This window comes from Saimiri boliviensis, chromosome 17 (genome assembly GCF_048565385.1).
Source record: "Saimiri boliviensis isolate mSaiBol1 chromosome 17, mSaiBol1.pri, whole genome shotgun sequence".
In the NCBI taxonomy this organism is placed as follows: Eukaryota; Metazoa; Chordata; class Mammalia; order Primates; family Cebidae; genus Saimiri; species Saimiri boliviensis.
Window position 1 is genome coordinate 16,479,335 of NC_133465.1, and position 60,948 is coordinate 16,540,282.

The 60,948-nt window shown below is 41.4% G+C and overlaps 1 protein-coding gene across 2 annotated transcripts; it reads right to left on the reverse strand.

The window, feature by feature from the left end:
- Positions 1–23,598: 23,598 nt before the first annotated feature.
- ZNF287 (zinc finger protein 287) lies at positions 23,599–43,238 on the reverse strand. Of its 2 annotated transcripts, XM_003929272.4 has the most exons (5): positions 41,654–43,238; positions 39,922–40,019; positions 36,952–37,078; positions 36,369–36,455; positions 23,599–26,903 (listed from the first exon to the last, which is right to left on the reverse strand). In XM_003929272.4, the coding sequence occupies exons 1-5, from the start codon at positions 42,054–42,056 to the stop codon at positions 25,336–25,338; spliced, it is 2,283 nt and encodes a 760-aa protein (XP_003929321.1). In that variant the 5' UTR covers positions 42,057–43,238; the 3' UTR covers positions 23,599–25,335. The 2 variants fall into 2 exon arrangements, with proteins under 2 accessions (XP_003929321.1, XP_074244340.1); XM_074388239.1 differs by lacking the exon at positions 39,922–40,019 and having other exon boundaries at positions 41,654–41,741.
- Positions 43,239–60,948: the final 17,710 nt, after the last annotated feature.

Consider the following 60,948-nt stretch of genomic DNA (forward strand, 5'->3'; position numbering starts at 1 on the left):
ACGAGGTCAGGATGTCAAGACCATTCTGGCCAACATGGTGAAACCGCCTATCTACTAAAAATACAAAAATTAGCCGGGCACGGTGGCGGGCGCCTATAGTCCCAGCTACTAGGGAGGCTGAGGCAGGAGAATCGCTTGAACCAGGGAGGCGGAGGTTGCAGTGAGCTGACATTGCGCTACTGCACTCCAGCCTGGGTGTCAGAGCCAGATTCTGTCTAAAAAAAAAAAAAAAAAGTCGGGTGCAGTGGCTCACGCCTGTAATACCAATACTTTGGGAGGCCGAGGCGGGTGACTGCATCTTTTTCGAGATGTAGTCTTTCGGATCACGAGGTCAGGCGTTTGAGACCAGCGTGGCCAACATGGTGAAACCTCGTCTTTACTAAAAATACAAAAATTAGCTGGGCTTGGTGCACATGCCTGTAATCCCAGCTACTCGGGAGGCTGAGGCAGGAGAATCGTTTGAACCTGGGAGGCGTAGGTTGCAATGGGCTGAAATCGCGCCATTGCACACCAGTCTGGGCGGCAGGGCGAGACTCCATCTCATAAATAAATAAGTTAATAAATAATAAATAAAAAAATGAAAAGGGGACTCATTTCCGAGAAGCTGCCCTTTCAGCAGACTTTAGTAAGGGACCGAAGTTAGGGAGAGGAAAGGGATGTACATCTGATAGTGCAAGTTACTCGAGTTACTCGTCTTGTTAGTGCCAACTTGAACCCAAGTTTCCTTTCGCAAGATTTCGGCGAAAGAGCAGGGAACACCAGCCACTCCAGAAAGAGAAGACCGCTCCTTTTGAACCCGCCCATCTCACAGGCTCTGCATTCCGCAGCCTCCACCCTGATTTTAGACAGTTATAGGCGCACAATCAAGAAAATGTAGACAGAAGGCATCCTCGCTCTAACCACCATTGGCCACCTGCTTCCTGAAGGGAGATGAACAATTCTCTGAACCTGGACTTGCGGCATTGTGCCTCTATGTTCCATTTCCCTGCTTCAAAGCTCTCCTAATTGACTTTATTTTCTGACACTCCCCAGCTTTACCCTCCCAAGACTGTTGGTCCTTTTATCACTTTGCTTGGTTGTTTGGCTTAGTGAATAGACCTTCTAGTATGGCGCAGAAGCAGTTGGTGACCTTCTATAAAGGGTCTGATAGTAAACATTTTAGGCTTTGCGATTCCCTTAATGGTTGTCAGTTCTGCCGTTGCAGCACAAAAGCAGCCTTCGACATTATTTAAACAAATGGTTGTGGCTGTGCTCCAACAAAACTTCACTGAGCCTGCAATTTGAATTTCACTAATTTTCACGCATCATGAAATATTATTTTTTCAACCATTTAAAAATGTAAACAACTGTGTGTGTGTGTGTGTGTGTGTGTGTGTGTGTGTCTTTTAGCTTGGGCCACAAGCTAGCGGTAGTTTGCCAATTCTTGGTAGAGAAACAGAGCAATGTTCACCTGTTCTGAGAATTCAGGGAGAAAAGTGCTGGCCAAAATAACACAGTTCATAGCCTGCTTCTCTAGATCTGGGAGTGAGTAGTAGTAGTACAAGGCTCTCATTTGACTGCGCGTTTGGAAATCGCAGGGTATATAGTACTCACTAATTGGCGGGAATTTTGTCAAGGTGGGTCTGATAATCTGTGGCTTTTTTCCCTTCCCAACTCTTTGAAGTCTTTCTTTCTTGCCTTTCTCTTCCCCTCTCTTTTTAGAGATGTGGTCTTGCTCTGTTGCTCAGGCTGAGTGAAGTGACTATTCACAGGCTGGATCTAGTGCACTGCAGTCTTGAACTCCTGGCTTACAGTCCTGCTGGTTTCTGAGAGGCAGGGCAAGAAAGGCCACCATGCTCTACAGCTAGGTCTCAGGTAGGTTTGGACTATCTCTCTTTTCTGGTTTCTAGGGAGAGGTGCATCCTGAGTTGAGATGAGTATTCATCCTGGTTGCAAAATGAATACTTTTCATTCTTCTACTACGTAATCATTTTAAAGTAAGTTTAATCTATGATGGGTATGATGGGTACTAGAATAGAGGTGGTACCTGGGTCAGTCCCTTTCCATTCTGGAGTTAACATATACAGATTAAATGAATGTGAAAATATAAAAATGCTTTGTAATTATAAAACACTCTACAAATGTTACAGAAAAAAAGTATGGTTGTCATCTTTCTTTGTTCTGGAAAATGCAAAGCTATATTTTTTGAACACTTGGCACTTCTCTGAACTACTGCATCCTGCCAGCACTTTGCACAGTACATAAATTAACTGATTCAGTTAATATTTATTGAGCACCTACTGTGCATCCTTAGTGCCTTTCTGGTTCTTTTTTTTTTTGAGATGGAGTTTCATTCTGTCACCCAGACTAGAGTGCAGTGGCATGATCTTGGCTCAGTGCAACCTCTGCCTCCCAGGTTCAAGAATTCTCCTGCCTCAGCCTCCCAAGTAGTTGGAACTACAGGCACATGCCACCATGCCCAGCTAATTTTTGTATTTTTAGTAGAGGCAAGGTTTCACCATGTTCACCAGGTTGGTCTCGAACTCCTGACCTGAGGTAGTCCACCCGCTTTGGAGTCCCAAAGTGCTGGGATTACAGGCATGAGCCACTGCACCCTCCCCTTTCTAGTTCTTAAGTGAATCTTCTCCATTACTATTTTCCTTTGGTTTGAGAAAGAGCAGGACCAGAAAGTGCCTTCTCAGCATCCTTGATCACCTCCGTTTTAGTGGGATTGGAGTCCCCTTAGTAAGTGGGACTTCCTAGAACCCTAGTGTAAGGTATTATTGAGTTGGCCCTTGGTATGCAAATGTTCTGCATTTCAACCAACCACAGGTTGGAAATACTGAGTGGAAAACCCCCAAAATAATGCAATAAAAAATTTAAAACTACCGTGTAACAACTATTTACATGATATTTACATTGTATTAGGTATTATAAGTAATCTAGAGATGATTTAAAGTATTTGGGAGGATGTTCATCAGTTATATGCAAATACTATGCCATTTTTATAACAGGTACTTGGGCATCCAAGGATTTTGGTATCCATGGGAGTCCTGGAACCAATGGTCTATGGATACTGAGGGGTGACTGTACTTTAATGTAAAATATAGTGCTCAGAATGAATACTCCAGATATAGTTTTAAATCAGTTTACAGTGGAGATCATTACTTTTCAACTTCTGGATGCAGATCTTATTTTGGTTTGGCCCAAAATTGTTCTTCAGGAAGAAACCTCTACTCTGTAGGCATGAAACAGCCAACTTTATTATAAGACCAATAGGACTAAGATGATTATTGGTGAATAACAGAGTGGCTTCTACCTCCTCTGTCAAAGTTATAATGAATTTAGAAAGAAGAGGTTTTGGGATGAAAACAATTTAGTTTTAGTTTAAACCACATAAGGTACTTGTGAGGTAGTCCAGGTGATCACTGACTATATGGCTCTGAAACTTGGGATAGATCTGGGTGGGAGACCAAAAACTGGAAGTGGGAGGTGCATCCTGAATTGAGATGTTCTCATTTAAACATTTGAATTTAAGAAACTGTGTGGAAGGGGCACCTCCTCTTTCGGCTTTGGAGCCCCACCTCCCTCTGTCTTTGGACAGAGGAGCTTCTTTCTTCCTTCTCCCTTCCTTCTTGCCCCTTCTTGCCCATTAAACTCTCTGCTCCTTAAAACCACTCTACTTGTGTCTGTGTCATTTTATCTTAACTGGCATGAGGACCAAGAACCGGTGTTCCTCCACTCATCGGAGCCGTATCATTCCGATGCATTGGTTGGGAAAGGAAATTCAATCATCAGACTGGTGAGTATGGAGTGGATTTCAACTTTAAATCTTCCTTTAATCTCAAGGCTCTCTTCCAGCTACCTTGTCACCAAACTTTCTTTGTCTTTCTATCCGTGGTCTCTTTCTCTCTGTGTGTCTAATGTGCAGGATTCTGTCTGTTAGAAAAGACTGTGAATCACAGCAGGCAGTAACTCAATAAATGTCTCTCTGTCCACGTTTTCTCTGGCGAGCACATGGTATTTCTAAACCACTTAGTAGAAATCAGGCTCTAGGCCTCTTCTGGGAATGGAAAGTTTCTGCTTTTAACAGGAGTAAGATGTTTTCCGTAGCCAAATTTTAGTCTCAATGTTGTCCCACTGGCAGGAAAATGATCATTCGGTTCCTACATTCCTTTAAGCCATCTATTCTGGCTCCTACTAAAACAGCACTTAATTAGCAAGGGGATTTTAAGTCTGGAAGTTAACCGGAACCATTCTTCTCTGGGTAAATGCTTTAGCATGGGCTATAACAGTAGGATAGAGTTCAATCTAGCATGCCCCCTCCCTTAAAGGGGACTTGCCCAATTACGTGTTTTTTCTTAAAATCCATTTTTTGGAAGGCACACAGGCCACACAAGTCTAGGAGGTCAAGGGAAGTAAAAGGCAGAGAATTGCTTGGGAACAGCATGACTGAGGCCCAAAACTCAGTTCCTCTGGTGCCATGGCTTGGAGGATCATGCCTGCAGTCACAGGCTGCACATTTAAACGGGTGCTAGGAATCTGGGAACGAAGGAAGAAAATAGTTGGGGGGACACCTCCTACTGCTTGCTTCTCCATCCTGGATCACATACTGAACGGAAGGAGACTAAAAGGATGCTTTTTTTTCCTCACTTCTCTTTCTAGATGGGTAATAGATCGTCTTCAACACGCACTCCCCTTGAGCGTATTTTGAAGCACTGGGACTTCCTTGATCTTGAAACTGAAGAAAAAGTGACTTATTTTCTTTTGCAGTCATATCGGGCAGGCCCGGGGAAAGTGGTTCCCCAAAGTTAAAAAAGTAACTTTCAGGGCAGTCATCTGAGTGTCCCCTTATTTGGGGCCCCTTCAAGTTCCCTTCTTACTGCAGGAACTTTGGCAAGTAAAGGGAGACTTAGGCTGATTTTCTGATGACCCTAATATGTATATAGAAGCGTTCCAAAATTTAACCCAGGTATTTAACCTCTGATGAAGGGAGATTATGTTGCTGCTAAGTCAGATCCTCACTTTGGATAAAACGGGCAGCTCCGCAAGCAGAAGAAATTTTGGAGATCAGTAATATGCCTCCTGTTGTAGGCCAAACGGGAAAAGAAAAAAGTAGGAAGGGCAAAGAAATAGGGGAAACAGCATTCCCAATAGGAAAAGAGGGAATACCTCTTGACAACTCCAATTGGAACTCCTTTCTATGGTCTTTTTGCTTCTTTCGCAGTTTAAAATGGCTTCTATCTCTCTTATAATGTTCTTCCAACACGGAAAATATTAATTTTCAAACCTTAATGCTTGACATAGAGTTGAGCTAGGGGGAAGGGAACCCAGAAGCCTGATATGCCGGCAAAAGGGTAAAAATTTCTTACCAGTCAGGCTTTTGGCTTCTCTCTACCTGCACAAACTGGCAAAAAGGGTAATAAAGATAATTGTTTATATTTTCTGTAAGTGTATAATTAATGAAGAAGGATTTGGGAGGTTGCTCTTAAGCTGTAAACAATCTGGTGTGCTTTGTATGTCTCTCTGTATGGTTCTGTTAAAGAAAAGGTATCTTAGGTCAGGATGCAGGCCCAGAACCCCATAAGCCAGCTGTTCAAATCAGCCCAGCAAAGCAGCCAGTGGCAATCTTGGCTACAGGCCTCCATCTTGTTTCGCATCTTTGGGAACATAATCTGTAACCACATGGCAATACTTTGTTTTAGTCTCCACCATTTGACAACAGTGGCTATCTTCTTGTGCTGAATCATAACCTAGTTTGTCAGTCTGGGTGGTGCCATTTGATCCATCAATGGCAGGGTTTACAAAATATCTTAAACACAGATCATGAGAGCAGTTTAGGTAGGGTCAAAATCTTGTAGCCTCCAGCTGCATGGCTCTTGGGCCATGGTTTCTAATCCTGTAGCTAGTTTCTTGGTCTGATTCCCAGGCAAGAGGGAAGTATATCTTGGGAAGCAGCTGTTATTTGTTTTAGACTATAAGCTGTAAACCAGGCTTCTCCCAAAGATGGGCTAAGGACAGCTTGAGGATTAGAAACGAAATGGAGTTGTTTGTATCGGATCTCTTTCACTGTCTCAGTCACAGTTTTGCAATGACAGTTTCAAAAGCTGCCTATCACTCCTTTAAAAATACCTTGTACACTTGTGATTAAGTCATAACCTAATTAAGGCTCATTAGGTTCACCTGTGTAGTTACTTGAAACATTCAAAAGCCAAACATCTGAACTGCTTGGTGTGACTAAAGTCAAGTAACAAGGGATTTGAGAGAATTTTCTTAAAGAGGGCTCAGCTTAATTAAAGGTGGATATTCAGGCCAGCTGTGGTGGCTCACGCCTGTAATCCCAGCACTTTGGGATGCTGAGGCAAGAGTTGGGATGCCTGAGGTTGGGAGTTCAAGACCAGCCTGACCAAGGTGAAGAAGTCCCATTTCTACTAAAAATACAAAATTAGCCAGGCATGGTGGCACATGCCTGTAATCCCAGTTACTCAGGAGGCTGAAGCAGGAGAACCACTTGAACCCTGGAGGCAGAGGTTCCAGTAAGCTGAGATCACACCACTCCAGCCTGGGCAACAGGAGCAAAACTCTGTCTCAAAATAAATAAGTAAGTAAAAAAGGAAACATTCAACTTATAGCTGTATTAAAAGGTCTTTATGTTTTTTTCTCTTGTTGAATCTTGTTTTTCTGGAAAAGGCCTCTTCTCAGTTGAATGAATTATTTTTCTCCATTTTTTTTTTGGGTCTTACTACACTTAATGTATGCATAAAAGGCCCTAAGATAACTTCTGGTAGCATGGGACTCCTTGGGAAAAACCGAGGAAGGTGCCACAGATCCCGTTTTGAGAAAAAACCTGTTTTCCTCCTGAAACTCCAGGAATTAAAAGCAAATAGTTTCCTCTCAAAAATCAAAGGCTCTTTTCTATTTTGCATTGTGTTATCTGATGGTTTTGAGTTTTGGGGGTATCAGAAATTATTTCAGATTATGAGAAAGCTTTGGTGTGTAATAATTAGGTAGAAAGTACACTGTGAGGGATGGCTAATAGTAGTTATAAATCAGAGAACCATGCTCTTGGCCACCTGGAAGATAAGGAAACATTCCCACCCCCCACCCAGAGAGGAGCCTCCCATCAGGGATGGACTAATTACAAAATAAGCCAATTGGTTTTGGGTTGCCTTGCAATGAAATGCATGGTAGAAGCCCTACACCACCTGCTTCTATAGTATCTATATGGTTTTTTCATAAATTAAGCATTAAAATAAAAGCATTGCAAGGAGGTCTTAAGACACTAATCTGCTCTTTAATAAAAGAGTTATAAAAGGCTTGTAAAGATTTCAACTCATAGTCAAATTGGTTAGGATTAGATGGAATAATCTATAAAGTTTCATGTACATGAATTAGGGTTAACATTAATAAACTAATGCAAGAGGAATTTTTGCTTTGAACAAGATTTTTATGTCATAGTAAAGGCTAATGAAATGTTTTTGCCTTTTGAGTCATTATTTTGGCAAAATAATTTGTGGCAATCTGGAAATTGTTTTTTCTGATGCTTGGCTTTTTGAATGGTTCAGAAGGCCCCTGAAACATTCAGAAAAGAGGTAAATAGGATTAGTCATATGAGATTGCCAAAATGATGTCCAATCTTCTTTGTTATATTTTGGTAAATAATACTAATATATATTCCAGAATTGTACAGGAGTTCTAAAATTCTAATGTCTAAGTATATGCTATCAATTGTAAGTAAGGGTAAAGTTATTGTAAACCACAAAGATAAATAAACTTATTTGTCAGTCATGTTTTAAACTGTAACTATCTTGAAAATTTTGTCATTTGCAGACAATTGTTGTCTTGCTTTGTTCCTTGTTTTTCTTTGTTCCTTCTCAAAAAACGGTTTATAATCAAGCTATATTAAGGACTTTAACAGGTATTCTCAAATGCAGGGTTTTAATTTTTTTATAGCTTTAAAGATTGTAACATTGGAATAGAGAAATAATGTACAGGACTCATAATGTTTACAAATATCAAGCAAAACAAGACTTAACTAAATGGACTGCACTCAGAAAGTTAAAGCAAACTTTGTTGAATACAGTAAGAAATTCTTCTTCAAAGGTTTAGATTGCTTAAGTTTCCTTATCCTTTGTTCCCTGTTTTCAAGGGACTTCCTTATTCTGTTTCCCATGCCCTGGTAAACAACCTTCCCTCCAGTCCTTATCAATAGAGCCCACATTCCACATCTGCTACCCACTCTGTGAATTACTCCTCCCATCGCAGCAGCTACTCCCACTGAAACTGATCTTCCTGCTTCCCACTAGAATAACCACATTCCTTCATTTTTCAAGTTAGCCAACCGAGTTTAGCTTAGATTGTGTGGTCCAACTCCTGCCAATGGAGGGAGGACACAGTAACGGACAAGCTGTGTTAGAGATAAGAAAAAACCCTGCTTTCCTTTGTCTGTGTGCACTCTTGTGGCAATCAGACTTCCAAGAAGCACCCTTTCTGCAGAAGGTAAAGTTGCCTTGCTGAGAAAATATTTGTCTGAGCACTAGTTCTTCTTTTCTGCACTGAGGAATAAGCATTTGTTTCTAACGAATTTGGGGACTCATCTGGGATTCCCATTCTTCTCTGGGGAACAGGGTTCTGGTCCTCTCCTGTGAGGCAGTGTGCCCCACTGCCTCGTTGCAGCAGCCTCAGGGGTAAGGAATCAGAATCCACACAGTGTGATCAATAAACCTGAACTCTCAGCAACAGGAGAGAAAAAGGCCTATGAATACCATGATGACCAGGCAACTCTATGCACAGATCAAGGAAGGAAAAGCCATGGGAGCCAGCAAAGTATTTCCTTGGTGGTCAGGACCCAGGTAAGAAAAGCCACAGGGAGCAGTGAAGTATTCCTTGGTTGGGACATACCAAGGCAAGAAAAACTGAGGGGGTGGTGAAGCATTCCGTGGTCAGGGTATTCTGGAGGTGAAAAGTGCATGAATGGCAACAAGCATTACTGCTGTGCGGAGTGAGTCCAATCTGCAGTTACGTGGTTACCTCATATTACTTAGGGTGTCCTTCTCTAAAGGATCCTGATGTTGGGGTTTATATAATCCTATCAATGCTAAGAGGGACTTGAAATATTCCCTCAAGGGAAGCAGTCAGAGCAGACAAAGTGAAAGGAGAAGAGTGCGAGGAGCCTCCAGCAGGTGAAGCTAGAAGATAGGCAAGAAATCCCTAATACAAGTGATTGAGCCACAGAAAGCCGAGAGAGAGAGAGAGAGAGAGAGAGAGAGAGAGAGAGAGAGAGAGATCCCTAATATGAGGGATTAAGCCACAGCGAGCCTCCAGTAGGCAAGAAACCCCTAATATGAGGGATTAAGCCTAGCTAAGACCCAATATGGGAAATGCCCCAAGCAAGACAGAGAATAAGAAGGAAAAAAAATAGTAACAACAAGGATATACCCTCTGATGGTCCCCTGGGTTTCATGTTAAAATATTGGAAAGATAATGAGAGGACAAAGCATAAGAAGCAGCAGCAAAGGATAAAATACTGCTGTTTCATTTGGACCCAGGGTCCCATCCTCAAACTCTCAATCTTCTGGCCAAAGTTTGTGTTGACTGAGGATATAATGTGTCAACTTCTAATCCAATATGTGAATGATAAAAGTCTGCTTTCTCAAGAAGAACTAGACTGTGTTCTTTGACGGAGACAGTGACCTGTCCTCCTCTTTCCCTTAAAGACAGCTAGGGAAGACCCCAATCTAGCATTTCAGATTGAAAAGTCAGACAAGCTGAATCCCACAGCTAAAGCCAGCACATGGGATCCCCTAGACTGTCTTCCTCTGCTTACTGCTCCTAATCCTAACCCTTCCTTTCCTCAGGCAGCTGCTGCTGCCCCAGATCCTGTCCCACATTCTTCTCCTACTCATGATATTCCCCCTGCTGACAACCCTGACTCTCAGGGGCAGTCGTCCCAAGAGCCTGTTCATTTTCAACCTAAATATCCTTCCTTAAAAGGGCTCCAATGTGAAATAAAGCAGTGTAAAAGAACATTCAAAATTTCTCTTTTCTTTCCACACCTACGGAGTCAGCCTCGACTCTCTTTCCTTTAAAGGAGATACCACAAGGAAGGGGAGTCATTGGTTTTGTAAATACTTCCTTGACTAGTTCAGAAGTCTGAGGTCTGAAGAAAGAACTTAAGCCACTGCTAGATGACCTCTATGGAGTGGCAGATTAAGTTGACCAATTCTCAGGACCTTAGTTATACAGTTGGGTCGAGCTAATGTCTATCCTAGGCATCCTCTTTTTAGGGGAGGAAAGAAACATGATCTGTAGAGCTATTACGGCAATTTGGGAATGTGAACATCCTCTTGGTCAAAACGTTCCTACTGCGGACCAAAAATTTCCTGCTCAAGCCCTCTAGTGGGACAATAACAATGCAGTTCACCCAGCAAACATGCAGGACTTAACGGAAATGATAATAAAAGGAATCAGGGAATCTGTACCCCGAACTCAAAACCTCTCTAAAGCATTTGATATACAACAGGAGAAAGATGAGTGACCTATGAGATTCCCAGACAGACTAAAAGCAGATGAGACAATATGCAGATATGAATTTAGACGATCCCCTTGAGCAAGAGATGTTAAAGGTCCATTTTGTCATTAAAAGCTGACCAGACATTTCAAAAAAGTTATAAAAATTGGAAGATTGGGAAAACCGGCCTCTAAGTGAACTCAGAGAAGCTCAAAATGTGTATGTGAGGAGGGATGAGGAAAAGCAAAACCAGAAGACAAAATTGATGTTATCCACTTTCCAGCAGGTGGCTCCAAACCCACAGGCTTCTAACCAAGGCTTCCAGGGAGCCAGAAACTGTAAAAGATTCCAAACCTCCCAGACTCAGTTTAGAGGATCCAAACCTTCAATTAGAGGAGCGAAGCCTACATTCCCCATGCCTCCTACAGAGCATAGAGAAGCAAGACCAAAAAGTCCCAGAACCAAGAGAGGGGAAGGACAAGATAGGTGTTACAAACGTGGAAGGATGGGCCACTTCAAAAGAGAATGTCCCTAATTAGAAAAGGAGAAAGAAGCCCTTCCACTCATGACCTTGGAAGAGGAATAGGGAAGTCAAGGGTTCTGTCTATGTTATCTTGAGTCCCAACAGGAGCCCTTGATCAATTTGGAAGTGGGACCTACACATGAGATTATCACCTTTTTAGTTGATTCAGGAGTGGCCCATTCCTCTGTTTGTTTCCCCCATCTAATATTGCCTGCACTTCCGAAGAATTTGTCATCTCTGGGGTAAAAGGGGAAGGATTTAAGGCAAGAATCTTAGAAAATACAGAAGTCAAATACCAAGATTCAATTTTTATTAATCCCTGAAGCAGGAACGAATTTATTAGGAAGATACTTTATCTTAAAGTTTGGAATAGGCCTACAAGTCGGCTCAATGGGATTCCTTACTTCATTAAACTTACCACTGTGGATGACAAATACATTCATCTCAATGTCTGGTCAAGGGAAGGGAACTTGGGAAAGCTTCAAATTTCCCCAACTCACGTCAAGCTAAAAACCCCTGGGGAAGTAGTGAGGAGGAAGCAATACTATTCCCTTAGAGGGCAGGATAGGGCAGGATAAGTCTCATTAAAGATGGGCTTCTTGAACCCTGTATGTCTCCTTATAACACCCCAATCCTGTCTGTCAAGAAATCAAATGGGTCATACTGGCTGGTGCAAGACCTCAGGGCCATTAACCAAATAGTCCAGACCACTCACCCCATTGTCACCAACCCTTACACCATTCTCAGCAAAATTCCATATAAACATCAATGGTTTACTGTAATAGATTTAAAGGATGCTTTTTGGGCATGTTCCCTGGCTTAAGATAGGTGAGACATATTTGCCTTTGAATGGGAGGATCCCTAGTCAGGGCAAAAACAACAATATTGATGGACAGCCTTGCCCCAAGGGTTCACGGATTCACCCAACCTTTTTGGTAAAATTTTAGAGCAAGTGCTGGAAAACGTTTCTGTTTCAAAACAATTATGCCTGCTTCAATATGTCGACGATATTTTCATATCTGGTAAGGATATGAAGAAAGTAGCTGGCTTCTCTACACATATTCTTAACCATCTGCAGTTCGAGGGGTTACAGGAATTTAAAGGGAAAGCTTCAGTATGCGGAGCCTGAAGTTAAATATTTAGGTCACTTAATAAGTTCAGGCAAGTGAAGGATGAGTCTGAACAAACTGAAGAAATCATGTCCTTACCCTTGTCTTAGACTAAACAGGAACTCAGGAAATTTTTAGGGTTAGTTGGATATGGCCGCTTATGGATTGACTCATATGCACTAAACAGTAACCTTTTTTTATCAAAAACTTGCCCAGGGAAAGCCTGACTGTATCCTGTGGACTTCTGAAGAGGTTGATCAGGTAAAAGAGCTAAAAGAAAGGCTTATAACTACCCCTGCCTTAGCCTTACCTTCCCTAGAAAAACCATTTCACCTTTTTGTCAGTGCAAATAATGGGGTGGCTTTAGGGGTGCTTACCCAAGAGCATGGAGGCTTCCAGCAGCCCGTGGCCTTCCTGTCAAAAATTTTGGACCCAGTTGCCTGTGGATGGCCTCAGTGCATCCAATCCGTTGCAGCTACAGTAGTATTAAGAGAGTAGAAAATTAACCGTTGGAGGGAGATTAACAGTAAGCATACCCCACCAAGTTAGAGCTATTTTAAATAAAAAAGCAGGAAGGTGGCTTGCTGACTTCAGAATCTTAACATACGAGGCTATTCTATGAGTAAAAGATAATTTAACTTTAACTATAGATAATTCACTCAACCCAGCAGGCTTCTTGATGGGAAACCCAAAGCTGAAAAGAGAACACCTATGTCTAGATTTAATTGACTACTAAATAAAAGTCAGGCCAGATCTAGGAGAGACTCCTTTCCAAACAGGACAGCACATACTTATAGATGATTCTTCCCAGGTGATTGAGGGAAAAAGACACAAGGGTATTCAGTAATTGATGGAGAAACTCTTGAAGAAATAGAGTCAGGAAAATTGCCTAATAATTGGTCTGCCCAAACTTGTGAGTTGTTTGCACTCAGCCAAGCCTTATAGTACTTGCAGAACCAGGTAGGAAACATCTATACTGATTCTAAGTACGCCTTTGGAGTGGCTCATACATTTGGAAAAATTTGGACTGAATGAGGTCTCATTAATAGTAAAAGTCAAGACCTTGTTCATAAGGAGTTAATCATCCAAGTACCAGATAATCTTCTGTTGCCAGAAGAAATAGCTATTGTTCATGTCCCTGGACACCAGAAAAACCTTTCTTTTGAAAGTTGAGGAAATAACGTAGCAGACCAGATAGCCAAACAAGCTTCTGTTTCCTCTGAAACGTCTATGTTTCACTTAACTCCTTGTCTTCCTTCCCCTACTGCAATCTCCATTTTCTCTTCCATTGAAGAAGAAAAATTAAAGCTAGGAGCCAGAGAAGACTCAGAAGGAAAATGACTGTTACTAGACCAAGGAGAAATGTAATCCAAGCATTTTATGTGAGAGATCTTGTCTCAGTTATATTAGGGTGCACATTGGGTATCCCAAGCCATGAGTGATGCAGTTTTCAGGGTCTACAGTGTATAGGAACTTACACCCTAAACAAGTTAGATAGTTACTTAATATGTAAAAGGACTAATAAGCAGATTCTAAGAAAACTGCCCCTTGGAGGAAGGGATCTAGGACTAAGAACATTTCAGTGTTCAGATTAATTATACTGAAATGCCCCCAATTGGTCATTTAAAATACTTATCAGTAATAATAGACCACTTTACCCACTGGGTAGAGGCTATCCCATTCTCAAGTGCAATGCCAGTAATGTAATTAAGGCATTAATTGAAAACATCGTACCCAGATTTGGATTAATGGAAAACATAGATTCAGATAATGGAACCCACCCATTTCACTGCTTATGTCATTAAAAAGTTAGCCCAGGTACTAGAGATAAAACGGAAATACCATATTCCTTGGCATCCATCCTCCTCAGGAAGAGTAGAAAGGATGAATCAGACTCTAAAAAGCTACTTAAGTAAATGAGTTCCAGAAACTCAATTGCCATGGACTAGATGTCTTCCTATTGCTTTGTTAAGAATCTGAACTGCCGCCTCAGAGATATTGGCCTTTCCCCTTATGAGGTGCTCCATGGATTGCGCTATTTACACTCCACTGCTGACATTCCTACATTTAAAACAAAAGATCAGTTCCTCAAAAATTATATACTTCATCTATCCCCTACCTTCTCTTCCCTTAAAACTAAAGGTCTCCTAGCATAGGCACTGCCCCTGGAGTTTCCAGCACATCAGCATCAGTCTGGAGACCACGTCCTCATCAAAGGGTGGAAGGAAGGGAAACTCAAACCAGCTTGGGCAGGACCTACCTGGTGCTCCTAACTACTGAGACTGCAGTCCAAACAGTGGAAAGAGGATGCACTCATCACATCCAAATAAAAAAACTGTTGCCACCTCCAGAACCATGGACCGTCACTCCAGGGCTCACCGCCACCAAATTAACTCTAAAAAGAGCTTAATAATAAGTTATTTTCTCTTTTATTTCCAACAGAAGGTCATCGTGTCATTAGTGTGACTTGGGCTAACCATCCTTTGACCCTTCAGTTTGATGCTTGTTTAGTCATCTTGTGTGGAGACAAGCAAGCTCATAGGAAGCTATCACATGTAGGTAAGTATCTATGTTCATACCATAAATCAGGCGTCCCCAAACTTTTTACACAGGGGACCAGTTCACTGTCCCTCAGACCGTTTGAGGGCCGCCACATACTGTGCTCCTCTCACTGACCACCAATGAAAGAGGTGCCCCTTCCTGAGGCGGGGTGGGGGGCTGGATAAATGGCTTCAGGGGGCCGCATGCAGCCCACGGGCTGTAGTTTGGGGATGCCTGCCATAAAGGGTCAACCAACTATAAGTATGGGACCTTAAAAAGTCCCTGTGGTGACTGGGTGGCTGTTTGGTGGACCACTCAGTATAAAGAGTGGACAGCCAGGTCCCCTTTTTCAAATAAGTTACAGGGACTGAAACAAAAACTGCAACTAATTCATGGTCCCACCCACCAAATTGTAAGCCATTGCAGTGTAACTCCTTATTGCTGATTATATATTATCCCCAAACAATGGCCCAGGAACCCTCTGTATTCAAATGGTGTGGGATAGGAGCAGATGTTACAGGACAGGATCCCATGGGAATCTTCTCTCTGAGGTTAGATGAACCATTGGTTAGCAATAATAAAAAAATCCAGACTCAAAAGTCCAAGAGACATGTGAAACTCAATGCTCTCCCCAGGTATAGCAAGCCCATCATCCTCCTCCCATCTCCAGAACAACCCAACCAAAATAATGATTGTGGAGGTAAAAGATTTAAAACAAACTATAGCTCTAGAGACAGGATATCAAGATGCAAATGCTTGGCTGAAATGGATTAAATGTTCCATCCGCACTTTAAACAAAAGTGAATGTTACACTTGTGTGCACAGTAGACCAGAGGTCCAGATTGTCCTCTTTCCACTCAGATGATCTTCCAACTGACTGGGCATGAGCCACATGGTAGCTCTCTTCCAAGATCCCTCAGCCTGGGGTGACAAATCATGCCAAGCTCTTTCTCTGCTGTTACCTGAAGTTCAACATTCTGTGGGTCAGCCCCCGAGGGCCATCCAGCTTCTGTCTCCCAATGCTAATTTTACTTCGTGTCTCTCACAACAGGGAGAAAACTTGGCATTCCTCAGAGCCTTAATGGGATGCATTGAGCTTAAGTCCTTCCAAGAGCTCACCCATCAGTCTGCTGTTAGTCATTCTTGACTGGATGTATAATGGTAGTGTGGTGGACCATTACTGGACACTCTGCTAAGTGTGTCCAGTGTGTCCACAACTGGAGCAGGACTTGTGCTCTAATTCAATTGGCCATCCCTTTCAACCTGGCACTTCATCTACCAGAAAAGATAGAAACCAAACATTGTAGGACAATAGAGGTGCCTCATGGGTCGTTTGAGTGTCAAATTTATATAGATGTCATTGGGGTCCCATGAGGAACATCAGATGAATTTAAGGCCCAGAATCAGATAACTGCAGGATTTGAATCTATGTTCTTCTGGTGGCTAACTATAAATAAGAATGTGAATTGGATAAACTACATTTATTGCAATCAACAACGATTTGTTAATTATACTAGAGATGCTGAACAATTAAGCGATAGCTGAAAAATTAGGACCCACGGTCAAATGGCCTAGGAAAATAGAATAGCATTAGACATGATACTAATGAAAGAGGGTGGAGTTTGTGTTATGATTGGAACCCAATGCTGTGCTTTTATCCCTAATAATACCATTCACAGCAAGACCATAAAAAAGGCACTACAAGGTCTTACTGCCTTATCAAATGAGCTAGACAAAAATTCTGGACTAAACAACCCCTTCACCCATTTAATGAGAAATTGCTTGGCAAATGGAAGGGACTTGTGTCCTCAATCCTCATCTCTCTTGCCATTGGAATAGGGTTGCTTATTCTTGTAGGATGTTTTGTCATACCCTGTGCCTGAGGACTAATACAAAAGCTTATTGAAACAGCTCTCACCAAAACCTCCCTCAATCCTGCTCCTCTTTATTAAAATGAGCTTTTTCTTTTAGAAGACCAAGTAGAACAACACAGCCAAATTATGCAGAAAGGTTTGAAGAAGAAATAGTATAAAAAAATTAAAGGGGGGATTGTTGAATACAGTAAGAAATTCTTCCTCAAGGATTTAGCTTGCTTGTTTCCTCATCTTTGTTTCCTGCTTTCAAGGCCAGACTTTCTTACTCTCTGTGTCCAATCTGCCCTGGTAAACAATCTTCCTGCCAGTCCTTATCTATAGAGCCCACATTCCACATCCGCTACCTGCTCTGTGAATTAACCCTACCATTGCAATGGCTACTCCTGCTGAAACTGATCTTCCTGCCTTCCCACCAGTATAACTGCATTCCTGCAGTTTTCAAGTTAGCCAACTGGGTTTAGCTTAGATTGTATGGTCCAACTCCTGCCAATGGAGGCAGGACATAGTAACAGGGACAAGCTGTGTTAGAGATAAAAAAACCCCTGCTTTCATTTGTTCATGTGTGCTCTTGCGGGAATCAGACTTCTGAGAAGAACCCTTTCTGCAGAAAGTAAAATTGCCTTGCTGAGAAAGTTCTTTGAGTGCCAGTTCTTCTTTTCAGCAACAAGAAACAAGCATTTGTTTCTAACAAGTTTTAACTTTTGCTTAGAATATTGCTGATCCCTATTTTCTTTTTCAGTCAATAAAAGTTATTTTATGGCCTTTAATATTGGGTATACTCCTGTGAACAAAACTTGGAGCATGTTTATTCTTCTCTGCCTGGTTACTCTAGAATTTGAGAACTGTCTGTAAGTACTCTTAATTTATGGCAATATAGTTGTTTGCGTCAGTGCAATAAGAATCCATTTTTCTTTGTCAACAGGACACAACTGGAAAAACTGGTTATATTACCAAGGCTTTAACTGAAAAGGGAAATAAGTTTGACATGCAGAGCCAATAAAAGCCTCTTGGGGAGAACTGGCCTCAGACCTTGTCTGCACAGTTCCTGCACAGGGTTCCTAACCTGTGGTCAGTAAAGAATGTCACTTTCTAACAGGTCTGGGAGTTTATCTTGGGACCTCAAAAGGAAAGGATCACTCAATTCACAGGTATTTGAGGATACAAATTAATGGCTGAGCTGGATTTTAAAAGATCTTAACTGAGATTCCTTCTGGAACAGAGTTTCATCAAAGCCAATCATCCAAGTACCAGATAATCTTCAAAAGTCCTATGTAGAAATACCCTCTCTTGCTGCACTTCATGCAAATAACTAGGCCATGCATAGGACTAATGTTTATTCTATGAGCAACACACATGGCCCTATAATAATTTGTTTTAATTAAAAACGAGGACTGGAGAGAAAAATTATACTCCAAAGCTTATCATACATTCCTCATTAAATCCTAGTATCATTAATTGTATTTAAGTTTTTGCCTACATTTTAGACTAACCCTGCTTATTTCTGTGAATCAAGTGGTAACCTCCTACAGCCTGGAAGAAAGAAAAAGGAATGGGTAATGTAAAAATTTGAATAAATATGCTAGTTCGGGGCAATTCTCCTGCAAATTCTGCCAGGTAATGAAAGTGAGCAGGATGCCCATAACCCAGAGCTTTCTTTGTTTGGGAAAATAAAAACAAGGCTTCATAGACAACCAAAGGAAAACTCTGTATCTTGGCAAGTAAAATTTTAGATGAAAATTATCTACTATACACTTGTGAAAACTGCTATATTCACTCTACTATTTGCAATAGGGTTATACATGGTAGCACCTTCTAACTGAAATATCGTATAGTGTTTCCATTGCTGTTGTATTTTGCTTAATTATTATCCTTATAGCAGGGATAATAGTTACTGACAAAAAGGAAGCATGGAAGTTTTACTATCACTGAGTCTGCTAGGACTTTTTATTGGGTTTAGTAATGATTAACACCTTTACTAAAATAGAGAAGAATCTAGGCCAGGCACGGTGGCTCACACCTGTAATCCCAGCACTTTGGGAGGCTGAGGTGGGTGGATCACGAGGTCAAGAGATTGAGACAATCCTGGTCAACATGGTGAAACCCCATCTCTACTAAAAATACAAAAAATTAGCTGGGCATGATGACGCGTTCCTGTAATCCCAGCTACTCAGGAGGCTGAGGCAGGAGAATTGCCTGAACCCAGCAGGCGGAGGTTGTGGTGAGCTGAGATCGCGCCATTACACTCCAGCCTGGGTAACAAGAGTGAAACTCTGTCTCAAAAAAAAAAAAAAAAGAGAAAAATCTATAGGTACTTAAAAATCAAATCAAAATTATTAACAGGGTCAGGGAAAATGCCAACTTCAGCCCTGGGTGGCTACAATCCCTCTTTAATGAATTCTCGTCTTCTTTATGGAATTGGTTAGCCCCTTTATTAAGCCCTCTCTTGCTTATATGTCTTGTATGGATATTTGAACCCCGTATAGCCAATACTATAACTCTAATTGTTTCTTCTTGCCTGGAAGCAATCAAACTCCAAATGGTGATGCAAACTGAACCACACATGGGACATGCCATTCTTCCGAGGACCCTTAAGTTGACCTCAGAAAGTGCCCTAGCTTCTGTTCTACATTCGATGCCCTTTTTCAGCAGGAAGTAGTCAAAAAGAGTCATTGCCCAAAACCACTTAACAGCAAGTTAGTGTGATATCACCACAGGGAGGAATGTGGTAGTAGTAAGAAATCAGATAGAGAGAAAGGGAGTCCTTAGGAAGTTTTCTTTCTTTTTTTTTTTTTAGACGGAGTTTTGCTTTTGTTACCCAGGCTGGAGTGCAATGGCACAATCTCGGCTCACCGCAACCTCCGCCTCCTGGGTTCAAGCAATTCTCCTGCCTCAGCCTCCCGAGTAGCTGGGACTACAGGCGTGCACCACCATGCCCGGCTAATTTTTATATTTTTAATAGAGACGGGGTTTCACCTTGCTGACCAAGATGGTCTCGATCTCTTGACCTCATGATCCACCCGCCTCAGCCTCCCAAAGTGCTGGGATTATAGGCGTGAGCCACCGTGCCCGGCTTGGAAGTTTTCATTTTTAAAAGCATTTCCAGAAAAGTTTCTTGTAAAGCCCCAGCTCTTAGGCCAGCAACCTTTGATATGCAAATGTTGGCCATTAGAAACTGGGTCCACCCAACAGGTGGTTCCCACCTTCTTGCCCTTGCCGCCTATGTTCCTGGCAACATGGCCACCCCCATATATCCCCACGTGTGTAGAACATCATGGTACCCTGCATTTGCATATTAAAAGACTAGGGTGGGTGGGCCAGCTCTTTCTCAGGCTATGTGAATGACAAACCTAGTCAAATCAACCCCCGAGCCCTACGCAAATCAAACACCATCTCCTCTAGCTTCTGCATATATACCTGGCTGGTTTCTGTGGCAGGTGGGGACCTCCTCTTTCAGCTTTGGAGACCCCCTCCCTCTGTCTCTGTACAGGGGAGCTTCTTCTTTCTTCCTTTTCCCTTCCTTCTTGGCCCTTATTGCCTTTTAAACTCTCTGCTCCTTAAAACAAACAAATGAAAAAGAAAGAAAGAAAGAAACTGTATGGGAAAAAAGACAAAAACAGTTTTAAAAAATTTTTGGTGCTCTTATCTCATAAAAATACATACTTTTATAAAAATTGTAGGTACATACTGTTTGTACTCAGAATTTCCATTTAACATTATTTTACAAGAAGAACTCAACTAAGTGCTGGAGCTATGCAGTTCCATTCCTTATTCTGTCATTATATGACATATGACCTCAAGCAAGATACTTCAGCATCATGCAGTTCACTTTCCCATTCATACAGAGTGCAGGACCCGATGCTGCTTACGTACTTACACATTTGTACATATCACTGTAGTGCACATGCTTGCCATTTTTAATGGTTATAGTGTTTTAAGGGGCTACTAATTATGATGAAATATAGAGCCATGGGTAGAATAACAGAAATAGAGGAGTAAGAATACATTTACCAGCACATGCAAATGAAGTGACACCAGAAGACAAAGAATGAAACAGAAGAGCGTTAAAGTTTTAGAGACCAAATAAAGGTTTAGCAAGAAAAACTAGTACTTAGATTTGCATGAAACAGATCCTTAAGATTAATATTTAGATCTTACCAGAAACCTACCTTAAGAGATGTGATGGGAAAGGAGGGCTATTAGCTTATAAATACCGTAATTTATCAAGACATTATTAAAACACAATATATTAGGTATACATCTAGTTGCTCTCTTAATTGCCCTCTACTTAACCCACTTGGCAGATTAACTGATAAGCTCTATTCCCTTGTAAATTTCCTGATGGCCTTGTCACAGGCCTTTGGGAGCTAATTTGTTGCTTTGTAGCATGCAAAACATGGAAGTGTTCTCTCCAACTTAGGTGAGCTATCTTGTGGTAGAAGGCAAAAAAAGAGTAGACAGTGAATGTCAAAAGGATATTAAGAGCTATTTAAGGGCTGCACCTGGCCAAATTTGGGACAATCCGAACATCAGAAACAATGATCATAAATGACTGTTAACACATTGAATCATCTGTTATCACTGCACATGAGAGCACCAAATTCTTTACCGGTAATTAAACGCCAACACTGGTAATTAAGGGAAAATAATTGAGCCTTACTCTGCCTCTAGTGTATTCCTAGTTGATGAGGGAAGGCTATACAAGAATGCTACTCAACAAATGTAAAATAAAATTATAAAACTCATTTTGCAAACACTGATGAAACAATGGATTCAGGCAAGGATCACTGTTGGTTACTTTTTTACCAGGTATGAAGTTGTTGGCAACCAAAATATCTATATACTGCCAGTGTCATTCCACAAATTGTTAATTGCAATAGGAAAAACTACCTTTATATTGGGAAGATACAGTGGTTACCGCCTCAACTGAGTGATCCATTGATAGTGAGTCAACCTGGTATTAGTGAGACTTTTGATATGATGCACTATGAAATACATCTGTGAGGTGTTATCATTAAAATGTTTAAATAATCCAATCAAGCCTTTTGCCCTAACTTTTAATTTATGGAAACTACAAGGGGTACAGGAACAACTCACATGTAAATAATTAGTTAAATCCTGAATGTGAGACATTCTTCAAGACAACTGACCTGCTCTCTTAAAGAGGAAAAACCAAAGTGGGCACTGTTCTAGACAGATGAAACAGGCATAACAATCAAATACTATGTGTAAAAACTGACTGGATCAACAAAGAAAATCTAAACATAGATTAGGTCTTCAGGTATTAGGGAATTACTGTCCTTTTTCTAAGGTATATAAATTGTATTGTGGTTCTGTAAAAGATTGTTCTGATTTTTATGAGATGCATGCTTAGGTATTTAGAGATGAAATGTCATGTATGTAAGTTACTTTCCAATGTTTGGTAAAAAAAAAAAAAGGCAAAACGTTGGTTTTTAAATCTAGGTGGGTGCACAGTTCATTTTGTTATTTTTAAACCTTTCTGTATATTTGAAAACTCATAATAAAAAGTTCTGGAAAATAAGGCTACTTGCTAAAAACTGCTGAATAATTTGTGGGTCAGACAACTGTAAAGTGGGAAAAATACACAAAGATCTAGGGTTCTCCAATATTACTAATCTGTTATTTTATAAGGGCATCAATTGCCTCTGTGTATCAGTGGAAAACTTTATAAATGCATTATTTACATAAAACATACAAAGGCAGGAAATACACAGTAAAGCAAAGAAAGGTGCTATGGACTTTAACATGCCACATGCTCAACCAAGATAAATAAGTGTTGTGTGAGGGATGAAGCAGCATAAAAAAAAATATGATTTTCAAACAACTGTTATTTTTTTTAAAAAAAAAACATAACTATATAAGCACAGTTTGAGTATTCTGCAACCTGTACTTTGTGCAGAATACTATGAAATCAAGGTTAACTAATGTAAGAGAAAGGGAAATCAAGTTTCTTAAAGAAAACATTCAACAATATAGCCTTTACGATGCTAGGATCCCAGGTCTATCCTTGAGTATCTGTTTGTAGAACAGTTTTATAAACAGTAATGTCCAAAGGAAGTGGCATGGTTAATACATGCATAAATTGTTATTTATAGTATCAGAATTGACATCAATTTCCCCTCATTTAGCTTGGGAAAATTGCCTGTGTAGATGCCCCATGAAATCAGATTCACTATTTTTAAGCAGTTCCCAAGTAAATGTTATTTGTTGAACATTTCTTTGATATATGCACAACAGTATTTTTAGTTATACCAATTTCCACTCCATGCCAGTCAATTCTTTTTTTTTTTTTTTTGAGACGGAGTTTCGCTCTTGTTACCCAGGCTGGAGTGCAATGGCGCGATCTCGGCTCACCACAACCTCCGCCTCCTGGGTTCAAGCAATTCTCCTGCCTCAGCCTCCTGAGTAGCTGGGATGACAGGCATGCGCCACCATGCCCAGCTAATTTTTTGTATTTTTAGTAGAGACGGGGTTTCACCATGTTGACCAGGATGGTCTCGATCTCTTGAGCTTGTGATCCACCCGCTTCGGCCTCCCAAAGTGCTGGGATTACAGGCGTGAGCCACTGCGCCTGGCCTAATGCCAGTCAATTCTACTTTATTACTGAAATCTAATTTATATAATTATAATTTAATTACAAATTAAATTATATAATTTATTTAATATTTAATATTGATCTAATTTATTCATTCAATAATTAATTAATTAATTCAACCATGTATTGACCATGTGCTATTATGCAAGGGACTGGAAAAACAAATATGAGCACAATTAAATCTCAGTTCTCAGAATATGGCCTTATATTCTGGTAGTGGAATGCTATAAATATGAAATGCAATAGTATTTTTTACCTATTTCTATTTGCATTTCTGCCAGTTTTCTTTTTACGTTTAGAACCCACAAACCCAGTTATCATTGTTTAATGATTACTGTGTCAGTGCTTTTTACAATTAATTTTCTTCCTGACATGTTAAGAGTAATCTCTATTTTTCTTGTATGTATGAAGGAGTGTCAGGCTTCCATTTATTCCTTAAAAATAAGTCATTTTGTTTTTAGTTTAATAACCAGGCTGAATTCTTTTTTATTTAGCCATTCTCATTCCACAGACAAAGCAAGTCCAATTATTTTTCATGTTATAGCAATTATCTATGTACTTTTTCCTCACTCCATTAAAATTTCACCTTTTCCTCTGACCCACATTCTTCAGTGAACTCAAATCTACTTTCCATTACTTTTTTTCCCCTCACATTATTTATATAGCTGCACCATTACTTCCACTTCCTTCTCTTGGGATCTAGGTACCATTTGGCAACCCATTTTAGCAGGTTGCTTATGCTCATTCCATGACAAAATATCACCTCATTTTCTCATTACTCTAGAAATCTTTCTGTTGTGTAAATCACTTGTTATTTTCAGCATTGTAACAAGCCTTGAAAGGATCCAATTAAGAAGTTTGGGACCTGAGCATAGTAGACACTCAAGAAATGTGTTTCAATGGAAGAAATGAACTTTCCATAGTAAAACAGTCACAGAGAAACCTAACATATAAATTTAGGAGTCAGGTGAAAAAATGGGAACTGTATACCTTATACCTAGCTTTTTCCGTTAAGGATGATCTTGAACATCATAACCTAGTGAAATCAAGGCTAACATGTATTAAAAATTCATTTAAACTTGGGGCACTTAATTTTTGCCTGTTTAACTAAATCTGTACACATCTAGTATTATATACACATTAGTTTCTACTATATCTTTCATTAAGCCTCTCTTTAATATTTCAGTATCTGACGGAAGGTGTAACTAAACAGTGATCACATGGAAATCTTTAAGATACTTTCAACTCTTTTTTCAAACCTACTGGCTCCATATGGCAGTATGGCATAACAGGAGAAGGGGAAGTAAAACAGGAGGGAATCCTTTACATCAGGCGTCCCCAAACTTTTTACACAGGGGGCCAGTTTACTGTCCCTCTGACCGTTGGAGGGCCGCCACATACTGTGCTCCTCTCACTGAACACCAATGAAAGAGGTGCCCCTTCCTGAAGTGTAGCGGAGGGCCGGATAAATGGCCTCAGGGGGCCCGCGGGCCGTAGTTTGGGGACGCCTGCTTTACATATTTTAAGGCTTCAAAGCTGGGAAAAAATAAAAGGCCTGAAAGCAGCTTTCTTTTTTCTGCAATTTTAAGATTACTCTCTAGTGTGAAATCTCTGCTTGATGGACACTTTCCCAAGTTATACTCATAAGGCCTCATTAAGATGTACAGTTGACCCTTGAACAACGTTTGAACTGTACAGATCCACTTATACTGGATTTTTTTTGTTCAACTCAACAGAGTTTGAAAGTACATTATTCATGGATAGGAAACCTGCATAGACGTAGGGCTTTTCATATACACAGGTCCACCAGGCTGACTGTGCAACTCGAGTATGGGTAGATTTTGGTATAAATGGGTGGTCCTGGAACCAATTCCCCGAGTATACTGAGGAATCACTGTACTTGAAATAAAGAGTTGATGAATTATGTTTTTGAATACCCTTCACAGGGTTTCTTTCTGTAATGAATTAAACTCATATCAAATAAAGGTTAAGAAGTCAAATTTCCTTCTTAAATTTCACATTAAATCTAAATAGGTTATATCCATACCACTAATTGTGATACTTTTGCTGAGTGGTATCTAGTATATTGCACTTCTTCGGATTTCTTCTGAATGTTTTAACACACAGAACGCACAAAATAAAATCGAAATAAAGTTGTAAAACCTAAATGAAGTTTCCCTAATCCATTAATTACGATGTTTGGCACCTGTATGAACACGCTGATGCTGAATGAGGTTTGTACTCTGGGTGAAGGTTTTACCACATATACGACATGCATAGGGTTTCTCTCCTGTGTGAATTCTCTGGTGTTGAATAAGGCATGTTCTCTGGCTAAAATCCTTATCACATTCATTACATTTATAGGGTCTCTCTCCAGTATGAGTTCTCTGATGTTGATTCAGTGATGAGGAATAAATAAAAGCTTTCCCACATTCATTACATTTATAGGGTTTCTCTCCAGTATGAATCCTTTGATGCTGAGTAAGATTTGCACCTTGCCTATATGCTTTCCCACATATATTGCATTTAAAGGGTTTTTCTCCATTATGAATCCTCTGATGTTGAGTAAGGTGCACACTCTGGCTGAATGCTTTCCCACACACATTGCATTTATATGGTTTCTCTCCAGTATGTGTTCTATGATGTTGAGTAAGATTTGCACTCTGGCTGAAGGCTTTCCCACATATATTACATATATATGATTTCTCTCCAGTATGAGTGGTTTGATGTTGAATAAGGGTTGAGGAGTGAGCAAAGGCTTTTCCACATTCATTACATTTATAACACTTCTCTCCAGAATGAATTCTCTGATGTCGAATAAGGTAAGTACTCTGACTAAACACTTTCCAACATTCATTACATTTATACGGTTTCTTCCCAGTATGTATTTTTTGATGCTGAAGAAGGTGTGTACTCTGACTGAAAGTCTTCCCACATTCATTACATATATAAGGTTTTTCTCCAGTATGAACTCTCTGATGATTAATCAGTGATGAACTATGACTGAAGGTTTTACCACATTCCAAGCATTTATATGGTTTCTCTCCAGTATGTGTTCTTTGATGGATGGTAAGGTGTGCACGCTGACTAAAGTCTTTTCCACAGTCATCACACTTATAGGGTTTCTCTCCAGTATGAATTCTCTGATGTATGGTAAGGTGTGCACGCTGGCTGAAGGCTTTACCACACTGGTGACATTCATATGGTTTTTCTCCAGTGTGCATTCTCTGATGTGCAATGAGGGATGAGATATGCCTAAACTCTTTCCCACATTCTTCACATTCATATGATTTCTCTTTGGCATGAGTACTTTGGTGTTTCAGGAGGGATGGGTATTTTCTAAATTTTTTTCCACACACATTACACTTGTAAGGCTTCTCTCCAGGAAGTATTTTCCTATGTACAATACCATACGAGACATGATTGAAGGTTGCCCTGCCTTCATTATACATAGTTTTATTATCTAACTGGGTATCAAACTGTACAATTAGGTTTGAATGCTTTTCAAAATTATTTCTATATATATCATATTTACTAAGACATTCTTCTGTAGGATCATCTTCTTGTGAAAGGACTGACTTCAAACTGAAACCTCTTTCATTAGTGGGAATTTTCCAGAAGCCTCCTGTGGCTCGCCTCTCTAATCTGTCATCATAGTCATATGAGTCTTCTAATTTGATGGTCTTGGTTTCTTCCTTTGTGAGTTTAGACATATCCTCTACTGGAGTACATGCTTGGGCTTTAGTTTCCCATTCTGAAATAAAAAGAATACAAAAAAGTCTTCATTTATTTGGAGAAAGGAAACTGGTAAAATAGAAACAAAATAATAAACATGGATAAAATGCCCAAAGAGAACAGCTCTGAAAACCTCATCATCATGGTCTTTAAAACTTGGGAAAGGCAACAAAAAGGGCAAAAAAACCAAAAAAACAAAAAAACAAAAAAAAAAAGGCGGGGAGACTAAGTTGGTGAAAACAGACAGGTTCTTTGTATTCAACACGGGCAGAGAGGGAATAAAACAGATTAGGTCAGGTGACAGAGCTAAGAGAAGTCAAAACAGTGATAACACTGTGTGGGATAATTGGGATGGCCTCATGGATTAATTTATGTAATGGGTTCATAAAGTAGACATGCTGACTCTCATCATTCTCTCTTCCAATCTGCTCTGCACAATCCCACATAATATTCCTAAAGCAATTTCACTGAGTGCTTTCTATGCTCAAGTATCTCTAGTAAATCTCCCACAGCCTAAACAATGGTTCTTAAAGTACAGTCTTCACACTAGCAGCATAATCATCACTATAATCTAGAAATGTGCTAACAACATTGGGTGTCACCCAGACATACTGAATCAGAAACTTTGGTGGTAGAGCTGAGTAATTTTTTTTATTAAGCCCAGCAGTTTTGCTATATACCAAAGTTTAAGGACTAGTGGCTTAAAGGATTAAAGTTAAAGAAAAAAAGTTCAAAAAAAGAAAAAAAGTTTAAAATACCTCCACTTGGCATTCAGTCCCAAAATAAGTCAGGCCTTTCTATGCTATTCTTTCTGATACTACAACTCACATTCAGCTTAATTTAAAGTTATCCACTACTTTTTTTTTTTGAGACAGACTCAGCACCATCTTGGCTCACTGCAACCTCTGCCTCCCAGGTTCAAGTGATTCTTGTGCCTCAGACTCCCAAGTAGCTGGGATTACAGGCATGAACTACCACACTCAGCTAATTTTTGTATTTTTAATAGAGACAGGGTTTCACCACGTTGGCCAGGCTGGCCTTGAACACCTGGCCTTAGGTGATCCGCCTGCCTCAGCCTCCCAAAGTGCTAGGGTTACGAGCATGAGTCACCACACCCGGCCTAACGTTATCCACTACTTCTTCATAATTTTCTCTAGATGCCATGCTAATCCTACTCTCTAGGCTTTCTTTCACGATGACTTCTCCACCTATTAAAAAAGGTGTTTACAGTCCAGCTCATGTTTCTCTCTATGATGCTTCTCTGAATTTAAAATACAGATTAAAGGCCAGGCTCTTGTGGCTTACTTCTGTAATCCCAGAACTTTGGGAGGCCAAGGCAGGTGGATCTCTTGAGGTCAGGAGTTCAAGACCAGCCTGGCCATCATGGCGAAACTCTGTCTCTACCAAAAATACAAAAAATCAGCCAGATGTGGTAGTGTGTGCCTGTAGTCCCACCTACCTGGGAGGCTGAGGCATGAGAATTGCTTGAACCTGGGAGGTGGAGGTTGCAGTGACCCATGATAGCCCCACTGCACTCTAGCCTGGATGACAGAGCAAGATCTGTCTCCAAAAAAATAAAATAAAATACAGATTAGGTTGAATCATATAGTAAGCTGCCTTTTTTATAGGTCAAAATGGCTGAATGTCAGGAACTTTATATGGTTCATCCTAATATAGTATTGAGCTCAGGACGTAACTTGGCTTTATATGATTACAGTCATGCATTGCTTAACAATGGGGATATGTTCTGAGAAATGTGGTGTTGGTTGATTTAATCATTGTGTGACCATCATAGAGTATACTTATATGAACCTAGATTTTACATATATATATTTCTTTTTTAAAATATGGAAAGCTAAATGTCCCAGCACTACTACTGAGTATCAGTCATTTCCCCTACTTGAGCTGCAATATGAATATCAAGTGCTCATATACCAGGTTTCCATATATGCTTCATTGTCATCTTATGGGACCACTGTCATACATGCAGTATGCCACTGACCAAAATATCATTATGCAGCACATGACTGTAATTCACAATTCTGTACATTTCTTATATTTCCAACCTAGATAAAAATTTTGGAAATGACTTATCCTTCTTTTACCTTCTTTTACATTCCTTTAGAAAATGATCCGAGACTGGATATGGTGGCAACTCAAATGAAATGGTAAAATAAATGACATGCACATGTAAAAAGGTGAACTCAAATGAAAGCGAATGGATATGCATGCACACACATAACCAAACACACAAACACACACACACATACACACACACCCCAAACCAAAAAGGTTGACCCTCAAACTAACCTGGCTGTAATAAGGCAGCCAAATATGTATTTGTTGTTGTCTATTACATTTCTTTTAGCACAAAATTAAAGTTACAACCTCTTTTTCCTTTGAAACCAGGTGAGAAACATATAACTTGCAAATATCAAGAATTATATAATGTAATTTAATCAAATATAGAATTTATAATACAGCAAAAATGGTACTAAATACTTCAGAAACTTTCTAAGAGGCAGATCACAGTATAATACCTTTACAAACATATCCATTCAGTTGAGTAATATGCAGTATTTAAAAATGACAGCCACATCCACCAGAAAGGGACTAGTTATTAATAGAATAAGGGATAACAGAATATTGATAACTGATAATTATGTGATCTAGGTACATTGACATGAAAAGGTGTGTGGGGCACATTAAGCAAAAAAAAAAAAAAAAAGCAGGCGTATTTAAAAAAATGGAGCAAGACCCTATCTGTGTAAAGATATGCTATTTGTGTTACAAAGACAGACACAGACAGACAGACAGACAGACACACACACACACACACACACATACCCGCCAATAATCTAAGGGGAGAAGGTCCTGGTTATAACTGAAGGAAGAGGAACACTTATTATTTGCTTCCTTGTACTGCTTGAACTTATGAACTACTTTTTAAAACTTTTATTCAAATACAAAATCATAGTTTACATTGGAAATGTTTAGGAGTAATGTTAAATGAAATAAGTACCATAACAAGCATGAAAACACATCAGAAGTGGAAAAAGATTACCAAAATGCTAATAATGATATTATGGGTTTTCTAGTTTCTAATTTTCAATAAATTTGCTATATTACTTTTATTGCTATTTAGTATGAGTAAGTAGTTATATTCCATTCCAGTAGATGTAGCAAAATAAGAAAAAGTTTTAAAAAATGGAAAATAGTTACTTTTATGAAAGAAAAAAATTTATGAACTTTCTCAAACCAGGATTTGTTATTCCCCTCCCCAGAAGAAAATGAGACTGTGAATGGACTGTACAAGTAGGTGTGACTATATACAAAAAAGATGAGATAATACCAGACGTTGAGTTCAATTTCTATGTAATCAGGATCAACCTATGACAGATTGTAATACCTAACTGAAAAGTAAAGTTATAATTAACAAGCTTAAAGTGACAAGACTAAATGATAATCATGAAGAAATTGCTACTACAAATGAGTTTTAAACAAATTAGTTTACTAATTTTAGTTTTTAAAATTTTAGTTTTAAACAAATTAGTTTACTAAAAATTCTGAAACAGATCATTAAGCAGCACTTAAATATGTGTTTATCACTAAAAACAGAAAGGATTGGTTAGAAGATTTATCTGTTGGTTAAGAAGGACAAAAAGTGGCATAATATTTCTAAATAGAGGAGATTAATGTTGACTCAGGTAATCAAGGAAAGCTTCAGTGGGGGAGGTGTGACTTGACCTCAAAGATTGGCAAAGTACTGTATAAAGAACTATAAACCATAAAATATAAACATAAAAAAACCATAAGATGTAAGACAGTAATGGCCATCGAACCAACACCATTATTCTGTTTGTTAATTACCAAAGTTTCCATTTCCTGAAGTGTGACTAACCTACCTCCTGAAGTACCCTAACCAAAGCTTGGTTCAACTTACTATGTATCTTTAAGCTGGCAAGAAAGCAAAAACCTCATAGACCAAAAATTAAGTAAAAGCAGGAAGGCAAGACGTCAGTAACAGCTCAAGTTGACTGCCTAAGCTAGCTCCTCAATCACGTTTGATGACCTTAAGCTTCCACTTTGAGTGTACAAGGGACTCTGGGGCCAGAAGACAAAGCCTAGGGCCCAGCCCAGGAGAGGAGGTTGACTGCAGTCCCTTGAACAGAAGATTATACATGATGTAAGAACATGCTAGGCTAGAAAAACAAAACCCCAAAATCTCAACTCTACAGAAGGAAAAAAGGAACTGTCTTTCTCAGTCTTGGTACTCTTTGGAGGGAGAAAAATCTCCCCTCTCCATATGTATAACCATACATTGCCCTTTCTTCAGGATTCACAGCCCAAATTTGTGCTCTCTGATGACCCAAAAAACTCCTGATACTGAGAAGTTAACTTAAAGTGATTTCAGACTGCAAGCATCACCCAGAAGATTATCCTGACTCTAGTCTAGGCTTATATCCATTACACTATGTATGTTTTCTCAGTGCCTTGAGTGTGCTGAATTTGTTCCCCAGATAGTTTAGTGTACTGTAGGTATATTTTGTATTTTTCAGATTAAGGCATATAAGGCCATAAATTATAGAGAAGAATTAGCTTTTAAAGTTTATGACCCTTTAAATACCTAATGACCAAAGTTAGTTTTTTAAAAAAGTGAAAAAATTCACTCTAAGGTAGTATATCTTTTTTTTTTTTTTTTTTTTTTCTATACAGGGTCTTGCTCTGTCACCCAGGTGGGAGTATAGTGGTGTTATCTTGGCTCACTGCAGCCTTGATCTCCCGGGCTTGTTTCCTCTCACTTCAGCCTCTTTAGTAGCTGGGATTACAGTCATGTATCACCACGACCAGTTAATTTAAAAAATTTTCAGTAGAGACAGGTCTCACTGTGTTGCCAGGCTTGTCTCAAACTTCTGAGTTCAAGCGATCTGCCTGCCTCAGCCTCCCAAAGTGCTGGGCTTACAGGTGTGAGCCACTGTGCCTGGCCATATCATATCTGTCATTATTGTTGTATACTAGCATCCATGTTGATGGACATACAAGAAGTCAGTGTTTTAGACTTAAAAAATGGACTAATGGCTGGGAGGTGTGGCTTACACCTGTAATCTCAGCACTGGAGGCCAAGGCAGGCGAATTGCTTGAGTCCAGAAATTGAGACCAGCATGGGGAACATGGCAAGACCCTGCCTCTGCAAAAAATACAAAAATTATCTGGGTGTGGTGGCACACATCTGTAGTTCCGGCTACTCAGGAGGCTGAGGTGGAAAGATAGCTTGAACGCAGGAGATGGAGGTTACAGTGAGCCATGATGACACCACTGCACTCCAGCTTGTGTGACGAGAGCAAGACTCTGTCTCAACAATAGCAATAAAATAAAATATAAAATAAAAAATGGAATAACAAAGCAAGATGCAAGAATATACATAGTATACTTCTTTTGTATGCAAAAGAAGATAATATATTAATAACTTATTTTTGCAAAGAGAAACATAGGAAGGATTCACCAGAAACCAATGATCATGGTTATCTATTGGGAGTAGGTGGGAAGAGAGCAGATGGAATGGAAATGTATACCTTTCTATATAGTTTTTGACTTCTGAGCCATGTTACTATTTTTATATACTCAAAAATGTAGATTAAAAACAATTTTAAAAAGCAAGAAAACACTATCCTTAGTGGTATATAATTTAAGAACAAAAAGGACTTCAAACAAATCTTAAACTTTCTAGACTGTTTCTATTGGTAGTAGTCCTGATATAAATTTGAAACTATTTTTGTGCATAACATATGATATAGCAAATAAGTAAGTATACTGATGTTATTGGAAACCAGGTTATTCATTGTATGAGAAAGGAGATGCAAAATGGAATATGGGAATATATAAAATGGAATATCCTTGTAGTGTTAGGTTTTAATTGGAGTTTAAGTATGAACTCATGACTTAAAATAACTAACACACACACATACTTCCTAGCTCTATCCACTGAACAGAAGCAATATGAATACATTTATGTATTCACATTGAATAAACAGTGAATATATTTATGGCCCAGATCTTAGTTTTTAAGTACCATTCCCTACTAAAATGAATCAGTGTTCCTTGGAGAAATTCCAAGTCTAAGGTAAGCATAAGGTGAGCCTAAAGAACATCTGGCTGTGCCAGAGAACAAGGAAATGGTTGAAAACTAATTGGGACGTCAAAAAGACGCTGAACTTCATTTGATGTCGGAGTGCCCAAATTTGGAACAACTGAGCGTCAAAAACACAAAACAAAATGTAAAAACTGGAATTAATGGACTAATAATAAATAGATACACACACACACACACACACACACACACACACACACACACACACACATATTTTTTCTTTGAGACGGAGTCTTGCTATGTTGCCCAGGCTGCAGTGCAGTAGTGCAGTCTTGGCTCACTGCAATCTCCGCCTCCCTAGTCCAAGCGATTCTCCTCCCTCGGCCTCTCGAGTAGCTGGGACTACAAGCATGTGCCACCATGCCCAGCTAATTTTTCTATTATCATTATTATTGTTTTTAGTAAAGACAGGGTTTTACTGTGTTGGCCAGGTTGGTCTCAAACTCCTGACCTCAAGTGGTCCACCTGCCTTGGCCTCCTAAAGTGTTCGGATTATGGGAGTGAGCCACTGTGCCTGGCTGACTAACAATATATCAAATTTTTAAATTTTCCATTAGTTCACAGTGGTATATACATAAAAATGGGGTGGGGGAGGAAGAGCTATTTTTTTGAGACAAAGTCTAGCTCTGTAGCCCAGGTCATGCAGTGGTGCAACTCTGGCTCACTGCAACCTCTGCCTCTGCCTCCCAGGTTCAAGTGATGCTTCTGTCTCAGCCTCCCAGTTAGCTGGGTTACAGGTGCCTGCCACCAACCTCAGCTAATTTTTGTAGTTTTAGTAGAGACGGGGTTTCACAGTGTTGGCTGGTCTCGAACTCCCAACCTCATGATCCACCCACCTCGGCCTCCCAAGGTGCTAGGATTACAAGTGAGAGCTACCACGCCCGGCCAGAAGAGCTGTTCTTTAATGAAGAATGCTATTAATCATTTAGAAAAGATGACTGAATTAGAAAATCACCATTTTGTGGCTGGATGCAGAGGCTCATGCCTATAATCCCAGCACTTTGGGGGGCCAAGGCAGGAGGATCACCTGAGGTCAGGATTTAAGACCAGCCTGGCCAACATGGTGAAACCTCAGCTTTACTAAAAATATAAAAATTAGCTGGATGTGGTGGCATGTGCCTATAATCCCAGCTACCGCAGAGGCTGAGGCAGGAGAACTGCTTGAACCCAGGAGGTGGAGGTTGCAGTGAGAGGAGATCATGCCATTGCACACCAGCCTGGGCACCAAGAGCAAAACTCAGTCTCAAAAAAGACAAAGAAAAAGAAAATCACCATTTTGCAACCAGCAATATAATATTACAAAGACCATCAAATGGATGCTAAAAAATTTAAGTAAAGAATTATCAAGGAACAGTCATGTGACCACAAAGTATCACTCCACAGAACTACTTATTACAAAGAATGCACCTTTAAAGAGGACAGACTTTGTAGACCCCACCTTAACCAAACTGAGCATCTCTAATGATGGGACAAATTACCATTATGTACCTCCTGAGGAAATACAATGGAAGATACACATCACCTTTCAAGTATTCTTGGCAGAATGTTTAAACTGACTACCTTTAGGAAACAAGGAGGCAAATCTAAACTGTAGGTCATTAAAAAAAAAAAACTGGCTTGGATCCTTTAAAAAATGTCAATGTAATGAAAGACTTTTTTAAAAACAGAAAAAAGGCTGGGGAACATTTCTCTGTTAAAAGGGACTAAAGATAGGAGATAAAAGCAAGTGGAACATGTGATTCCTGACTGGATCCTGTATTGGGGAAAAAAATATCTATCAAGGATGTTTTTGGGACAGCTGGGAAAATCTGAATATTTGACTATACATTTAATAACACTCTTATAAATGTTAACTATCTAGAGTGAGAGAATAGTATTATGTTTATGTAGAAAAATGTTCATGTTCTTAAGAGATATTTAGGGGTTGTCATGATGCCTGTAACTAACTGTAAAATGGTTCAGTGCAAAAACCTTTGTATAGAGATACAGCAAAAGTGGTTAAATGATGGTAATTAGTGATTCCAGGTAGATAGTACATAAGTGATGAATGTATTGTGCATGTGTAGGTTTTAAGTCTTTTAAATGAAGCTATTGCAGAGGGAAGAAACAAGGATGAGAATGAAAAAGTCCATGAATAAGAAACAAGTTCAATAATAAAAATATGATGAAGATATACAAAAAGAAATGAGGAAGCTTTTTACAACCTCATTTGGAAGGCTTTTCAAGATACACTTTTAAGTTAAAAAGCAAGGTACAAAACAGTATGTATAGTATGCTACCATTCATATTAGAAATGGAGAAAAACTATTTTTATATTGACTTCATATGTAAAAAATCTAAAGCATAATAAACATTTCAAATAACTGCTTATTGCCACAGTTTTAACCTGGAGACAAGAATTGTTCACACTTTATTACCTGACTTCTACTTATGTGGGAGGACAGACTTCTATAGCAGTCATACGCTGGGGAGATGGCGGCACTGGGTGAATGTGGTACTCAGGTGGGACATTTTATATATATTTTGCTTTACACATGTTTAAGAATTTTGAATCTTATGAATATATTATATTTTTAAATAATTTAAAAATAAGGAAGGAATGATTTACAAAAGATGAAGGCAGGGAGATGTAGGAATTTGTCAGTGAACAGAATAAAAGAAAGTCAAAAATTTTAAGAAGGTTTAACATTGAAATTTTTAGGGGGCATTCATGTATGTTTAAATATAGAGGAAGGGGAAAATGGCACAATGAAAGCCCTATACAACGCTCTAAGAGATGGGATCTAGAGGTCATGTAGAAGGAGAAAATGAAAAGAGACACAAGGGAAAGGTCTAATAATGATGTTTGGAAACTCTTCCTGAAGAGGCCTCCGTAAGGAAGCAATGCCAAACAGCTTAGTGTTCTTTTTTTTTTTTTTTTTGAGATGGAGTTTCACTCTTGTTACCCAGGCTGGAGTGCAATGGCGCGACCTTGGCTCACTGCAACCTCCACCTCCTGGGTTCAAGCAATTCTCCTGCCTCAGCCTCCCAAGTAGCTGGGACTACAGGCGCGCGCCACCATGCCCAGCTAATTTTTGTATTTTTTTAGTAGAGACAGGGTTTCACCTTGTTGAACAGGATGGTCTCTATCTCTTGACCTTGTGATCCACCCGCCTCGGCCTCCCAAAGTGCTGGGATTATAGGCGTGAGCCACCACGCCCACCCAGCTTAGTGTTCTTGACAGGCTTGAATGCCTTTGCAGAAAGTAAGCTGATCATATTTAAAAAGCATATCTCACCACACTTAGGATATAGATTCTGAAATGCAAAGAAGCTCATGTGCTTTTTTGTTTCTCACCTGGACTAGGGCCTTCTAAAATTTCTTTTATCACCATCCATGGTTCTTCCAATATGGGAATCACAGTTGGTCTGTACACTGTAAGTCCTGTTCAGGAGGAATGTAATAAATTTTATCCTGTAGATAAACAGTTGCTTGAAGTTTTATTACCAAACTTCTACATATCTGGGAGAATGGACCTCTGAAGGCAAACAATAGTTCATGGACATGATCTAATAAAAGAATTAGGGTTTTGGTTGTTGTCCTTTTCGGAGATAGAATAAAAATTTCCTGTCATTGAAGAGAATATGTACATGGAGATCATGAAGGAAGAAACCTTCCCTTAGAGTAGCAAAGACCAAGCAAGGTAGCACTGGGTGGCAGCACTATGAAGCTGTGCATCTTTTTCCAATGTTTTCTCACTTGAAAACCTTTCATTTGGGAAATGGGAGTAAAATAGTCACTCTTGTGCTAGAATGAGGTCCGAACATTTATTTCTAGACCCCATTTTTAGCTAAGCATGTGAGAGGCCCAACCCATTTTTAACAACAGGTGTAAGAAAGATACCCTGGCTAGGAGGAGGAGGGCCACAAATGATCCTTACCCAGAGAAACCATGTTCCAATAGTTCTGTAACGTCACAGTCTTGTATAATTCCTTTTGTACAGGACGCATTAACTCCCAGTCCTCCTGGGTGATGTCTACAGCCACATCTTTGAATGTCATTGATTCCTAAAATATCAAATGTAACTTAACTCAGTTCAAGAACTAATGGCAAAGGGGACACTTATAACACTGGGTGTATGTATGGTGGGGGAGTATCACAGAATCTTAAGTTTTAGTAGGATCTGTTGTCTAGTCAAAACCTCCCCCAACATATGGACAGCCCCACAGCATCTCTCCATAACCCTAAAGGAAAGTCTGAAAATAAAGTAGAATTTACTTTCACTTGGCACTCGTGCATGCATTGGTGGCAGCTCCGTTTTTTAAAAAGAAAAGGTTTATTATTTTTAAAGGAGACGGTCTCTGTTGCCTGTGCTGGACTAGTGCATGCATTGGTGGCAGCTTCATTTTTAAGAGGAAAAGATTTATTTTTATTATTTTTTAAAGAGACAGGGTCTTACTTGGTCACCTGAGCTGGAGTGTAATGGTGCAATCATTGTTCACTGCAGCCTTGAGCTCCTGGGCAGAAGTGATCCTCTCACCTCACCCTCCCAAGCAGCTGGGACTACAGGTGTCCACCACCACATTTGACTAATTTTTAATTTTTTTGTAGAGATGGGATTTTGCTATGCTGCCCAGGCTGTTATCAAACTCCTGAACTCAAGTGATCCTTCACCTCAGCTTCCCAAAGTGTTGAGATTATAGGAGTGACCCGCCATGCCTGACTTGAGTTTTAAATTTTAAACATAGATGACATAGAGTTGAATGATTTTGCTTTTCAAGCTATGCTTTAAGAATAAATCCGAGGCCGGGTGTGATGGCTCATGCCTGTAATCCCAGCACTTTGCGAGGCCGAGGTGGGTGGATCATGGGGTCAGGAGATCGAGATCATCCTGGCCAACATGGTAAAACCCCATATCTAAAAAAAAAAAAAAAAAAGAAGGAAAAAAAAAAAAAGAATAAATCCAACATGTTATAATTAAAATGTTAAGATATTTTTATGTGTTCTATGATTAAATGCAGTCTTTCTTTTTAAAAATACAACAATAAACACAGTGTTGAATTGCTGCACTGTTAGATACATTTCACAGTCTGCTAAGGTTAGTGCCTTTCTTGTTTGCTCTTTTGTTAAAAATGTAATATTATTTTACATGCTTCTCTTTTTTTTTTTTTGAGACGGAGTCTTGCTCTGTCACCTGGCTAGAGTGCACTGGCTTCCCAAGTAGCTAGGATTATAGCCATGAGCCACCACACCCAGCTGATTTTTGTATTTTTAGTAGAGATAGGGTTTTGCCATGTCAGCCAGGCTGGTTTCAAACTCCTGATCTCGGGTGATTCACCCTCCTCAGCCTCCCAAAGTGCTGGGATGACAGCTGAGATGACAGGCGTGAGCCACCATGCCCAGCCACATGTTTATTTTTTCATATAATTGTATGAAAGGAGGCCAGGTGTGGTGGCTCATGCCTATAATCCTAGCACTTTGGGAAGCCAAGGCGGAAGGATCACTTTGAGACCAGAATTTAAGAACAGCCTGGGCAACACAGTGAGATTCCATCTCTTAATTTTTTTCTTTTAAATCATACTGAGATTTAAAAATTCTATGAGGTTTATAACTTAGGGAGAACTAATGACTTTATAATTTACAAGGTTTCTTTCATGTTCTACAAAATATTAGACATGAAAGTACTACAACATTTATATAATATTTATATTATGCTTAGTTTTAGATATTTTAAGTTTTTTGGGGGGTTTTGATACTGGAAGCATTTATTTCATTTTATCACCTATCTGATTTCTAGGTGTGTGTATATATATATATGTGTGTGTGTGTGTGTGTGTGTGTATATATGTATATATGTGATTAATTTTTTCATGTCATTTTCTGTAGAGTCATTTTATCCCATTTTTCTTAGTGTTTTTAACAGTTTTTCCCTTGATTTTGTTAGGTTTTGCAGGTAAATGTTCACATCATCAATGAATAATCATTTTAACTTAGTTACCAAAGGCTTTCCAATTTCAGAAAGACCAGTTATAGTTTTACAGTGTACTTCTCTTAAGGCAGCTGAAGTTGCTATTCTGTAAAATTTAGATTCATGGCTGGGTGTGGTGGCTCATGCCCATAATCCCGGCACTTTGGGAGGCCAAGGTGGTTGGGTTACCTGAGGTCAGGAATTCAAGACTAGTCTGACCAACAACGGCAAAACCCTGTCTTTACTAGAAATGCAAAAATTAGCCTGGCATGGTGGCATGCACCTGTAACCCCAGCTACTCCAGAGGCTGTGGCACAAAAATTGCTTGAACCCAGGAGGAGGAGGCTACAGTGAGCCAAGATCACACCACTGCACTCCAGCCTGGGTGATAGAATGAGACTCTGTCTCAAAAAATAGATATAGACACATGATCAACAGTAATATCACAGAATGCATGGCCTTTAACTACTTGTTAATGAGGAAAAATAATAGCAACAACTGTCTATTAACTGCTTAACTGTAATCCAGCCCAACTACAAGTCTCATAAAATTTAATACTCACAATCTAAGAGAGAAATTCTATTTATGAGAGTAGAATAACTCAGGGTAAGAGTGGTTAAGTATCTTGTCCCAAACGGCAGCTCCAGTGGTAGAGCCAGGAACCAAAACCTAAATCCATCTGGCTGTGGAGGTCAATCTCGTATCTCGTATGTGATATTGTTGACAAAGTCAAAGTAAGGAAAGATGTACCAAGGGAAGGCAATGGAAGCCCCTTTTCTTTACTGTACATTTACCTACATTAACAGACAAAGACAACATAGAGAAACTGAGGCTTAAGTCCTTATAGAGCTTTTGGGGGCACAGTAGTTACAGCGCCAGGACAGAAAATGTCCTCATACACTAAGAAGGCATTTTAAAATCAGAAAAGATAGACAAACTCACTTTGGTCACCAAGTCATTTAGCCACCCTGCCTGGAAAGCATGTTTTCCTCTGGGGTCTTCCTCTGGGGTATCTTGGGAAAGGGTAGAGTTTTGAGGAGCTAGAGAAGAGAAAGAGGTCATGAAGGAGATTAGTCCTTTTTGAATAGCTTAGGAAACCCCTCACCAAATGGATGCCTACACTTTCTTAAATTGATAAGTAAGAAGGAAACCAAAAACAGCATTCCTACTTCAAAGCATCAGAGGAAAGGACCAATGACTTGTCTTAAGACATCAAAACAGACTTCGAAAACAAGCTTGCTCTAAAAATCTTAAAAGTATGAACAAAATTCACTTTTTTTTTTTTTGAGATGGAGTCTCGCTCTGTTGCCCAGGCTGGAGTACAGTGGTGCGATCTCAGCTCACTGCAACCTCTGCCTCCCAGGCTCAAGCAATTCTCCTGCCTCAGCCTCCTGAGTAGCTGGGACTAAGGCTCGCATCACCATGCCTGGCTAATTTTTGTATTTTTGGTAGAGATGGGGTTTCAGCATTTTGGTCAGGCTGGTCTGGACTTCTGACCTCGTGATCCGTCCGCCTCAGCCTCCCAAAATGCTGGGATTACAGGTGTGAGCCACCACACCTGGCCTTTTTTTTTTTTTTTTTTTTTTTTGAGAAAGAGTCTTGCTCTGTCACCCAGACTGGAGTGCAGTGGAGTAATCTGGGCTCACTGCAACCTCTGCCTCTCAGGTTGAAGTGATTCTCCTGTCTCAGCCTCCCAAGCAGCTGGGACTACAAGCTTGTACTATATACCCGACTAATTCTTGTATTTATAGTAGCAACAGGGTTTCACCATATTGGTCAGGCTGGTCTGGAACTCCTGATCTCAGGAGATCTGCCCACCTCAGCCTCCCAAAGTGCTGGGATTACAGGCATGAGCCACTGCGCCCAGCCCAAAATTCACATTTTAACTAAATTCTTACGTGATATTAATTTTGTGAGTTGTCTCTTAATAAGGGAATGTTTTCTCAACCCTTTCTTCCTTTACTGGAAGTATTTTACTGTAAAATTCTATTCACAAAACAAATGATTTGTTAGTAGAATGGTGCAAACCTCTGCAGGTACTTTCTGAAGGCTCACACAGTGGTAATTTGCTTGTGCCTGGTCACTCTTCCAAGATATTTTTCCTGGGGGTTTAGACAACGTGGGTTTGCCCCCAAGCAATCCGGAAGGAGAACACCATGCAGGATGGAGCTCATGTTAAAGCCTTGTTCGGACTCACTGAACTTTGTTCTCCCCAATTTCTTTCTTTTTAAAAAATGCATCCTGGACCTCTAAGTGTTCGCCCCAATTTCTTTTTCTTTCTTTCTTTTTTTTTTTTTTTTGAGACGGAGTTTCCCTCTTGTTACCCAGGCTGGAGTGCAATGGCGCGATCTCGGCTCACCGCAACCTCCGCCTCCTGGGTTCAAGTAATTCTCCTGCCTCAGTCTCCCGAGTAGCTGGGACTACAGGCGTGCGCCACCATGCCCAGCTAATTTTTGTATTTTTTTTTAGTAGAGACAGGGTTTCACCATGTTGACCAGAATGGTCTCGATCTCTTGGCCTCGTGATCCACCCGCCTCGGCCTCCCAAAGTGCTGGGATTACAGGCGTGAGCCACTGCGCCCGGCCTCAATTTCTTTAAAAGAGCTGCTCAGCTGTGCTAGTTGCCTTCTTTAACCACCCAGGGATTCCTCCCCTCTCTGCTCTATGATTCTCACCTTCCTCTTCTAGAATCTGAGTCAAATCCTCCACCAGAGTCACTGCTTCCTCGCTGCTCTCTGGATATTGGGATTTTACCCAAGTCCTAACCTCACCAGGCAGGATGGTCAGGAATTGTTCCAGCACCAGCAGTTCCAAAATTTGTTCCTTTGAGTGAATCTCAGGTCTCAGCCACTTAAGGCAGAGCTCTCGGAGTTGACTCAATGCCTTTCGAGGACCAGCCAGGTCTGGGTATGGAAAATTCCTAAAATTCTGTCGACAGGTCTCAGTGTCACGCAAGAATCTCGAAGTAAGGATTTCCTTCTCAACATGGTAGAGTCCACTCTGAGCCTTGTCTGACTTCCACCTTAGAAGGATTTGGGAACGTGAAGAACTGTTCATCCTCTTGCTTGAGACTAACATTGCTACAGACAGGAGAGTCAATCTGGCAATATCCTTTATTTCTCCAGTAGTGAGGCAACTGCTTGAAGTCTCATGCTAGAGTCACAAGGACGCTATATCAAAGGCTGCTGCAGCCGAGGGCAGAACAGAATCAAGGTAGAGTTAGCAGCCTTAGTGACAAATTCTGAGCCCAGAACTTGCAGGGATGGATAAGAGACCCTGAAACACAAGCATGGACCACAGGGTCAAGAATTCCTTGCATGCTCTACCATATATATACACACACAGAAACACTCGCAGTGTGCAGAGATGAACAAACATACGCTTCACCGTGTCTTCCTCCCCTATATCCTTAGACTTGCAAGGGAACTGCAATCTGCTTGGGGTTGGTGGGGGATGGAGCTACTATTAAAAAGGTAGTGTCAGAGGCAATGACTCAAAAGAATCTAAGCAAAACGAAACATTAAACCTCTAACCTGTTGAAAAACAATTAAACATTTTTATAGACAAAATAGTTTCATTACTTTAGTCACTGATGTTACAGAAGTTGTAATGACTGAACTGGCTCTCGATAATAACAGAGCAAATCTGTTACTTGGAAGAAACTAGGAGAATTTCTTCTTAATACAGTGCTCAAGGTTCCCAAAGGAACTGTCAAGGGAAAGGGCGAGCCATTTATCTGCTTTGCATATTAATGCCAGCCGACTCTAGCTTGTCACAATCAAAGGGCTGGGAAGACAGCGGGTTGGACAGGTAAAGAGTAGAAGAGGTTGGTGTGACGTGAAGCCCTTTAAGTGCGTCTACGGGAGACAGTTCCTTAAGGATATATTCGAAACCAGGATTCTCGAAGGAAACGTTAGCACTGGCCTGATCTGGAGAACAGACACTACCTGTGCCCAGGCTCCAGCTCCGAGCCCTGCTCAGGCACAGTCCTGCCGCCAAAGCCAACTGTTTACAAGGCCCTGCAGAGGAGATGCGACAGCCTCGCCTGGCCTTCTGTCGCGGGCCGCCCCTTTCCGGCCAAGTCCCTTTGCCTCTTACTCCTCCTCAGATGCAGGGTCGAGGGCCAGGGCAGCGGGGGAGTAGGGGACCCTGCGACACGCAACGCTGGGACTGGGCCCACAGCAGCCTCCACCCCGTCTTTGCCCTCCCGCAGGCCACGAGCACGGGCGCCCGCGCGTGGACGGGCTCGGGCTGTCACTGACCGCGCAGACACTCGCGCGCGGCGCCCGGACATCAATACCTGTCGCTGGGACCCGGCCGACGGGCAGCCGTAGCGGCCCTGAGGCCACAGGCAACAATGGCGGCGCTGGCACTGGCGCCTGCGTGGCGGGCTCAGTCCCGCGCGGCAGCGGGTCCTCGGGCTCCGCCACTTCCCTTCCCCGCAAAGCAGAGCGTGGGCGGCCAGGAGCTGCACGTTCCAGCCCGGTCCTGAGAAACCCGGCCGAGAAGCCCCAGCGCCTCTGCTTCGCCGCGACCTCGCCTCGGCGCCACTGCGCATGTGCGCCGGGAGAACGCTGCGCGCCCGCAGAGCCAATCGGAGCCCGACCTGCGGCCTCCCCCTCCAGCGTCTCTGGCCCTGGACCTGTCTCCATGGCAACCTCCTCCACCCTTCGCTCTGACTTGCTTGTCAGCCTGCGAGGTTCCGAAGGGAACTTCAAAGTTTCCCTGGGCAGACGCAGGTCTAGCAGAAGTGTTGGAGGCCGGGGAGATTCCAGCAGCTGGAGCAGCGCTAGGGAGTTGAAGCCCCCCTCATTACCCAGAGAAAACCCGGTGCCAGATTTCTGAGAGGAAGAATGGGCAGGGAAGATGCGGTTCTAAAGGCAGAAAGACCTAACGTGCGGTTTCGGGCTTGACTGTGCATGCATATTAACTGTTAAAGGCTCTCACTTCCTCCTCAGGAATTTGATTCTGAGACTCTCAGATTGAGGAGGTGGACCCATTTTTCTTTCTTTGTTTTTTCTTTTCTTTTTTCTTTTTTTTTTGCGACGGAGTCTCGCTCTGTCACCCAGGTTGGAGTGCAATGGCACGATCTCGACTCAGTGCAACCTCCGTCTCCTGGGTTCCAGCGAGTCTCCCGTCTCAGCCTCCCGAGTAGCTGTTATAAGAGACACAAAACAAAAATACATACAAATAAAAGGATATAAAAATATATTCCAGGTGTTCCCGTTATCTAATGTTTTATTAACAAACCACCCCCAAACTTAGTGGTTTTGAAGAACAACTACCTTATTATGCTCATAAATATGGTGAGGAATTTGGAAGGGACTGGAGTAGGTGGGCCTTTGCCTCATTGTTTGTAGCCTCCGTTGGGATGATTTGATGGCTAGGGGGGCCACTTTCAAGACGGCTTTCCACTCACATGCCCACCACTTGGGAGGAGATGGGTTAAAAGACGAGCTTGGCTTGAATTTGACCAGAGCATCTCAATGTGTTTTCTCCAGCATAAAGGACTGAGGGCAGCTGGAAGGAATTATCACATGGTGGCTCTGGGCTCCAAGAGTGAGCATTCCAGTGAACAAGAGACAAGCGCAACGGCCAATTATAACACGGCCTTGGAATTCACCTAGCACCAATTCTGTGAGACTCTTGGTCAAAGCAGTCATAAGCCTGCACAGAGTTAAATGAGGCAGAACCCTGTGGGGTTGGGGGAGGACTGTCAAAGGGTCTTATCACACCAGAAACATTCTATCAAAAAGAAAGCTGGGGAGTGCGATGGTCTTTTGATCTGTCAACTTGGCTAGGCTACAGTCTCTGGAGTTTCTTCTTCATCAGCGTGCAACAGCTTCTAGCCTGCCTTTCCTGATGAGGTCCTCTTACAGACTTTGAACTTGCCTAGTCACCCCCCTCAATTGAGTAAGCCAACTCCTTGCCACAAGTATCTTAAATATCTACTGTTCTGCTTTTCTGGTTGAACCCTGACTGATACAAATAATAATCCTAATATCAGCTATGCTAGAATTGAGAATATCACAAGGGAATAAATAAGAATGTTTGATGGAAAAGATATATTTATCATAAATATACAGCAAGTCCCTAATAATAAGACCTCAAAATATGCAAAGCAATAGTTGACATACCTGTAGGGAGCAAAACATAAGCCAACAACAGAAGCTGGAAATTCAACACACACTGTAGTCACACTGGGTGTGCTGCCACCAGGATCCTCCTTCCAGGCTGAGGCGTCCATTCCCACAGCTGCTGGCTGAGTAGCTGCTGATGGCTCACGGCTAAATATTTCCTTGGAAGTTGTCCTAGCTGCAGGGAGCCTCTCACAAGTCACATCTTCTCTCCAGGGGAAATCCATATCCAAAGAATGCTCAGTGCAGGGTTCAAAGACCTGGTTCCCTGTCTTTAACTTGCAGCCTGTATAAAGGGCCATCTTAGCTTAAGAATTCCCTGCGAAACCAACTGAGGCCTCTGTTGCAATCACATGGCATTTAAACCTATTCTGCTGTCCAGTTCTTCTTATATCACTCCTGCATAGGCATTTTTTCTAGAGAATGCTACCAAATAATTACCTTGCATGCAATTCTCCATCTCAGAATGTATTTCTAGGGAATCTGTCCTATAATAGTTGGTATCAGCAGTTGTTCTAGGAAAGCAAACTCTAAAATGATTTTTTTTTTCCTGAGGTGGAGTCTTGCTCTGTCACCCAGGCTGGAGTGCAGTGGCACAATCTCAGCTCACTGCAACCTCTGCCTCCTGGGTTCAAGCAATTCTCCCTGCCTCAGCCTCCTGAGTAGCTGGGATTATAGGCGCCTGCCACTACACCCAGCCAATTTTTGTATTTTTTAGTAGAGATTGGGTTTTGTCATCTTGTCCAGGCTGTTCTTAAATTCCTAAACTCAGGTGATCCACCTGCCTCGGCCTCCCAAAGTGCTGGGATTACAGGCATGAGCCATAAAATGGAATTTTGAAGCTGAGTTACCTGCCATTTTGCTGACAATGAGGGAGGGCCCCAGGACTTGTGATTGGCAGAGTAATGATAGCATATATCAGGTCGAAGCAATGTAATTGTTAAAATTGTCAGTGGTGTTGAACTGGAGTGGAATATTGATAGAAGGGAATGCACTGGTGGATGCTACATCTCAGATCTTTATAACATTAGGGGCAGTGATGGAATCGAATGGCCATTATCAGCAGCTATTGACAATGAAAGGCTGATGGTTATTAGTAACAAATTTAAGGGAAAATGTGAGAATCAGAGGACTTCTTGAAGTCTGATAGCAAAACAGCTGAGAATCAGGCCCCAGGATGATAATGCTAGTACTCTAGCAATATAATAACTTCAGCTAAGATTGAATTATAAATCCCAGCAAGTTTGCTATGCCAAGGTCAGGATCCTGCTGGGAAAGAAGTAGAACTCTGAGATTTGGGGTGAGGACATTTGATTTATGCATGCAAACACCCTCAAACACCAATCCTTCTGAATTTCCTGGGCTTGTTAAAGTGGCCCAGTCCTCCAAGTCTAAAGCTAGGGCTCTGCCTTGCTGGAAGATGGTGCAGACAGAGGCCTCTACATTGCAATAAAACTAGTGCCCCTCTCAGGATCTACCTACCCTTTCCTCCCCCTACCCCATCCACTAGACCAATAACTAGAATTAAGTTGCCAAGAAACCCAACAGGGGAAATTCTGGGCATAAGAGAGGAAAAGAACCATCCTCTGAAGTTACTACAGGCCCTAGTCTATATCTATCTGTAGGAACCAGGAGAGCATGTATTGGACTGGATTCTAAGGATGCTGGATCAAGAACGTAGAACATATATTTTAGTACCAGAGAGTTCATTGAAAAGGAACACATTCCTGGCCAGGCACAGTGGCTCAGGCCTGTAATCCGAGCACTTTGTGAGGCCGAGGCTGGCGGATCACCTGAGGTCAGGAGTTGGAGACCAGCCTGGCCAACATGGTGAAACCCCATCTCTATTAAAACTACAAAAAATTAGCCAGGCATGGTGACAGGCACCTGTAAAGCTAGCTAATCAGGAGGCTGAGGCAGGAAAATTACTTGAATCTGAGAGGCAGAGGTTGCAGTGAGCGAAGATCATGCTATGGCACTCCAGCCTGGGCAACAAGAGTAAAATTTGTCTCAAAAATAAAAAAGCACACTCCTGTGATACAGGATTTAAACACTCTGGCAAAGATGCCAGGAGATGGGGATTAGAGAAATACATGGCTCATGTTAAGCAGAAAATGTCAGAATTCCGTGACAAAAGGTAAAATGAGGTTAAAAGGCTCAGGGAACTGAGCATACTAGAATAGGTAGAGTATGTAAGGCTGAAATACTTTCCAGCTGTCTGTCTCATTGTAAAGTCGGAAGATCATCTGCTGTGATAAAGAATGTGCTAGAGAGTGGCATCAGCATCATTGAGAAACTCTGTGGCAGCTGTCCTCTGTAAGCTGAGGCTGACAGTAGGGGATTTGTTACAAGACTGGGCTCTCTGAGGATGGCTCCAGAAATAAGGTGAGCTCAATTCACACAATGAGCAATATGATCAAAGTGGAAGATGGGGAGAGGAAAAGGGGAAGAGGCGCTTTATTTTCAGAGAAGTTTCAAGGAGATTAATAGAACATGGTGTCTCTAAAGACAAGATATGCAGGCCGACAACAGGGGAAGTAATCAGTCTATACAGTCAAGTGAAATAAAGGATGAATAATCAAGAAACGGAGGCTAAGAAAATGTAATGATCACTGGCCCCATTTTCAGACCCAGAACTCATGACTGAAGAAGCCAAATCTCCAGAAGTCAGGACCTTATTGTACTGCCATGCATATATTTGGTAATGATTTTCCCAGCCCCCTCCCACCCAAAGGTACTTATGGCCATTTACTTAGGTACGTGGGGAAAAAGGGAGTACCCAGAAGTTTCAAGGCTGCCGGATAAAGTCCAACCTTGGTTCATGGAAGAGTTGGCCCAATATGTGGGTACCAGCTGAAAATGAACTGCTCCTACATCACAGCTCTATTTAGGAGTGGCCTTGAAAGAAACTGATGAGAGGATATTCTTCCAATGGACAGAGCTTCTGGTGAACACCTGGGCATTTATTTTATGTAGCAAGAGAAGTGGATGGAAGTAAGGATGCACATGAACAAAGATGGCTGGCTTGGATGGTTGGTCAAGGGGCTTAGAAGATTGAAAGACTGTGAAACCAGCTGAGGCCTCTGTTGCAATCACATGGTATTTAAACCAATTCCGCTGTCCAGTTCTTCTTATATCACTCCTGCATAGGCATTTTTTCTAGAGAATGCTACCAAATAATTACCTTGCATTGACATTGATACTTAGGGACCTGAGGCAACATGATGGCCTCTATGTTAGAATGGTGAAGTGTGTAATTTACAATGAACAGGACTTTTTTGGCTTATGGTTCTGGAGGTTTGGAAGTCCAGTATCAAGTAGCCAGTATCTTGTGAGGGCCTTCTTGCTGCATCATCTCATGTCAGAAGAGCGAAGAGGGGGAGAGAGGGGATAAAAAGGGCTGAAGTTCCCCTTTGATAACAAGCCCACGTTCATGATCACAGCATTGATCCATTCACTCTGCTCTCAAACCTAATCACTTATCATCAGGCCTCACCTCCCAACACTGTTGTTATTGGGGATTAATTTCCAACATCATGCATTTAGGGGGACACATTCAAACCATTGCAAGGTGTGACAATCTTTGTGTCATATGTTAATATTCACCAGAGAGGATCCACTATAGAAGTTCAAAACTACCAAGTAGCAGAAAGACTTGTTCAGTTGTCACCAGCCCATCTCTGCCACTAGCTACTTGAATACTCGCACGATGCATGATAGAGTACCCATGGAAGAAGGCATGGAGGCTATGCACGGGTAGATGTCCACATGCTCCCATTCTCCAAGGCTGATCTAACTATTGATTCTTTGAGCACCCAATCTACTAGCAAGAGAACACTGTTGAATGTCTGGTGCAGTATCATCACTGGAGGAGCCCATCAAGCTCAGTAGCACGTTAATTACATAGGACACTTTCCACTCTGGAAGGATTAGAGATGGATCTTGACTGGAATAGACACATGTTTGGGATACAAGTTTATCTGTTCTATCTGCAAAATCTTGGAAAGCAGTACTCTCCAAGAGTTCCAACGCAGGGTTCCAGGTAACATTCTTGTTATCTGGAGGGTTTCAAGAGTCCAGGAATGGAGATTCCTAAACAAGAGAAAGACCATGATTTGAGTTCCAGTTCTGCTACATGCTCCTCATATGTTCTCAAATGAATCATTTAACCACTACCCCACTTCTGTTTTCTTCCCTTTTTTAGTTTACATTTTTTATTTGTAACTGACAGATCATAATTGTATATAATTTGTTGGGTACAAAAATGCTTTGATATATGTATACATTGTGAAATGATTATATCAAGCTCATTAAAATACACCTTAGCTCACATATTCATCATTTTTTGTGTGTCAGGTGGGAATATTTAAAATATATTCTTCTAACAATTTGAAATATATCAGATGTTACTATTGTCTATGGTCACCATGTTGCATAATAGATCTTGAAAACTTATTTCTCTGGTCTAAGTGAAACTTTGTATCCTTTAGTCAACATCTCCCCATTTTCCCCATATCTGCACCCTCAGCAACTGGAAGCCACCATTCTACTCTCTACTTCTATGTTTGGCTTTTTTATATTCCACAAATAAGTGAGATCATGCAGTATTTGTCTTTTTAAGTGAGTTCAGCAGTATTTCTTTGCCTGGTTTATTTCAGTTAATGTAATGTCCTCCAGATTCATCCACATCATTGTAAACGATATAACTTCCTTCTTTTGAATGGATGAATAGTATTCTATTGTGTATATATACCACTTTTTTTTTTTTTTTTTTTTTTTTTTTTTTTTTTTGAGACAGAGTCTTGCTCTGTCACCAGGCTGGAGTGCAGTGGCATGATCTCGGCTCACTACAACATCTGCCTCCTGAGTTTAAGTGAATCTTCTGCCTCAGCCTCCTGTGCAGCTGGGACCACAGGCACACACCACCACGCCCAGCCAATTTTTGTATTTTTAGTAGGGATGGGGTTTCACCATGTTGGCCAGGATGGTCTCGATCTCTTAATCTTGTGATCTCCTCGCCTCAGCCTCCCAAAGTGCTGGGATTACAGGTGTGAGTCACCACTCCCAGCCACCACATTTCCTTTATCTGTTCATTTGTTGGTGAACACTAAGGTTGATTCCCTATCTTGGCTATTATGAATAATGCTTCAATGAACATGGGAATGCAGATATCTCTCCAACATACTAATTTCAGTTCTTTTCTATGTATACCCAGAAATAAAATTCCTGGATCATATGCTAATTCTAGTTTTAGTTGTTTTTTTTTTTTTTTTTTTGAGACGGAGTTTCGCTCTTGTTACCCAGGCTGGAGTGCAATGGTGCGATCTCGGCTCACCGCAACCTCCGCCTCCTGGGTTCAGGCAATTCTCCTGCCTCAGCCTCCTGAGTAGCTGGGATTACAGGCATGTGCCACCATGCCCAGCTAATGTTTTGTATTTTTAGTAGAGACGGGGTTTCACCATGTTGACCAGGATGGTCTCGATCTCTTGACCTCGTGATCCACCTGCCTCGGCCTCCCAAAGTGCTGGGATTACAGGCTTGAGCCACCGCGCCCGGCCCTAGTTTTAGTTTTTTAAGGAACCTCCATACTGTTTTCTATAATATAATGGCTGTACTAATTTACATTCCCACCAACAGTGTACAAGGGTTTCCTTTTCTTCACATCCTCACCAACATTTGCTATTTTTTGTCTTTTTGGTAATAGCCATTCTAACAGGTATGAGGTAATATCTCATTGTGGTTTTAATTTTCATTTTCTTGATGATTAATGATGTTGAGTATATGTTCATAAATCTGTTGGTCATTTGCATATCTTTTGAGAAATGTCTGTTCATGTCCTTTTCCCATTTTTAAGTTTTTTGTTGTTGTTGTTTTCTTGCAATTGAGTTGTTTTGAGTTCCTTATAAATTATGGATATTAATTCCTTTATCAGATGTATGGTTTGCAAATACTTTCTCCCACTCTTTGGTTGTCTCTTCACTCTGTCAATTTTTTTTCCTTTGCTGTGCTGAGCTTTTTAGTTTGATGTAATCAAATTTTTCTATTTTTGCTTTTATTGTCTGTACTTTATGGGTCATAGCCAAAAAATCATTGCCAGACCAATGTCATGGGACTTTTCTTCTATATTTCTTCTAGAAGTTTTACAGTTTTAGGTCTTACATCTAAGTTTTTAATCCACTTTGAGTTGATTTTTGTATATGATATAAGACCCCCATTTATTTATTTATTTTTGAGATTGAGTCTCACTCTGTTGCCCAGGCTGCAGTGTAGTGAAACAATCTTGGCTCACTGCAACCTCCACCTCCCGGGTTCAAGTGATTCTCCTGCCTCGGCCTCCTGAGTAGCTGGGATTACAGGTGCACACCACCACATGTGGCTAATTTTCATGTTTTTAGTAAAGATGGGGTTTCACCATGTTAGTCAGGCTGGTCTTGAACTCCTGACCCTGTGATCCACCCACCTCAGCCTCCCAAAGTGCTGGGATTACAGGAGTGAGCCACTGCACCCAGCCACGATATCTTTTTAAACTAAACTGTAAATGAAGAGAGAAATATTGTCCACGCTGCCTAATTTCACAGATGTCTTAGGAAGATCAAATGGGATTCTGAAGTCGAGCAGTTACGTTTCAGAGAGTGATAGAGTTGTAAAACCATCATTTTGCCACCATTATAGTAAAAATAGAGCCGGGCGCGGTGGCTCAAGCCTGTAATCCCAGCACTTTGGGAGGCCGAGGCGGGTGGATCACGAGGTCAAGAGATTGAGACCATCCTGGTCAACATGGTGAAACCCCGTCTCTACTAAAAATACAAAAAATTAGCTGGGCATGGTGGTGCGTGCCTGTAATTCCAGCTACTCAGGAGGCTGAGGCAGGAGAATTGCCTGAACCCAGGAGGCGGAGGTTGCGGTGAGCCGAGATCGCACCATTGCACTCCAGCCTGGGTAACAAGAGCGAAACTCCATCTCAAAAAAAAAAAAAAAAAAAAAAGATCAGGCAATAATCATCCATGGATGTGAAATGTTGGTGAGGTAGGAGGAAATTTTGTTGGGAAGCGGAATGTTTTCATGTACTTAGTGTTTCTCTACAGACAGCTTACTAGTCACAGAGAGGGAAACAGTGATTAAATAACCTAGAAATCAGAGAAAACCTTGATTGGTTGATCAAAATTGATATTACCAGTATGAGACTGTCTTTCTATTGTTACAAAGTAGTTTATAAAGAAAAGAGATTTATTTGGCTCACAATTCTGTAGGCTGTACAATGAGCATGGTGCCAACATCTGCTTCTGGTGAGGACCTCAGGCTGATTCCACTCATGACAGAAGGGAAAGGAAGCTAACACGTGCAGAGATCACACGGCTAGAGAGGAAGTGAGAGAGAGAGAGAGAGAGAGAGAGGAGGAAGTGTCAGGCTCTGTTGAAAACCAGCTGTCGGCCGGGTGAGGTGGCTCACACCTGTACTCCCAGCACTTTGGGAGGCCAAGGTGGGCAGATCACAAGGTCAGGAGATAGAGACTATCCTGGCCAACATGGTGAAAACTTACCTCTACTAAAAAAAAAAAAAAAAGAAAGAAAAAAAAATTAACCAGGCGTGGTGGCACGCACCACCAAAGTGCTAGTAGTCTCAGCTACTTGGGAGGCTAAGGCAGGAGAATCGCTTGAACCCAGGAGGCAGAGGATGCAGTGAGCAGAGATCACGCCATTGCACTCCAGCCTGGGTGACAGAGTGAGAATTCATTTCAAAACAAACAAATAAAAAAAACAGCTGTCAAGAAAACTGATAGAACCAGACTCATTCCCCCATCCCCACCCAGGGAAGGGACTAATCAACACTTGAGGGCTCCCTCTCCCACTATTCCCCACCTCCAACACTGGGGATGAAATTTCAACAGGACATTTGAAGGCATCAAATATCCAAATCATAGCAGCTACAGACAGTAATTCTATGCCTCCAAGTGTGGAGGCATAGATACAAGGATTAAAGATACAAGGATACAAGATTACCTCGTATTTAAACCAAGAGAGAATAACCTGAATCTAATCTTGACAAAACATTAGATAACTGTGGAATGTGCTTTTAAAATACGAGGAGAATGAGGAAACTGTATACTAACGAAATGCAAATATCATACAGTAAATAAAAGATTGAAAATATTCCAGATTAAAGGAGGTAAAGATACTTTGTAATTAAATGTCATAACTGACTATAGACTAGATTCTATAATTGATGGGGTTAAAAAGGACATTTTGAGTCATTTGGAAAATTACAAAAGGGCAGTAGAATAGTTGAAAGCATCATACCAAGGTTAAAGTAATGGATGCTGATAACAGTACTGTGATTATGTAAGAGAATATCTGAATTCTTAGGAAAACCCCTCAGATGTATTATATATTTGTGAATGGACACAGCATATGTAACTCAAATAATTCAGGGGAAAATATTACATGTGTGTGTATCTTCTGAGAAAGGATAGAGAAAGAGGCAGAGACAGAGAGAAAGAGAGAGAGAGCCAAGAGCACAAGCGAGTAACAGCACACAAGCTACTAAGTGACCACAAAAATGGAGAAAATATTAAAAAATATGTGAATTCTGGTAAGGAGTATATTAATTTCTTTGTAATATTCTTATTCTTGCAAACTCTGCACTGCATAATATCTTCATAATGCATTCTTAGGGACCTTAATTTTTTCCTTCCTTAAATTTTCCTGTGACACAATTTCAATCTTATATTCAAAAAAGTTAAAGAATGAAAACAAAATAGGCACCTAGAGATACATTAACAAGATACTGTAGATGCAACAATTTTATGAAGGAAATTAGACATTTTTGAAAAACATTAAAGATTCCTTAAGTAATGGAGAGTAGAGCCTATATGGGAAAAATTTTAATGAGACCCTTAGTTCATAAAAACAACACAAAGGTGTGATAATCAAAATCATCCCATGCTCACACAAAGGCTGTGAATAAAAGCCTTTAGGGTAGGACAGGGCAATGTTTCTCCAGTAAGAATGTCATTCAGTCCCTTCACTCTGTAGTTCTTGTCTTCAGGGACTATGTATGCTGTGAACTGAACATGTGTGTCCCTCTAAATTCATATGTTGAAATCCTAAACTCCAGTGTGATGATGCTGGGGAGGTGATTAGGTCTTGGAGAAGTGACACCCTCATGAATGGGATTAGTGCTCTTATAGGAAGGGACAGGGGAGACTACTCTTTTTTTTTTATTGCATTTTAGGTTTTGGGGTACATGTGAATACTCTTTTTTCTTTTTTCTTTTTTTTTTTTGAGACAGAGCTTTGCTCTTATCCAGGCTGGAGTGTAATGGCGCTATCTGGACTCACAGCAACCTCCGCCTCCTGAATTCAAGCAAGTCTCCTACCTCAGCCTCCCAGGTAGCTGGGATTACAGGCATGCACCACCACACCCAGCTAATTTTGTATTTTTTTTTTTTTTTTTTTTTTTTTTTGAGACGGAGTTTCGCTCTTGTTACCCAGGCTGGAGTGCAATGGCACGATCTCGGCTCACCGCAACCTCCGCCTCCTGGGTTCAGGCAATTCTCCTGCCTCAGCCTCCTGAGTAGCTGGGATTATAGGCACGCGCCACCATGCCCAGCTAATTTTTTGTATTTTTAGTAGAGACGGGGTTTCACCATGTTGACCAGGTTGGTCTCGATCTCTCGACCTTGTGATCCACCCGCCTCGGCCTCCCAAAGTGCTGGGATTACAGGCTTGAGCCACCGCGCCCGGCTAATTTTGTATTTTTAGTAGACATGGGATTTCTCCACGTTGGCCAGGCTGGTCTTGAATTCCCGACCTCAGGTGATCCACCTGCCTCGGCCTCCCAAAGTGCTGAGATTACAGGTGTGAGCCACTGTGCCCGGCAACCTCCTCTTTCTTTTTCCCTCCCTTCCCCCCTGCCATTGAGGAAAAAAGGAGAAAAATGGCTGTCTGCAAACCAGGAAGAATATACTTACCTGACACCTGATCTGTTGGCACTTTGACCTTGAACTTCTCAGCCTCCAAATTGTGAGAAGTAAATGTTTGTTGTCTAAGCTAGACAGTCTTTGGTAATTTCCTACTGCAGCAGGAGCTGGTTAAGACAATGTGCATGTACTTTGGGGGGACTTCCTATGATAAGATTAGATGGAGGCTCAAGAGACAGATGTAGCCTTAGCCTAGCTCTTGAACCAGGGCTCAAGGCCAAAAAAAAAACCGCGAGAGAACTGAGAGGTGAGGATACATGGGCTCAAAATACTCCCTAGCCTATGCTGAGGTGTGAGGTCCCCGGAGTCATGAGACTGAGTCAATCAATGCATTTTCTTCTATGTCTTAGGTTGAGGGCATTAGTCTTCTGTATGGGTGAGGAAATGAAGGCTCAGAGAGATGACCTGACTTAGCCAAGGTCAGTGAGTAAGGCAGAGCCAGGACCTGAACTCTGGGGTTCTACCTCCAAATGTAAACTGGTTTTTTGTTTTGGTTGCCCATACTTAAACAACACACGTGGTGGTCTTGGAACCTGTTTCTCAGATGGCAATAATTTATTCAATTGGAAAGGGAAGTAAATTAACAGGACTAATTAAAAGAAGGGTCAGCGGAAACGCTAGTTGCTTAGCAGATTTTAAAATTCAAAGGAGCTTCTGGAAAACTCCCGCTGTAACGGTGAAAAATGGAAAGAATGCAACCGGAAGCTGATGTAGAAGCGGGGGGGTTCTCCAGTCTCCAGCAGAGACAGGGCCTCACTTGTCCCAGCTCAAGTCCTGCTCTTCCCCTGTGGCCTCCTAGGCTTCACCTCCTGCCCTCCACTGGGAGTTAGAAGAAGGAAGGAAATAATAAGATTAAAGTGTAGATAAATGAAATAGAGAATAGAAAAACAGTAGAGGGATTTCATAAAATCAAAAGTTTTTTTTTTTTTTTTTTTTTTTTTTTTTTTTTTTTTTTTTTTTTTTTTAGAGATTAACAACATTGGAAAACATTTACCCAGACTGACCAAGAAAAAAAGAGGAAAGAGTTTTAAAATAATGAAATTAGAGTTCAAAGTGGGAACATTACTATAGGTGCTACAGAAAGAAAAGGGATCATAATAGAATACTGCGAACAATGTACGCCAGCAAATCAGATAGCTCGCATGAAAGGGACAGTCAGTTTCAGAGAACTGGCGCCCGGTGGGCCACCACCATCCGCAGCGAGTGCTGCCCACAGTGCCTGTGCTGGGCCCCGACGCCGCCTGAGGGCGCCCGACCCCCGCCTTTGCTGCCCTGTGTGAGGCGCATGCGCGTTCCGTTTGCAGACTTGGACCCTTGTCCCGGGAGGTAACACCAGTTTCGTTCCTTCAGGGCCCACCCGGGAGGCGCCTCACGGCTTCGGACCACCCAGGGCGGTGTCTTCCTTGAGGAAACGGCCGTGACGGCTGAGGAGGGAGGAGCCAGCTCTAACCGATTGCCTAAGCTGTTACAGATGGTGCAGAGCCAGGGGCTGAGTTTTGTAAATCACGTGTGTTCACCGACCGAACTTTTCCCTTCGGAATATTCCACACCTGAGGAGGCTCAGTTTGATGTTGGCTACCGCTGGCGCGGCGCGGGCTGGGACCCTGCACCGGGGAAGGCCGAGGAGGATCGCTTGAGCCTAGGAGTTCCAGACCAGCCTGGGCAACACAGCGAGACCCCATCTCCAGAAAAAAGAAAGAAAAATGCGTCTGTCTCCAATCCAATGGTGAAATTAGGATGTCTGTAATCTCTTAACAGGCTGGATTATACATTATTACTTTCTTGACATTTCTCTTTTGTTCATTTTCAAAACTGGAAAATATATTCACTTGTCTTGTTAAAGTCTGTCTTTAAATATACTTGCGGCAGGGCGTGGTGGCTCATGCCTGTAATCCCAGCACTTTGGGAGCCCGAGGTGGGCGGATCACGAGGTCAGGAGATCGAGACCATCCTGGCCAACTTAGTGAAACCCCATCTCTACTAAAAATACAAAAAAATTTAGCCGGGGGTGAGGGTGGGGGTGGCACGCACCTGTGATCCCAGCTACTTGGGAGGCTGAGGTGGAAGAATCGCTTGAACCCAGGAGGCAGAGGTTGCTGTGAGCCGAGCTTGCGCCCCTGCACTCCAGCCTGGAGGCAGAGCAAGGCTCCATCTAAAGAAAACAAAACAAAAAAACTTGCAAATTATGTTTTGCAAGAGAAAGAAAAAAACTTTCTCTTTTTTTGTTTGTTTGTTGTAAGCAAGAGCAATGCAGGTCTACCTTTTTGTCAGAATTTTTTGTTGGAAAGCTTATTTAATTTTCCACTTATCTCAAAATATCCCATATTAATGAGTTGCATAGAAATTTCTGATCTATTTGCACAAAGATGCTTTTGATTTTGGCCTGGTGTATTCCATCATTCAGTATGATATACATTGTGTTCTATATACATTATGATATATAAATATAAATGCATTATTTATACATGGGTATAGGATCAGTGTTGTTCATTTGGGCTGGATGTGCTCTGATTGCAGTTGTTCTGCCTGTCAGCACCACACAGATGGGAAAATCCCAGCTCTTAATTCCTGAGCACTGTCTACCCTGTATGTCCCTGCCACAGTCAGGTGAGTCCCTTGTGCCCCTATAGACACTAAAACATCCCGATAGGATCGAAGAGGGCAAGAGTCAGAGAGGGCACATGCACACTATCCAAGCATCTCTTTGCCTGACTTCTGAAGAACACAAATGTGGAGAGACTCCAGTTAGTACAGGCACAGAGAGAAAATCACAGCTGACACTGTAGCCATCTTCTGGGGTTATGAGTGAACTGAAGCAGAGATTCACTCCAGAGATTCCAGGGCAGCATGCCACTTATCTGGAAGAGGAAGCTGTACAAGTAAGTACACTTTTCCATGGAGTTTGGCATGGGGCAAAAAAGGGCAGACAGTTTCAGGGTACTCAGTGGAGGAAGTGATTTATGTAGAAAACTGAAAATCAAACAACTCCATGCTTCCACAGCTGAGATGTCAGAGAAGCCTAGGAAAAAGAAAATTCCCCAACAGAGGTCACGTTCCAATTGTGTTTAAGTCTCAAGAAAGGGACTTAAAACACTAATTGGATTAAAATATCTGGGTAGTGCTGGGCACAGTGGCTCATGCCTGTAATCTCAGCACTTTGGGAGGCTGAGGGGGGCAAATCACTTGAGGTTGGGAGTTTGAGACCAGCCTGGCCAACGAGGTGAAACCCCGTTCATCTCTACCAAAAATACAAATTTTTCCGGGTGTGTTGGTTCACCTCTGTAATTCCAGCTATTCAGGAGGCTGAGGCAGGAGAATTGCTTGAACCTGGGAGGCAGAGGTTGCTGTGAGCCAAGATCACTCCACTGCACTCCAGCCTGGGTGACAGAGTGAGACTCTGTCTCCAAAAATAGATAGATAAATAAATAAAATATTTGGGTAGTATGAGATGAACCCATTTGTGACAAATGAGGAAGAAAGGAGAGAATGTGTGAGATTAAAAAAGCATAGGAACAATGAGAAATATTTATGAATCATGGAAGAATGGTTCAATTATTGGCATAGTGGGATGCCACATATTTATTTAGAAACAGCCATCGGGAATTTAGTGACACTGTAATTAGGCTGGGCCAATAACCTAATCATGTGCTATGACACATGCAGCCTTGGGGAGGGGAGATATTTGGAGTCATCTGGGATTGGGCTTGAACAGATGTGGAGAAAGGTCACAGGGACATAAGAATTGTTGGATCTGCCATGTATGTGCTGAACTGAGTGTCAGCGGAGCTGTGCACTAAAAATAAGGAGAGGTGGGGCTGGAGTTTGGGATGTGGGGTCAAAGCACTGGAGGTCCTCCTGTGCTGGGAGAAAGTGGGCCCCGGGAGTAATTGTGTGAACAGGCTGAAAAAAGAAGGCTGTGGGAAGAGGCAGTGTCTACAATCATTTATCTGAGAGGGGAAATATCCTGGTAAGAGCTGGCTCTGGCACCTACCCCTCAAGATGAGCAGGGTTAGGAATTTGAGATTCAGAGAAAACAGAGCTAGTTTCTCTTTCAACCCTGTTTATTTTTTAGACATTTAATTTTGTTATTGAGCCCAGGAGTTCCAGCCTAGCCTGGGCAACACAGAAAGACCCCATCTCTACAGAAAAGAAAGAAAAATGTGTCTATCTCCAATCCAATGATGAAATTAGTATGTCTGTAATCTCCTCATAACACCCTGGATCATTGATTATTACAGAGCTAATGTGGTCACATCACTTGTTATGAGTAACCAATCCATAAACAGCAGGGTTACTGGGTCAGATTAAGTAAGCAAATGTATCTAAATCTCACTTTATATAAATTGTTTATTACACTGAGACCTCAGGAAGGGTCTCAATGAGTACTACCAGACTCTTTTCTCTTTTTAGAACTTGAGGGTGAAACGGCTGTAAGGCTACCTCTGTTTGTGATGCATTGTCATTACCTGTCCATGCGGCGTCTTATTGTTTTAGGTGGTCCTCTACAGTTGACACGCACTCTCATACTCGTGTGTTATGAGATACAGGGATATTGCCATGGCTGCTTGTTACTGCTATGCAGAAGTCCAGCTACCATCTCACCAGGACATAGTCAACCATCCGTCCCTAAACTCAGATCCCTTCCCTCTATATTTACAAGCTTGTCTCGTCTATGGATATTTGGGTCATAACAGCAGCATAATGACATAGGTACCCCTGTTCCCTTATGTGCTAGATTTCTGTGATGAGGATTGCTGAACTCTACAACATGGAATGAGTCATTACATTGTTCCATACAGATTCCAGTGTTGGCTGGCCAAGTGTCCAAGGCCATATGGGACACAGCTAGGATGGAGGCCATATGGGACACAGCTAGGATGGAGGCAACACTGCTGATGTTGCCTGTATCCCACAGTGGAGGGGCCAAGATGACTGAAGGCAGGTTATACAGAGGTGGGTACTGTAGGGAGGGTGGGAAACTCTAAAGGACTGGATGAGTGTCGGAGAACCAGTGCTCGTACACCTAAACAAGAATATTCAAGTAAATGAGAAATTCTAGATGGTGTCTTCATTTGTGGAGTCAGGAATCCCCATGTGACCACTGTGAGGGGTTCCTAGGATTTGGTATCAGAGGAGGAATGAAATAATACCACTGGACACAAGGTCAAATGAGCATATAAACCCTCTGACTTTCATTTCATTATCTGTAAACAGCATGTGACTATCTCCATGTGAGCAGCAGTGGCAAAAGCCTTCTCACCTTTGATCCTGGGAAGGGAGTCCCCTCCCTCACCCCCAATGTGTGTGTGAGATCCCTCTGCATGTGCACATGGGTGGAGGTGGGATAGGGTCACTCCCACGTGAATGGTATAGCATGGCTTTTTTTTTTTTCTCCTCAGCTTCATCTGCTTAGTTATTAAACTAATTCAAATAAGTATTTAGTTAGTTATTTCATACCTGGGAGTGAAAAATAAATCCAGTCACTTTTTCTCTGTCTTCATCTTAATTAAAAACAAAGACTAGGCCAGGTACAGTGGCTCATACCTGTAGTCCCAGCACTTTGGGAGACTGAGGTGGGCAGATCATGAGGTCAAGTGTTCGAGACCAGCCTGGCCAACGTGGTGAAACTCTGTCTCTACTAAAAATACAAAAATTAGCTGGTGGTGGCGGGCGCCTATAGTCCCAGCTACTCAGGAGGCTGAGGCAGGAGAATTGCTTGAACCTGGGAGGCAGAGGTTACAGTGAGCCGAGATTGTGCTGCTGCACCCCAGCCTGGGTGACAGAGCGAGACTCCATCTCAAACTACAACAACAACAACAAAAAGACCAATTTGACCATGGCCTCCTTTTGAGATC

What these genes read in the sequence shown, in the direction of transcription:
- ZNF287 (XM_003929272.4), bottom strand. Translation starts at nt 42,056, where the DNA reads ATGTTAGTCTCAAGCAAGAGGATGAACAGTTCTTCACGTTCCCAAATC. An exon ending in TAAATGACTTGGTGACCAAA is followed by an intron (nt 37,079 to 39,921) that starts GTGAGTTTGTCT and finishes TTGATATTTTAG; the next exon opens with GAATCAATGACATTCAAAGA. An exon ending in TTGGAACATGGTTTCTCTGG is followed by an intron (nt 36,456 to 36,951) that starts GTAAGGATCATT and finishes CCTCCTGAACAG; the next exon opens with GACTTACAGTGTACAGACCA.